Source organism: Echiichthys vipera, assembly GCF_963691815.1.
Source record: "Echiichthys vipera genome assembly, chromosome: 17".
Lineage (NCBI taxonomy): Eukaryota > Metazoa > Chordata > Actinopteri > Perciformes > Trachinidae > Echiichthys > Echiichthys vipera.
Genome location: NC_139842.1, coordinates 20,555,148 through 20,625,060, shown reverse-complemented (window position 1 = coordinate 20,625,060; position 69,913 = coordinate 20,555,148). Strand labels below are relative to the sequence as shown.

The window sequence follows — 69,913 nt, the reverse complement described above, 5'->3', positions numbered from 1 at the left end:
GTCTCCCTCCCTGGCCCAAACCCAGTCCCAGTCCATTTGTGAGTCCAGTCCCCAACATCCCTGTGCCCAGAGCGGCACCTGCAATAAAATAAAAAGAACTTATCTTATCTCATCTCATCTTCAAACGCTTATCTGGGGTCGGGTCGCGGGGGCAGCAGCTTTAGCAGGTGACCCCAAACTTCCCTTTCCCGGGCCACATTAACCAGCTCTAACTGGGGGATCCCGAGGCGTTCCCAGGCCAGTGTGGAGATATAATCTCTCCACCTGGTCCTGGGTCTTCCCCGAGGCCTCCTCCCAGCTGGACGTGCCTGGAACACCTCCCTAGGGAGGCGCCCAGGGTTCATCCTTACTAGATGATCCTGAACCACCTCAACTGGCTCCTTTCAACCCAGGGGAGCAGCGGCTCTACTCCGAGTTCCTCACGGATGGCTGAACTTCTCCCCCTCTCTCTAAGGGAGACTCCAGCCACCCTCCTGAGAAAACCCATTTCGGCCGCTTGTACCCGCGACCTCGTTCTTTCGGTCATGAAAAGATATTATGTTAAAAAGAAATGTTTTTCCATCTACATGGAGCAAATCATTAATCTACAACAAGAGTCAAGGGAAGATAAAAAAGTAGATGTACCATAGGCTCCCTGGGCGCCATATCCACCTTGCTTCAGGCCTGCTTTTCCTCCTATTCCAAGAGCTCTGTAACCTCCTGAAACAATCACAAAAGCACATTTCACCATGTTGTTGAACAGCAGAGTGGGCCAACAAGTGTCATTATTCAGACTGTGGATACACATACTGTTTCTCTGTATCCGGACTGGAGAGAAGAGGTATATTTCACTTTTAACCTGGAGTATGGAATTTATTTCTCGCATTATTGGGGAGAAAAATCCATAATAATCTCATCTTCAACCGCTTATCTGGGGTCGGGTCGCGGGGGCAGCAGCTTTAGCAGGGGACCCCAAACTTCCCTTTCCCGGGCCACATTAACCAGCTCTAACTGTGGGATCCCGAGGTACCCAGGCCAGTGTGGAGATATAATCTCTCCACCTGGTCCTGGGTCTTCCCCGAGGCCTCCTCCCAGCTGGACGTGCCTGGAACACCTCCTTAGGGAGGTGCCCAGGGGGCATCCTTACTAGAATTTCGTCAAATTGTTATTCAAGTGATGAGAGAAAACTAGACCTCTGCACATCCTCTTGGCTCTGTTTTCAGGAGACTTTGGCGAATCGCAGGTCGTTTCAGAGAGAGAAAGCGTTCCTTCTGGCTCAGGACAGAGAGGGAGAGCAGGAAGAGCTCTCACTCTGCTTCAAATTCTGGTGTTTTTTAGTTTGTTTTATGCATTCATTAAAAAAAGAAAAATCATGTATATGTTAGAATAATTGTACATAAAGTAATCTCATATTTACTCCAATACCTTTACATATAAACTAACCTTACTTGGTGTGTGTGTGTGTGTGTGTGTGTGTGTGTGTACAGCTAATTTGTGCAGAGTTGTTTTGCAGGTAGAAGAAATCAAATAAGCGTGACTGCTGATGAGTCACCAAAGAGGCATCTGTGCAAACCCAGAAACTGCTCATCTGTTTAAAGACAGAACATGTTTCAAGGACAAGCAACATGTGCCCCCTTTCCATTACAGCATGTAACTCATGAAGACAATGAATTGAGCAACATGTGAAGAGTTGCAGTTGTGTGCCCCCTCTCCCTCAGCTATAACTCATATTGTAACTAGGGACCACCTAAAGGAAATAAAGAGAAAGAGCTCGGCAGAGTGTGTTTCAGAGCGGTAGGAGATTGTAACTGAACGCATCTCTGTCCGTTCTCCTTGCAAGTAAAATAACTCCTGTCTTTCTCTCTTTTGTTATGTTTTGGATGTTCGAGGTTGTTTGAACCTGACAGTATATTTTGTATTTGTATGTTACCTAAACATCCTCCATCCATCCAACCGTCGTTGGCTACATCATATATGTAGGTGTGTGACATATTTTTGCCCTCCCTCTGAGAAGTTCTACAGGTTTACAGAAGCTGCAGCCTGCATTATATATGAAGACTTGTTCTTACCAGCACCAAGCTGAGCCCCTGCGTAACGTCCCACTGAGATTTAAAAAAAAAGAAAAATTACTCATCTGAAGTGAAAGCAGTAAGACAAAGCTTTGTGCAGGACGTTGAACAGAATGTTAAACCTACTTCCAGTCTTCATTGCTTTGGTGCCATATCGGCTCCCCAGTGCTCCAAGGGCACCCGTAGCTGAGACAAAGAAGGAAACGGTTGATTAAATGTCCATTTAGTGTCTGTTAGCTGTGTATTAGCTCTAAACTGAAGCATGAAAGTCTTGGAAAAATCCTATATCAGTTAGGCCCTTATGTTAAGCTACAGCACAGCTAAGACAGTTTTGTCAAACTTAAAAATCAGTTAGTGAAGGTGCAAATAATGTGTCACTATTATTTACATGTACACATATTTGTACTAACTGTTTATGCATGCAAAGAAAACCACTGACCTCCAGGTTTCACTCCAATACCAACACCTGACGAAAATCAAAACACAGACAAGAAAAGAAGAGACAACATTTAAAGAATAATTAGTAAATAATATTAATATGACCTGGCCTATGGTATAGACTGTATATACATCTCATCTTATCTCATCTCATCTTCAGCCTCTTATCCGGGGTCGGGTCGCGGGGCAGCAGCTTTAGCAGGGGACCCCAAACTTCCCTTTCCCGGGCCACATTAACCAGCTCTAACTGGGGGATCCTGAGGCGTTCCCAGGCCAGTGTGGAGATATAATCTCTCCACCTAGTCCTGGGTCTTCCCCGAGGCCTCCTCCCAGCTGGACGAGCCTGGAACACCTCCCTAGGGAGGCGCCCAGGGGGCATCCTAGATGATCCTGAACCACCTCAACTGGCTCCTTCAACGCAAAGGAGCCGTGGCTCTACTCCGAGTTCCTCACGGATGGCTGAACTTCTCATCCATAGACTGTATATACATTCATAAACTTTATATCTACAGTCTAGCTTCTATGGCGACAACCTAACCCTGAAACACTCACTAACCCAAAACAGACCTTCAAAAGTCATAAATGATATGGAAAACTACGTTCAAAGTTTTTTCAGATGAATTAAAAACACACATACATGCTTGGAGAACTTAAAAACAATTAAAATAAATCTTTGGGACTTACCTCTGGCTGGCAGCACTCTACCCCAGGACACACTTTGAGGTCTAACCCCTGAAGTTGATTAAAAAAGACAAAAAAATGTGTTAAATTATTCAAACAGGAAGCTCATACAGAATACTGGACCCCACCATAAAAAACATCTAATTAAATAAAAAGCACATTAAAACATTACACAGATTAGTACAAATATATGTTAAATATTTGCATCAACTATATGGAAATTGTAATAATGCATGATAAAGGGATTGGGGGTGAGCTTTTTTAAAACACTGGTGTTGGTAGGTCTAAGTCTAAAAGTTATTTATGTCTTCAAATGCTTCAATAATACATTTGTGCTGCAGGAGTTATTTCAGTCAGTGATTTAATTTTGGGTATTATTCTCAAGTGTTTACCTCCTTAAACACCATCCCCAATAAGGCGAGAACGCTTAGAGACATCACAATACTTCAAACTGCTGAGTATAACAAATGCCACCGTAGTTTTCCATGAAAACACTTGTGAATTAATTAAAAAATATAAGTGTAAAATTATTCAACGCAGCTCATGCAGCATGCAATAGACCGAAGACCTGTTTGCGCAAATAAAATAGACTAAAATTAAAAGTAAATTAAATATAAAATACTTAAAAACATTTAAAAAGATTACCAAATAATAATAATAAATGATAATGAAATATGCATGAAAAAAGTTAGGGAAAATATTCTGGTGTAAAGAGGTATTTTACATTTACATACAAGTTATTTGTATCATTATACATTTGTGCTGAAGGAGTTCATTTCTTCTTCTTTTTAAGCACTGTCCCCAATAAAGTGAATACTTTGGTTGGTTGGTTGGTTGGTTGGTTGGTAGGTAGGTAGGTAGGTAGATAGGTAGGTAGGTAGGTAGATAGGTAGGTAGGTAGGTTGGTTGGTTGGTTGGTTGGTTGGTTGGTTGGTTGGTTGGTAGGTCGGTAGGTTACTTGGTATGTAGGTAGGTTGGTAGGTTGGTAGGTAGGTAGGTAGGTATGTAGGTTACTTGGTAGGTAGGTATTTAGGTAGGTAGGTAGGTAGGTAGGTTGGTTGGTAGGTTGGTAGGTTGGTAGGTTGGTAGGTTACTTGGTAGGTAGGTAGGTAGGTAGGTAGGTAGGTTACTTGGTAGATAGGTAGGTAGGTAGGTTGGTAGGTAGGTTGGTAGGTATGTATTTAGGTAGGTAGGTTGGTCGGTAGGTAGGTAGGTAGGTAGGTAGGTAGGTAGGTAGGTAGGTAGGTAGGTAGGTAGGTAGGTAGGTAGGTTACTTGGTAGATAGGTAGGTTGGTAGGTAGGTTGGTAGGTATGTATTTAGGTAGGTAGGTTGGTCGGTAGGTAGGTAGGTTGGCAGGATGGTAGGTTACTTGGTAGATAGGTAGGTAGGTAGGTTGGTTGGTTGGTTGATTGATTGATTGATTGATTGATTGATTGATTGATTGATTGATTGATTGATTGATTTATTGATTGATTGATTTATTGATTGATTGTCTTTATTTCGAACATGTAAGCGATGAAAACAAAGTTATAATAGTAGTAGTCGATAAAGAAATTTAAAAAAAAGCAAAAAACAGACACTTTCCATTTGCTCAAAGGGGGTAGGAGGAAATAAAAAACCTATCTAGTCCTACCCCTTAGCACAGTGGTTCTCAAACTTTTTTCAGTAATGTACCCCCTTTGGAATATTTTTTCAGCCATGTACCCCCTGACAACACAAAAACAGTTTTGTTAGGTGGGAAAAAGCCTTTATAAAGCCTTTAAAATACAAAAACATTTGCAATGCTACGTTTCAACCATAAATCGTGATTGCATTTGTTTACCGCAGTTAAAATAGGAATGCTAAATATGAAATGGGGAATTAAGATCCACGCATAAGTAATATTTTTTAATGATTATATATTTTTTAGTCTCATTTACCCCCTTGCAGTACTCCAAAGTACCCCCAGGGGTACATGTATCCCCATTTGAGAAAGACTGCCTTAGCCGATCAATTTCGCCTGGATAGTTGAGATTATATTATAAACATGTCAGTGTATAAAATTATTAAAAAGCTATAATAACTATAATTACACAGATCTATCGAAAATGAATTCAAGTATGAATGATAAGAGCGATGTGAAGCTACTGAGTGTGAGAAAATGCCACCGTAGTCTTCCACTCATACTGGCCACAAGCGGAGAGAATGAACAGATCTCCATTGATGCAAACAGAGGCGACAGTGTGGCGTCCGTCTGTTCTTCTCACGATTGGTCGTCAAATTTTACTTGCCTGCGCCACCCTCTCATCGCATCCTTTGATTCGAAGAAATTAGATCATCTAAACCGCAGTGGCTCAGTCTCACAGACATGATATTTAACACGTGAGTGAGAGGGAGTCACTGCAGATCCATCACAGCCTCCCAGGTGAAATCAGACCACTTTTGACATGGAAAGCTCTTTGATGAAGGGACCACTTATGACAGCAGCCACATCTAAGTACTAATTGTATAAATGTAATGCAACCAGGCTTGAGAACAATGGACGCTTACTGTTTTTCGGCGCCATGCAGGTATGAACCATAGACTGCAGATGTGACGTCCTCTCACTGCAGAGAACATTGCATACTTCTTCTTTTTACTTCTAAGGAGGTCTGCAGCTGCTCTTATTGTTGCATCCAGTACTTATGCACAACTGGGACATACTGCTTCTTTATAAAATTGTGACTTGAACTTTGACCCTCCCCCGACACATGATAAGTGGTAAAAACACTTTGCGCCGGCCGCTCCATTAATTTACTATGGAAGAGGCGGTAGCACCCAAGGTCAGATTTGCCTCTCTGCCGCTGCGCTCAAAGTTCAAATCAGTTGACATTTGACCTTTCAAAAGTGCAACCAATGAGATAAAAGCTTTGATTCTGACGTTTATGTTTCCTAGGCAACCAGAGAGCGACATCAAGCCAGTTAGAAAGATGGAGAAAAAAACTTATTGTTTGTGTGTCCGAGTTTCCCGAACTATTTAACGTTACATTAAATCCTTTTACGATCTGGGAAGAAAACGTAATGATGGAGGTTTAGAAGCATCACACCAGGTTCGTGAATAGGAAGTTTATGAGGTTGTTACAATGCTAACGGTGATTTAGCCGTTCACTGGGTCCCTGCGCCCAACCTCGCGGTGCAGCGCAAAAAGCTTATCATGTGACGGCCCCTTATATAGAGTGGCAAAGTACCGCCCCTTCTGCTAGACCCCCACCGGACCTCTGAGAGTGGAGAAAATGAGTGGGTCTAATTGGGGATAGTTGAATTAATTGCTGGTCCCAGTCGTTATACGCCCCGAATTAGAAATATGTTACTTGTGGATTTAAATGATCATTTAAGTTTGAGCAATTGTGCAATTGTTCAGTTTAAGGCTGTAGAGAAAACACAATGAGTTCTGTTCATGGAGGGGGCGGGACTTACCAAAATACTATTAAAAATACATGCAGAAATAACCGGACTGTGATTCCCATTTTTGATCAAATCAAAAGTGTGAATTAATTTGGTTTAACTTCAACAAATACTTCAGTTTTGTAGCGATATTATCTTTTTTAACCTGATGTTTAGATCTTTGTCAACCAACAAGCTAAATTGAATGTTAATAGGCCGCACGCCACACAAAAATCCATCCATCAAATCAGATCCATGTGATCATTTCTAATTGATTATACATTAAAAATTTGATGTTTTTCAACAGGAGCACAGAAAATGTTGTTCAAGAATCTGTCAAAATAAACCTCTCAATCACTGAAGAAAAGAGTTTATCAAACTGCAATGTTAGTACGCAAGCAGAGTTCTGTCTTTCCGTATTAAATCCTCTTTTTTTTCTTACCGCCTTGCAGAGTTTGCTGAGCCAGCCAGAGAACCAGCGAGGTCTGGAGTAGAGCTCGGACCAACATGATGCAGGAGACCTGGGTACAAAAAACTGAGCAGAGACCAGCTGATGGACAGATGAACAGTCGGGTGGATAGATACTTAAAGCACCACTTCCCCCGATGTCTTATATATGGTGTTCTCCTTGATACACTCCCACTGCACAGGCCTGCCCTCTGCAAACACACACTGGTCTGATGTCTGGCCCATTTTGGTCCATTTCCATTAACTGAGAATACACACTCACACACGAAAGGGAACAGAGAATTTTGATCGAATGCTTTCTGCAACGAGTGTAAGGAAGGAAAGTGGCGACAGCAACAACAACCTCATTCTCATTCAACCTCGCTGCGTTAAAGAACGGCACAGGAAACCATTCCTACCTGCTGCCGTCAGACTCTACGACGCCTCACAGCAACGCTCAGGAAACACACTCACATCATCAAGTGACTCATTACTGAAATCTACCACTGTCATTAAAAAAGCACCTTTCTCTCTTCCTCTTGCACCTAAAATCCACATAGTATATTGTAATAAAGTGTTTTAAATCTGCGATACTGTTCTCTTACTGTAGTTTATATTTTGTATTTCTGATTGTTTTGTACCGCTGCTACGATGACCTCATTTCCCCTCGGGGATAAATAAAGTTATCTATCTATCTATCTATCTATCCATCTATCCATCTATCTATCTATCTATCTATCTATCTATCTATCTATCTATCTATCTATCTATCTATCTATCTATCTATCTATCTATCTAAAGCAACTGGGTTAAAAACAAAAGTCCCTTCAGAAGAAGGTGCCCAAGAACAAACACCCACAACGTGTCCGTCTGACTTTTCCTGTAACTCACTGCACCGTTAACAGGCTTTCCGTACACACAAAGAGTTGAGGTTTCAGCGGTTTAAACGACGCACACGAAAGCAATGTGGGGTGAAATGCAATGAGGCGTGCTCCAGCTAAGAGACCAGTGTGGAAAATCAGGATTATAAAAAGAGAAATGTAAGGATAAACAGGGTGCGAACTACAGGGGGAGCTTGGCTCTTCTTAATAAGCTCCCCTGAAAACTGAAATTTTGACAATAAGCTATTTTTACCAAGTATTCTGTGTATTCACAGGCTGTTCTCATTCACTGTTCATACATATAACTACGGAAAGTAATGCACTTTAATTTGTGTGTATTTCTCATATTTATTGCTGTAGAAATTACGTCCAGAGCAAAGAAGGAAATCAGGTGATATAGTATTAGAGCGTTAAAATCCACAAAGAGAGGAAGGTCAAGATCTGTTTGGGTCCAAAAACAAAGGGTTTTCATCCGGGGGACCGGTGTCCGTGTCCCAGAAATACAAAGTCAATCCGCAACCTTTTTTTTAATCCTAATCAAGTCGTTTTGTTTCCTAAACTTAGCCGTCACCTTTTGTCGTCTAAACTTAGCCGTCACCTTTTGTTTCCTAAACTTAGCCGTCACCTTTTGTTTCCTAAACTTAGCCGTCACCTTTTGTCGTCTAAACTTAGTCGTCACCTTTTGTTTACTCAACTTAGTCGTCACCTTTTGTTTACTCAACTTAGTCGTCACCTTTTGTCGTCTAAACTTAGTCGTCACCTTTTGTTTCCTAAACTTAGTCGTCACCTTTTGTTTCCTCAACTTAGTCGTCACCTTTTGTTTCCTCAACTTAGTCGTCACCTTTTGTTTCCTAAACTTAGCCGTCACCTTTTGTCGTCTTAACTTAGCCGTCACCTTTTGTTTCCTAAACTTAGTCGTCACTTTTTGTTTCCTAAACTTAGTCGTCACCTTTTGTTTCCTAAACTTAGTCGTCACCTTTTGTTTACTCAACTTAGTCGTCACCTTTTGTTTCCTCAACTTAGTCGTCACCTTTTGTTTACTCAACTTAGTCGTCACCTTTTGTCGTCTAAACTTAGTCGTCACCTTTTGTTTCCTAAACTTAGTCGTCACCTTTTGTTTCCTCAACTTAGTCGTCACCTTTTGTTTCCTCAACTTAGTCGTCACATTTGTTTCCTAAACTTAGCCATCACCTTTTGTCGTCTTAACTTAGCCGTCACCTTTTGTTTCCTAAACTTAGTCGTCACTTTTTGTTTCCTAAACTTAGTCGTCACCTTTTGTTTCCTAAACTTAGTCGTCACCTTTTGTTTACTCAACTTAGTCGTCACCTTTTGTTTCCTCAACTTAGTCGTCACCTTTTGTTTCCTCAACTTAGTCGTCACCTTTTGTTTACTCAACTTAGTCGTCACCTTTTGTTTCCTAAACTTAGCCGTCACCTTTTGTCGTCTTAACTTAGCCGTCACCTTTTGTTTCCTAAACTTAGTCGTCACCTTTTGTTTCCTAAACTTAGTGGTCACCTTTTGTCGTCTTAACTTAGCCGTCACCTTTTGTTTCCTAAACTTAGTCGTCACCTTTTGTTTCCTAAACTTAGTCGTCACCTTTTGTTTCCTAAGCTTAGCCGTCACCTTTTGTTTCCTAAACTTAGTGGTCACCTTTTGTCGTCTTAACTTAGCCGTCACCTTTTGTTTCCTAAACTTAGTCGTCACCTTTTGTTTCCTAAACTTAGTGGTCACCTTTTGTCGTCTTAACTTAGCCGTCACCTTTTGTTTCCTAAACTTAGTCGTCACCTTTTGTTTCCTAAACTGAGTCGTCACCTTTTGTTTCCTAAGCTTAGCCGTCACCTTTTGTTTCCTAAGCTTAGCCGTCACCTTTTGTTTCTTAAGCTCTGTATGTAAGTGCTGAAAAAGACCACGGGATGAATTACACTTTAACTTATGATATGAGGTGTTGATATAAATTGAGTAGGCCTAAATGCCTGCAGCAGCAGAGAGACTCTCTTCAGGCGTTAATGAACACTGTAAAAGCCACGGTATAGTAAGAACTGATGAAGCCTCTTGGATGAGAGGTGAAACGTCTTCCTAGACAAACAACCAGTCCAGTTGTTTTTGACTGAAATTGCTTTGAGGATAACGATGACCTGGACGAATGAGAACATTCACAGGCTATAGTAAGAACAATAAGGGTAAATATGAAGAAGAAATATGCAATGTGCAGGGATTTGATGAGGACAGAACAGAAAGAGGATCCGCATCACATCAGTGGACACAGGAAAGAAGCTTTTTCTCAAAGCTGTGAGTCTGTTTCTTCATAATCTCACTCGCGCTGGTTCTGCACTTTCTGGTTTTAAGTCCGGCACAGTGGGGGGTGTTGATCCGGTGACGCTCGGCAGAGTGTATTAACTCTCTTTAGGCCTCGGTGGTGCAGCAGAGCAGTTCCCAGTTGGTGATTGAAAAAGTCTTCTAACCAGATACAGGCCATTTTTATATTTATATTAATATATTTGATATATTTAATATTTAACGATACATATCAGGATACAGTGCCTTTTCTGGTAATTCAATAAATAAGTATGAAATAACCACATGGTAAAGCCTATGTTTGTATACACTTGTGTGAATTCAATGCTTCACAAAAGATTATTATTAGAGTATTTTGTCATTTATTAATAATACAACATAAACTTAACGTGAAGGATCAGAATGTAAAGCATCGTCCAAATCTCTACGACGTCCTCAGACGAGCTAACCATCGTCGTCTCCAGTCGTCTCGGTTCTCCATACACCTGGCCAGCTCGTTTGTGCTCTCTGCACTAGCGCCTTTCTTTAGTACGTCCACTAAGGTTGGTGTGGGACGTCCTCTTATTGGCGTAATGCAGTTCGTCCGCTGTTTTTTAAAACATCCAGACATAGACTTTAAAGTAAAATAAATACGATTGATATTTTTATATCGTTCTTTATCTCAATATATCACGCAATCACATTGAACTGTGTGGTAAAGTTTGATTATCAAAACAAAACTGCTATTTGGTACGTCACGTTTACTTAGAAGTTTGTTATTGTCAATTTACACAACATAATTGTGTATCATGACGTTTTTTTTACGATATATATTCCACTGAAAGATGATAAATTATCATATTTAATTACTGCTCAGCCCTCTGTTAGGATGCTTTCAAAATCAGCGCATTAGAGTCTTAGGTGGTACACGCACGCACACACACACACCACACACACACCACACACACACTCACACACTCACTCACACTCTCACACACTCACACACACACACACACACACACACACACACACACACACACACACAGAAAAGCCTCTGGGACATACTCATAATGCAAATGCACTGTCCCGTTAATAAACTCGTGCAAAATGTAAACAGAAAAAAATATATTAGGAAATTAGGTTTTGACAGATGTGTTTAAACTTCCCAAAAAAATGACCTGCGGACGGGAGAAAGCAAACAGAAAATGTCGTAAATATCCTGTTAAAACGTGCACACTGGAAATTACAGAGTAAACATGACATCATTTTTGTGTTTGTGGGTGCGTTTGGAAGAGCATTTGAATCAACGGTGCCTTAATACACACAGTCCCGGGCCAGTACCAGAAGCCCCAGGAGTCGTGAGCATTAGAAATGATTAATTATAATTATATGAATTATATTATACATGTGCACCACTGCTGCCAAGTACAATAATGGGCCGAGGAAGTCACAGCGTATTCAGCCCAGCATTTTTTCTGACTTTTGAATCCAACAACAGACTCACTGAGTAGTTCAGTGTAAGGTTTATTATGTTAGAGGACAGCCATGAGGTGACACAGCGGTTAGAGCAGTCGCCCCATGTAAGGAGGCTGAAGGGCCTCGAGGCAGCGGCAGCAGGTTCGACTCCGACCTTGGGCCCTTTGCTGCATGAGACTGCCATGAAATGCTTATTCCCACTAAACACTAGACGTTGGATAGACGTGCAGATCAACTAGGTCCACTATCTGGACATCTATTCGATGACCCAACATATTGACGTTCATCATTTGACCTTTGAACTGGGGAAATTTGTTGGACATCATTTGGACGTCTATGACAGGTGCAGGAAATGTACATGATGTGTTTTTTTTTTTTTTTTTACATTTTCCTGTTTTTCTTTAACTGGTTTATTTTGAATAATCAAGTTCTTTATTTATGCATATATGTATTTTTGCATTTAGTGGAAAATAATTTCATGGTAGCCTATCCACCTTATTATGACAGAACTCTCCGACTAATATAACCGAGCCAGAAGATGCTCAGATGGTAGAGCGGGAGGTCCAATGTCGGAGGGTCAGTGGTTTGATCCCCGCCCTGCCTTGTTTCATGATCGTTGTGCCTCGTCTGAATGCTGTATGTTTGAGGTGGTGGTCGGAGGGGCTGTAGGCGCTGAAAGGCCACCATAAGGTCTGTGACCCATGTTTTAATAATTATTATTATTGTAGAAGTAGTCTAATTAGTAGTCTAATTAGTCTAATTTTGATGTTGAAAAGACGTCCACAAACGACCACATTTGGACTATAAATAGCCCTGACACTGAGGTCCCACGGATGTAAAGAACACAACTTACAGGAAAGCTATACGAATTTGCTTGTGATGTTTGCAGGTTTTTACTACTACTACCTTATTTTCCGCACTATAAGGCGCACGCTACAGTCGAGGCTGGGGTTACGTTCGGCATCCATTAGATGAAGCTGCGCTAAAGGGAACGTCAACAAAACAGTCAGGGGAGGTCATCTTGTTGCTTCCTCCACTTCCGCACCATTGATTCGTTAATGTTCAATTCTCTCGCTGATGCTCTATTCCCGTGTTCTACTGCGTGACTAATGGCCTTGAGTTTAAACTCTGTGTCGTAAGCGTGTCTCTTAATAGGAGCCATTTTGGGCTCTTTACACAAACACACAAATGGAAATGAAACTGCACGCTTTGCGCAGACATATATCTCAACATGCACCGCACGTTACTTCTTCTACGGGGGAAAATAGAGTTAGCGGCTGCTTACCGTAGTTGCAAGACCTGTTGTGGCTACATAATGGTCCATATATAAGGCGCACCGGATCAAAAGGCGCACTGTCAGCTTTTGAGAAATTTGAAGGTTTTTAGGTGCAACTTATAGTTCGGAAAATACGGTACTTCTACTTGTGGCCTATTTGTCTGATACCTTATCTGTGTCTTATATTGATGAGTTTCATATTCTGTTTACTGATGAGGAGAGTGCCAATGTGGCCATGCTTGTGAAGCAAGAGAAGGGCCTCCTTAACGTCGGCAGCCCCAGGACTTAAAGTAATATTTCAGCAGCTCTGCAGGTAAAGCAGGCTGCCAGCTGTCATTTGGGGAAACAGAGTGTAACTACTGTCTGTTGAGACTGCGTACACAAAGCATTAGCCCGTGGTGGCATCGACACCGAGCTCCAGGATCGTCCTCCTATAGTGTGGGAGGTCCCCGGCCGTTTCTTAATCTGATGTTTAAGTTTTATGTCTTTGACCTCAGGCAAGCCGGCAGCGCTCGATGCAAACGTCTGACCAGAGAACCACATACGATGGTTATGCTTGGAAAGAAGTTGTTTTTAAGCCACCTGAGGAAAAGTGAAGTCACACACGTGCAGACCACCGCATCGTCTTCTCTGGTGGTACGGAGCATAAGACAATAACATAACCCACGTCTGACTCACGGCTCCCTCAACCGTGAATCACCTCTAAACATTTATCCGTCTGCATGTTCGAGAGGTGCCTATTAAAAGAAACAATCAGATCCATAAGGAGAGGGTCAATTTTTCAAGAGGAGGTGTCAAAGAAGAGCTGGCTGGTGCAGACCGCGTCTGGCTCATTTAGCCAGAGAACAGTACGAGAACAGTGAGTGCAGTGTCTGTGGAGACACATCTGGATGGCAGTTTCACTGTGGTCTGTCGTATTAGAAACACAGAGTGCCCCAATATATACATACACGTTATATTCTGCGTGTGTCTGTGTGCTGTCCTTCTGTGTCCTTTAAGGTCGGAAGAGGAGAAAGAATCTCTGAGGTAAGGAGAGCTGGATCTTGACCTTTACAACAAGCTGATTAATGGCGTGTCGGGTGAGGGTTAAGACGGTTGGCTTTACAGAAATAACTCAGAATTCCCAATAGAGATTAACGAATTAACATTTTCATCCCCGTTTGTCATTTAATATTCACAATCAGAATAATAGTCTGTCACAGGGTGAAATTTGGTTTCACAGTCAGTCTCATTTGACAACTAACAAGTAACCCACGGAAAACAAATACATTTAAATGTCTACAAAATAGAGAAACATACAGCACTGGTCATTTCCAATTTCCAGTTCACAAGTGGGAAGGTGCATCTTTTCCATAGCACGTGAAGGCAGCATTAGAGCAGCTGGAGAATTCACAGCGAGTGAGTGGGCGTGTTGATGACATTTATATCATGCTGCCCATGCGAAAATAGGAAGAAAACAAAACATCCGTGGGTGAAGAAGAAGAAGAACAAGAAGAAGAGGAAGTAGAAGAAGAAGTAGAGTGATTCACACAAAGACGGAAATGAAAATGTCTAACTGGGGAGACAATGAGGTTCAGGAACTTCTGTTCGTAACCACCAACACTGAAATCATCGTATTTCCAGTAAGTGAGAACACATCTGACACAGAAAGTCAACTGTCAACTTCAGACAATGTCCGCTCCTGATATGTCAGATATCAAATGATCATTTTCACACAACTATTTCAGTGCAAGCCTATTGTTATTCTAAAATGTTAGCATGGAGCTATAGAGCGAGTTAAGAGTACTGCAGCCAGCAGGGGGATGATTTTGCATCAACTATTTTTCTAACATTAAAAAGGCCACTGAGGAGCTGCTGTTGTGCAAGATTTAGTCCTATGTGTCCTATACCATGCCCAGTGTCCATCAGCAAAAGCCAGATTTATTACACAGCTAAATACAACTCACCAGTTGCTGTTTCCGCATAGTCTGTTGTTTCCTTCTCTTTTCAAATAAACCGACATTTTCCACAGAAACCACAAGTATGGGCATAAACACAGACTGCCTGTCTGACAAAGCAGCAACACCTCCACCTGATTACATGAACCACCTAATTAAGTCTATCAACCATCTCAAAATGCACCGGGCGCCACTCAGTGATCGGAGGTGTAAATACCAACAATCTCAACTGAGTCTCCAAACTCGAATTAATCACTTTCACTCCAAACAAAGTTTCTGTTTTTTCTTCTGAGCCCGCGGACTGGAACACTTGGGTTTATTAGACATTTTATGCTCTTCTTCTTCCATTTCACAAATTTCACAATTTGCAATCCCGGGACACTGGCAAAAACACAGAAATACTCACTTGGAGGCAAAAAAATGACTTTCCAGCAAAGGAAGAAACACAAAACCGATGGGTTAAGAATTTGTCGGACAGAGATCTTTCCCACCCAGAGAAGGAGGTCTTAGCCAAGGGCTTGAACTTTGCCATGACACCAAAAGAGGTACCCGTTGTGGAGTTGATTACGGCTACGGAATCAGCTATAAAGAAAAACAACCTTAATGGAACTGAGGCTGAACAGCTAAGGTTGAAAGTGTCAGCAGCGTTGTCCCAGGCTAAGGTCCCCCCATCCAACCTCACCATTGAGGAGAGAAAAGCAGTAACGGCACTGAGCAAAGACCACAGCATCACTATCCTTCCAGCAGACAAGGGTAGATGCACAGTTGTTCTCAATACAACTGATTATCAGGCAAAGATCTCTGCATTACTCAGTGACTCTAACACTTATGAAACTCTGAAACGAGACCCTACCAGCGGTTACAAAAAGAAGGTGATAGAATGTCTACAGCAACTACAAAAAGAAGGAGTCATTAGCAAACCACAGTATTACAGGCTTTACCCCCAGGACTCAACCCCCTGTTTATATGGACTCCCAAAAATCCATAAAGAAGGGGCCCCGCTCAGGCCCATTGTCAGCAGCATAAACTCGGTCACTTATAACATTGCCAAGCATGTTGCCAATATTCTGGCACCACTGGTGGGAAACACCCCACGCCACATCCAAAACTCCATGGACTTTGTGAACAAAGTCCGAGACCTAAAAATGGATCCAGATGAAACCATGGTGTCCTACGATGTGACTTCCTTGTTCACCTGTATTCCAACCATGGAGGCCTTGGCCACGGTAAGAGAGCGGCTCACACAGGACATTTCCTTACAAGACCGAACAAATCTCAAACCAGACCACATTTGCCAACTTCTGGATTTGTGCCTGAATACCACATATTTCCAGTTTAATGGCATTTTTTACAGACAGAAACACGGCTGTGCCATGGGTTCACCAGTGTCCCCGATTGTGGCAAATCTGTACATGGAGGAGGTAGAGGGCAAGGCGTTGAACTCCTTCAAAGGAGTAACCCCAAGCCATTGGTTCAGATATGTGGACGACACATGGGTTAAGATCAAATCCAAAGAGGTGCAAACTTTTACCGAACATATCAACTCAGTGGACAGAAACATCAAGTTCACCAGAGAGGAAGTTAAAGACAACAGCTTGCCCTTCTTGGACTGTGACGTCCATATGGAGAATGACAGGAGCCTCCACATAGGGGTATACAGAAAACCCACTCACACGGATCAATATCTACTTTTCGACTCTCACCACCCTTTGGAACACAAGCTTGGCGTTATCAGAACACTGCAGCACAGAGCTGATAACGTACCCACTAGCTCACAGGCTCAAGGGGAAGAACGCAAGCACCTGAGAGGCGCCCTCACAACTTGTGGCTACCCCAGCTGGACCTTTGTTAAAACGGCAGCTGCCTCCAGAAAGAAAACCAAAGTGGTTGAGAAAGAAAAAGATAACAGGAGAAACAACATAGTCATCCCATATGTGGCTGGGGTATCGGAGAAACTCAGGAGGATTTTCAACAAACACTGCATCCCTGTGCATTTCAAACCCAGTAACACACTCAGACAGAGACTAGTACATCCGAAGGACAGAACACCACACCACCACAAAAGCAATCTGGTTTATGCTGTCCAATGCAACGAGGAATGCAAAGATCTTTACATTGGAGAAACAAAACAACCACTGCATAAACGCATGGCCCAACACAGGAGAGCTAACTCCTCAGGCCTGGACTCGGCTGTCCACTTACACCTCAAGGAGAAAGCCCACTCCTTTGATGACAGCAATGTCCAAATCTTGGACAGAGAGGACAGATGGTTTGAAAGAGGAGTAAAAGAAGCCATCTATGTTAAAGTGGAGAAACCATCGCTAAACAGAGGAGGGGGTCTGAGACACCACTTATCTCCAATTTACAATGCCGCCCTTTCGTCCCTTCCCAGGAGATTCAACAATCTAACCTCAAAGGACAACTGTTCACACATGGCCCGGGTGACCCCAACGACTGTCGTTCAGACTCAATAGAGCACTAACGACGTCGAAACCAACTGCCCACCACCGACTGTCACTCTAACGACGGGCGTGGGCACTTGGAGCACAAAGGGTTTCAGTGACATCATCGGCCTTGTGAGAGGTTAAATACTTGGATCTCCACACCAGTTAGTTGGACCAGTCCCAGCCTGGTCAGATGCGTACATGAACTGATGAAGCCTCTTGGATGAGAGGTGAAACGTCTTCCTAGACAAACAACCAGTCCAGTTGTTTTTGACTGAAATTGCTTTGAGGATAACGATGACCTGGACGAATGAGAACATTCACAGGCTCTTCTTCTTCCAGCTTGTGAGCCACTGAGGGCCACCTCCACAGGGGGGCTTTAATGTTAGTGTTCAGCTCCGTGTAGCGTTCACACATTAGGAGGAAGAACACAAAGAACAGGGTGATGGACCTGGTGCTGGCTCAACTCCTCGTGCAGGTGATTCAGCTGAATGTGCATCTGCACCAGGGCAGGTTTTGTCCTCAGAATAGATGCTGTAAAGCTGCGAGGAACTGCAGAGTTTATATAAAAATAGACAGGCGTACTGTGCACTTCCACTCGCCTGTTGAATTGAAAATTTAAAAAATACCTTGAGGTAGTCGTATAAGACATGTCAGTGGTACTTAAGCAAAGTGTCCGCATCACTCGCTGCATCAGACTGTGGGTATTCAACTAACACTGCAGATAATAAGACCCTCTTTGCACTCTTTGCTCTTTCTGCACGGGGCCTGCTGATGTGATGGATAAATGTTTCCTGGCCCTCGCACCGCTTTAAGTCCCCCTGCTGTCTCAGTCTGACTGGGACAATATTGATGGAGGATTCTGGGTCCTCACAGTTTGTTCAAGTGTTTGCATCAAGAGAAAGCCTACAGGCAGCTCCTAGTCTCACTTAACTCACAATTAGAGACATTATTAGCACAATCTCTACAGATACTTCATGTTAGTGTAAAGTCTTACATTGCAGAAATGAGATAGCAGCAAGTTTAAAAAGTTCAGCCGTGGGAGTTCAAATGAAAGGCAACGTTCATCATTAAATTGTGTCCAAAAGCGGTGAAACTTCAATAAAGAGCTTAGATGTGAGCGGCTCTGACGTGAACACAGGAATATGGTGAGTGTCCAGAAAAGACAGAGCCACACAGATTTACAAGGCAAAGATGGGACAGACTGGCTGCTTTCACCTCTGTCCAACATCACACACACTTACTGCTTTACACACAATCCACAGTCGTCTTTCTGCTGGCATGAAACATACACAGACAGACAGGGTTGTGTGGGTGTTAAGGGATGTTGTGAAGGGTAAACTCATCTGACCCAGACTCCAAGACTGATGACTTCAAACTGATTACAGGAGGATACAGTCAGGAAAAATAATACTTTTTGGAAAATCTTTATTTTTTTGTTTGCACATCATTATGTGTCTGTGCTGTCCACTTTGCTGTGTTGAGTCTACAGTGTTTCCTCCGGCTGCCGTGCGTGTATAAACTCCACACCCGCTGATGGAAACGCTTTTCTTCATCAGGTTCGTGTAGAAAACCTGTTGAATCGGCTCTTTCAGTATGTGGCCTGGCGTTCATCCTGCAAACAAAAAGGTCCCACATTGTAAAAAGTCTCTTATTTTTATTATAAAGCAGCTTGCGGTGCTATATAAATACTGTGAAGGTAACAAAACGCTCAATTCACAGAGAAATGCACACATGGCTAAAAAACAATAGAAGAATTACTGACATAAACTTCTTCGTAGCATCATCCCAATAGTTGAAAATGCGTGCCATAGTTCCCTCTAGGAGCTGAAACGTGTGCTAAAGTGCCCTCTAGGAGCTGGAACATGTGCTAAAGTTCCCTTTAGGAGCCGAAACGTGTGCTAAAGTTCCCACTAGGAGCTCAAATGTGTGCTAAAGTGCCCTTTAGGAGCTCAAATGTGTGCTAAAGTGCCCTCTAGGAGCTGAAACATGTGCTGAAGTTCCCTCTAGGAGCTGAAACGTGTACTAAAGTGCCCTCTATGAGCTCAAACATGTGCTAAAGTTCCATCTAGGAGCTGAAACGTGTGCTAAAGTGCCCTCTGGGAGCTTAAACGTGTGCTAAAGTGCCCTCTAGGAGCTGAAACGTGTGCTAAAGTTCCCTCTGGGAGCTGAAATATGTGCTAAAGTTCCCTCTAGGAGCTGAAATGTGTGCTAAAGTTCCCTCTAGGAGCTGAAATGTGTGCTAAAGTGCCCTCTAGGAGCTCAAACGTGTGCTAAAGTGTCCTCTTCAGTTGCGAGGACGTGCTATATGTGCCCTTTTTTTCCCTTTTCGCCCCTTCCCCTTTAAAAAGTCTGTGCAAGCCACTTGTTAGGTTTCACCTTATATAGACTATGCATGCACATACATGCAGGCAGTAATCTTATGTCTGCAGGTTGGAGTGACTGGAGTCCAGCTGCACACACCTGCAGCACATGAAAACCTCTGCGTGTCTACCTGCCGGTGCACGTCTGTGCACAGAGTCTTCAAGCTGAGATGGTTTTTTCACGGTCTGCCCACAATAACACAAATGTGAGACGTTCAGACTGGCTGCTTGCATGACTGACTGACATCACCGCTGGCTCAGGCTGCTGTTTGCACTGCAGCCCGAAGCCGCCCAGACAGAGACGACAGAGGCATTACTAATATCGTGAAAATCAAGAATCTAACAAACACTCAACGGAGGCAACGGAGGGGAGAATACAGCACAAAAAGAACAGATTCAAACTTAAACAGGTCCTTTTGTGAAGAAGAAAAAAAATATAGAAAAACACATTTTGCAAAACCATAAATGTTGCATTTTATATCTGCTCTCCTATTACTATTCTTTCAAATGAAACACTTCTCAACATGCAGGCTCTGCGCAGGTGAATCAGCTAAAATCCAAATGTACGACCCAACTTTAATTTTAAAAGGTTATATGAGGTACTGTATCCAAAGTGGGAGCCTCACTGCAGAGGTGAGACTGTAAATGACCAAATGAGTCAGAAGGAGCATTTAAGGACAGCATACTCACAGCAACACTACCCCCATCTGGTGGACAGTCTATCTTAATGTAAACAAGTGATCTTTTTTGAACAATAAAGCTGTCATTTGTTCCCATGAGGACAAATTCTGATTATGAAACCAACACTTGAGCAAACGCTGGGTGGAACAAAATAAATCTGAAGTCATTAAAAGTCTGGAAGTAACTGACACTGAGCATTCTTGTTCATCTAACGTTTGCACACTATTCCTGTTCCCACTGAGCTGCCAAATGAAAGCTCATGTACCTGAAACACTTATAGATTATAGATTTTTTATTTTAAGATGCAATTTGTGTTTTTTATTCACATCTCGGTTTACAACGTGTATATAATTCACATTAATTATGGCTCGGGGGGGGGGGCAGAGTAGATTTAAAGGTCCCATATATTAAAAAGTGAGATTTGCATGTCTTTTTTTATTATAAAGCAGGCCGAGGTGTTATATAAATCCTGTGAAAGCATCAAAAAGCAAAATGCACACAGCTGTTTTCAGAAATGGTGTTTTTAAACGAGCTGTCAGGACTTTGTGATGTCACAACTATACTATATATAGGTAAAAAGTGCCGCTACAGTCATTCTCCGGCTGCAATGATGCACAAAGTGCAGATGCTGCCGACCCAGAAACACCGACCAACGTGATTTCTAACTTCAGGATATCAGTGTTCATTGAATCTCGAGGCGAGACGCGCCGAAAAGGATTTATTATAATAAATGATGAATACGTTAGAAAGAGAGATTATTCTGCAGCTGTGACCAACAACAGGTGCCTCTGGGACTGCTCTCTAACTGAAAACAAAAATGAGAGCTAACACACTGTTTATGTCGACCATGTCTCCGTTGATCCATTTGTCTTTGTAACGCAGGCTGAATGTCGTCTGCTGCAGCACCAACAGCCCACCCTCCTCCTCTTCGGTCACGTATCAGCCAGCCTTTGCACTTGCCCAAATATAAACGAAGTTTCTTGGCATATGAGCAGATTGGGGAGGAGTCGAACACACACACAAAGTTCAGCTTAGGACAGACTGAAGGACAAACAAGCAGGAAGAAGAAGGAAATAAAACGAGCAATCAGTGTGCGGGGAAAATAAAAGGATATTAAAGCATTTTGACTATTGTCTAACTCAAGAACAGTAAGTGTTTGCCTGATTTTCTTGTATTTTAATAAGTTGACCACCACTCTGTATACACAGCAGCACTGGGCCCAGCCTCAGCTGACATTGTTTACCTTATAAGAGATTTATTCATTCTGAAACTTACATTACATGTGAGACATATGTTTAAATAGCAATGTAGAGGTTTTATTTAGTTATATTGTTCTTGTGTTTTGGCTCAGTGTAAAGCTTATGAAGCCTCCCTTGACATTTAATAAACAAAATAATAAATCCTGGGTTATTGTTCTTGGTGCATAACATTAAAATAGCTGCAAATGTTTCTCAATCTTTGTCTTTCCCCCTCTTCTCCACCTCTACAGATGTCTGTGTCTCCAGCTGCCTTGGCTGCTCGACGGGTGCTCGCTGCTGCGTCACATTCAAGCCATGAGGGAGGAGGTCAGAGTGTCTTTACTGTCTCTCTAAAATAACCAAACACAACCACAACAAGTGCAGCCGCTGAGCTCCTGTGTGCACTCTGAGTCGCACACAGACTTTTTGCCTTTTGTTGAACATTAACTGAATGTCTTGCATGTTCACGCTCCTTGGCAAACGATCAGGAACTCTATTTTATTATTGATATGGACTCTGTGGAGACAGCTGCTCTAATGTTTTTCATACTTCAGGTCATGTTTCACTATTGTTTTCCTACAGCGAGGACCTGGAAGATACTGACCTTCGTGTTGGCCCTTCCTGGAGTTGCCGTCTGCATGGCCAACGCATACATGAAGATGCAGGAACACTCGCATGATACGCCAGAATTTGTGGCCTTTTCTCACCTGCGTATCCGCACCAAGGTGAGTCTCAAACTGCCTGCACCACCCCATCACACCTGTCCCCACTAATGTTCACTTCATCTTTATGTGTCCTTGCAGAAATTCCCCTGGGGTGATGGAAACCACTCTCTGTTCCACAACTCTCACACCAACGCTTTGCCCGATGGCTACGAGGGCCCCCACCACTGAGAGGACCAGTCATATTTCTCCACTGCTGCTTATTTAAAACTCCAGTCTGAAGTGTACTTGGATTAATTAAACTGACCTGAGAGGCCAAGCAGCACCGCCGTCAAGCGGTGTACCCAGACCGGAATAAAACCACTTTGTGCTGTATGACAATGAGTGACATTTTGTTTGTTTTAAACCCTCCAGACTGACATGAAAGTGTCTCATTATCTAGATTCTCTGTGTTAAAGCAAAGTGCACTCACATGTCCTGTGGAGTCTTCATAGACTAACACTAGGGGTCGCCAAAGCTGGAATCAAAGTTCAAGTCCTGCACATTCAGGTTTTAAAAGATTAAAACAAGGCAGGTGAGATTCTAGATTTTTCTTATTGTTAAAAAAAATCCCTTGAAAAGAGCAAAACAATCAATGAATTGATTCTAGAAACAAGCATCGTCTGATAACGCGCATTTATTTGTGCTGTAGCTTCATTTTTGACTGAAAACTATGAAAAAATACATAAATGATGAGCCAGTCTCACACATACGCCGTCCTGCTGCCCCAAATACTCAATACACCAACTATGAATTACTCCATCATAGAAAATAGTCCCCAAAAAATGCACTATTTACAGCTGTTTGGGGAATGTTTGCAAAAAGACTGCGGAGCCCAGCTGTTTGGCATTAAAAAAAAAAATCAAATATCGATTGAAGGTTTAATATTCAAATCATCAGTTGAAGAAGTTTTTGTTTGTCAGCGTGCACACGACTGGATTATGGACCGAGCTGGTGCCCTGGGACCTTGGACTGCCTGGGGGGCACCAAGCTTTAAGCCGTGCAGTTTGGGACCGAACCACTAGGGCCCACCAGACCCCTTGGTGTTTAAAGAGTGAGCAACAAAAAGCCATAGTGGCACGGTGCAAGCCACTGGAAATAATGTGTTTCAGAGTTGTAAATAAAAAATGAGCTGTGGCGTTACACGCTAAACACATCTCAGCTCATTGTCAGTATAGTCAGACAGCTAGATTTTGACGATCTGCTGGATGATTTTGTGAGGACGAAGGCAAGAAAGACACCAATATGAGAAAGGGGCGAGGGGACTCCAAAAGACATGTGCCCAGGGGCCTCGAGGGAGCCTGATCTGGCCCTGAGTGTGCAGGGTACTTCGGACATTTCAGTCCCCGGAAGTAGCTGCAGAGTGCTCAGACCCAGGGTGAGTCAAATAGTCGAATATTCATATGAAAACATGTTAGAGTTGGGTCCAGCCCTACACAGTTTATATTCAGGTCCTATTTTTAAAGATGTATATGGAAAGGATTATCTTTGGGTTGTGTATTGAGAGACGGACTGACACTTGGTTTTGGTCTTTCATGCAATTGGCTGACAAAAAGAAAAACAAAGAACATTTCCAGCTTTATCCTTTAAAATAGTAACATTCAGTGTTGGACAAGTGGGTGGTTTGTAGGTGGCACTGCATGAAAAGACTGAGGGTCACAAAACTCCTCACGCTGTATCCTCTGAGACCATGGATGTGTTATGGCAGTTGAACCAATAGCTGTCCCACTCTCTGTTGTAGAACTTAAATAATACATCTGACTTTCTAAAGCCACGCGGTGCAACAACAAGAAACCGAAAGGAAAGAGATGTCCAAACAATATATTCAGTGGCATAAATTTATATGTGACAGCGTGAATCTATACACTGTATTTCTGCTTATCCACAGTATCTCTATGTACAAAATAAACAACTGGCTTCTAAACCAACCCTGATAATTCCAGTACCTCCAGCTAAATTACATTTTCTTAGACTTTCCCTCGAAAAACACAATACAAATGTCATCAGTAAATTATAATACATTTATGTCATGCTGGGACGGGCTACAGTTTATATCAGATCACATCAAAACTAAATTGAAACGTATGCTTCCAGTTTATGAAAATAAATCTGTCAGTTCTGTCAGTGCTCAAGTCAAACAGCAGGATTTTCAGCTCCTGTTGCCCCAGAGTCCGCTCTCACTTATGTCCTGCCCTTTGAATTCGTGCAACACAAACCGCTCCACTCAGCTCAGCTCAGCTCAGAGCTGCTGTGGCCAGACTTAGTAGATCCAGTTTCAGAGTCTCGGTACAGTCGGACTCCCTGGCAAGCCTGCGAAGACAATCCCCAGCAAGGGAGGAGGACGAGAAGGGCCGAGGACAGTCCTGACAGCCCAGCAGCAGAGACAGGCAGGCCCGACCCAGCGCTGGGTAGTTGTACCGTTGGGAAAACCAGTACAGCTGTGGGAGGAGAGCAAACAGGGCACCCCTTCCTGGACTGGAGTCCCGAGCTGCTGATTTCAGGCGCTGTGCTGAAGTTTTCAAGCTCTTTGGTCTTCCCAACTCTTCTGAAGCCAGTGATTTGTTTGCCAATGACGCACAACTTGATTTGGAAACTGGAGTGGCACTTTTGATTGTCTTATGACGGCCCAAAGTTGTGTTGAGTCCTCTGCCGGCTTTATGAACTGTCCCAGTGAGAGAGGTTTTATTTCTGTCCGTGTGGTGAAGGGAACTGTTTGGTTTCTTCTTCGTCTGTGCTGGTGAATTTTCCGTGTGCACCTCAACACCAGTCAACTCTAACTCAGACGTCCGATTAGCCAGGCTCTCCTCAGCAGAATCAACACATTCTTGGTCCATTTTAGATGCCGCCTTATCGGCCTTGTCCACCGCGGGAGCTGATGCAGCTCGACTAGCAGCCTTGGTGGAGCAGGACAGGAGGAGAGACACCGAGAGGTCCTCCAACTCTCTCTGCAGCTCAGTCACCAAGAACCTGCACGCTCCGATCATCATCTCTCCCAAAGCTGTCTTCTGGAAAGAAAAATCCACTCTCTCTTTCCTGCAGCCCCCGAGTCCTTCGAGGACCACTTTGTCCAAGACCTGACACCGTCCTCCCCCCTCTCCATCGTCGGTTTCACTTGTAGTTTCTGTGACGTCGGCGAAGCGACACCCGTGCAGGTAATGCAGCACCGGTACGAGCATACCAGCGCTGACATCTTTGATGCGGATGGCTTCTTCCGCATCACCCTGAGCTTCTCCAAACCCGCCTCTCAACAGAGCCCAAAAATATTCAGAGCCGACCACGTGTGTCCCCTCCACCCCGGCCACGGCCTCCCTGTTGGCTCGCACCTGAGTCCCGTCGTCCAGCAGCAAGAGGAGGTCGAAGTCCGAGACTCCGTAACAACAAGCGTTAGCCAGGCGAGGCCTTTTCGAGGGAGGGGGTGAAACTGTGTCAATCTCGCTGAGCAACTGTGTGGTTACTGGATTTAGGTGTTTTTTGTCCAGCTCTGTTTTTAAGCCCCCCATCAGGGTAGACAGGCATCCGATCAGGAGGGAGGAGAACAGCGAGTGGAGCTGTGAAGTGAGACCCGAAAGCGGTGAATTAAACCAATCAGAAAGCAACTTCCTAAATTCAGCCGGGTGGTCTTCGTCCACATCATCGCCATCGCAACCAAGAGGCTGCAGAGCCAAGAGCAGCCCTCCACTGTCCACCAGGAGCTTCTTCAGCAGGGACTTGTTGCTGTTGGAGACAAAGATAGAATATAAAGCTCATATATGACCACTTACAGGTAGAGCTGCAAAGATTAAATGATTAATCGATTAGTTGTCAACTATTAACTATTAACAGCGAACTATTTTGACAATCGATTATCAGTTTGAATCATTTTCCAGTCAAAGTTCTCTGATTTCAGCTTCTTAAATGTGAATATTTTCTGATTTCTTTCCTTCTCTGTGACAGAAAAGTGAACATCTAAAATAAGATATTGGAGGACAACATTTTGGACTTTGCGAAAAAACACTGATCCACAATTTTCCCCACCTGAGACCAAACAACTAATCGATTTATCGAGAAAATAATCAACATATTTATCCACAATGACAGTAATCGTTAGTTGCAGCCTTTCTTACAGTTATTATTCTGGATTGTCTTTGTAATGGAGTAAGGAAACACAAAACTATTAAATGACATTCACAAAACTGCATGTAAAAGTGTCTGATAATGGTTTGTTTTTATCAGTAATTTAAAGTTTATTTTAACAGAATGCTTTCTCGCCAATGATAAACACTAAACTGTAGACAGAAAAAGTAAAAATACATACAAGTTCTCATGATAACTGAGCTCATATTCATATAAATGTACTACTCACCTGCTGATTAACGGCAGAGACAGCGCACAGTTCATCTTGTCAGACTCAGAGCCGGACAGCATCACATGGGCGACGACGCCGGAGCCAAATCCAGACTCACACTGGACACGCAGATTATTAAGAAGAGCAAAACCTGCAGAGAAAAAAATCGTGATATAATATTTGTGCCATATCGTCCGCCCCTACACCCAAGTCACACAAAACAGTAAACTTTACCGGTACGCACACAAAACATTCTATACCTTTGAGATTAATTAATGACGTGACAGTATTTATTAAAAAGACAGGGAAATAGAGTCCACGCACTGAAGAAGACCATGACAGAAGAACACATATGAAAATAAATATATGTTCGCGGAGCATTATGTAGCGTGCAGACACTATTTCTCCGTCTTTTACATGTTCTTCTCTAAACTTTCCCTTATTTAATCCTACAAAGGGACAGGGAAAACTTCAATGTTTTTAAACTGGATACTTTACCTATTTCATTCCAGGTCTGTGTCATGTGGAAAGTGGGCGTTGTGTTCAGATGAACGGTGTTTGCTGACATTACCATGACACAGACCTGGATTAAAATCAGCAAAATATACCTTTAAGACCCTGCAGGTATGGGTCAAATAAAATTATAACTCTTATCCAATTACTCTTAGTTGTAGTTGATGAAAGATCTTTATCTTACCAAGTTGTTTGACTTTGGCTTTTACGCGGTCCGTCTGCCTCTCCTCTCCCCTGAATCCTCCCCCTCTCTGGCAGAGGTGGTAACGAATCAGCGCCACAGAGCCGGTTCGGACCAGTGCCTGCAAACAATTTGGGTTGCAGCTCAGCCGGCAAAGCATGCGGAAGCACCTGCTGCTGGGGTCCTGGTGCTGGGTGAGGTAGTAGAGCAAGCCGGACATGACGCCAGAGCTTATCAGGGCGGCGCTCGGGTCCGTGGCGTGGGAGAATCGCGACAGTAGCAGCAAGATGGGCGACTCGGGCGTCCACGGTTCAGGGTGGTAAGGGTGGTGGTAAGCCATCGGGCGTGGCACAGACGGAGGGGTGTCAAGAGTGACTTTAGTCAAACAAGCTGCTGAATGAGCGCGCTGCCTCCTTCTGTGTGGGGACGAGAACTTTGACGGTGAGACGGGCGTTTGCGGCGTTTTAGTTGGAGAGGAGATCGTGGAAGAACCGTGCTGGGTTTGAGGTGTGAGCGCGGCGGAAGGTTGAGGACTAGACGGAGGCGGATCGGTGATTTTACACGACAGCTGGGGCTGAGCCGAGGAAGAAACAGGGGATGGCTGAGCAGCTTTTTTAGAAGTGGAAGATGGAGAAGAGTTTTTAAGAGAGGAGATGAAATCAGGGTTTGGGGAGGAGGTTTGAGGGGAGGAAGACGGCGGGATCTGAAGACTCCCCCATTCCCCTTCAACACCGGAGGAATCCAGCAGGTCCCCCTCTGAAGAGATCAGTCCCTCAGACACCAACCAGGACCTGAAGAGAAAGCAATAAGCATGTAGATAAACAACAGTAGAATCAAACAACAATAAACCTGCGCTTTTCATCCTCTATACCTGAGACTTAAAAAGCTCGATGAACAAAGCCCTTGCTCCCTGCCGGCTTCCTCCTTCTTGCAGCCGTCAGGAGGCGCAGGAAAGTCGAAGGAGTCGAAACACGACGAGGGCAGGAGCTCAGCGGGAGACATGCTGGAGGAGAGGTTCACATCCATCTTTTCAGCAGTCTGCTCCTCGCCTCTCGTGAGCTCAACCAGTCGTGCACCGAGCAGAGGGACCAGCCCCAACTCTTGCAACTGCTCCATGGCGGATTCGTCGAAAACAAAGTCTACGCAGGCCAGGATGGCGAGTCGGGACAGGGGATGACTCTGATGGGCAGCCAGGAAGCCAATCAGCACCTCCAATCCACCACTCTCCTTTACCTTGGCCCGGTTGACCGCCTCCTTGCAGCACAAGCACAGCGCCTTGAGGAAGACTCCAGACTTTAACGGTTCTCTCTTGACCTCCTCCGTGAACTTCTGGATGACCCCCAGTGACCCCACAAGAGGACGCAGGCAGCCTTGGGAGCACAGGTTAGCCAAGGTTTTCAGCGCCAGCTCCTCGAAAGGTTTACCAGACTCCTCCGACACCATGGCCCCGAGCTGAGCGAGGACTCCGGATCGGGACACGTCCCTGGCACATTCAACGCCGCAGCCCCGGGTCAGCTCGTGGAGGGTCCGGAGGGCCGCCCGCCTCAGCCCCTGGGGATATTCTGGAGTGATGAGAGGGGCGAGAGCAGCTAAGGTCCCCTGGGTGAGCAGCGACAGGCGGTTAGAGGGCGTGTCTGAGAGGTAGAGGAGAGCCCGAGCGGCAGACTGAGCGCACTCCAGTTTAGGGCACGGCTCTTTGGGGGGAGCAGCAGTGGGGGAGGACGGGCCAGAGGAGAGAGACACGCAGAGGAGGAGAAGAGGAACGCCACCTGTGGAAAAGCACGTATGTTGTTTTTAATGTGAGCACAAGTAATACATTTCCAGACCGATATTGGCCATCACAGACACAGCGGTGTATACGTTGCAGAAAATAATGCTTGCTCACAATAGCTATTTATTTTATTGTTATGCAAGGTTAGGGCTGACTTAGCACTATTGTGTTTCATCACAGTAAAGTCACAAAAATGTATTGAGAGCTCAATAAACACATGTAAGGACCACACGTCCACACGATCGAAAACAACCTTTTTATTCTTGTCATTCTTAAAAAGTTTCCCTCCACACAGACTCGATTCAAGAAATATCTGCGTCCACATAAAACCAGTGAAAACGGCTAAAGGCGCTGTAGTACACATGCCAAGCCTGGATGTGGCGCTTTAACTGCCACAGAAATACCAACAACAGAGAAGAAGAGACAAGGAGACGCTGTGGAGACTTCCTAAATCCTCCTCCCTCCTAGAGAGAAATCTGTCGACTGTTTCTGGTGTTAGAGGAGACTTTTGTGCTGTTCTGGACTCTGATGCACCGATCACTCTGCAGTTAGTGTCCTCAACGAGCAGAGGGTGCTGCTGGGAGCCCCTTCCCAGTCCCAAAGCACTTTCTCACTACATTTAGAGACTTTTCACACCTTCTTAGAAACTTTCTTTAGAAATTTAGAAAACTTTATTTAAGCGACTTATTCAGAGCATCAGGGAAAAGGGAGAAATCTGTGCTGGGCCTAATTAATTCCCATGCATGTGGCTCAGAGTCCAGTTCAGTAAACAGTCTATGGGTCCGTCTCTCTCCTCTCACGCAGCAGCACTGTTGTTGTTCTGTGACGCCGCGGGGTTCCAACGCCATGGAGGTTGTTTTAATATCTTCTCACTCTGGGACCCGATTTCAAAAGATACAGTTTTCAGGTTCTAATAACACCGGCTGCGTGTGGATGGTCGGCCTGAACGATACTAAAGTTGTGTGGATACAGGAAAACGCGTCTCTGTGTGGACGGGCCCTAAGTGTGCAGCACAGGTTATTTGTTTAAGAAGGAAGCTTTCTGAGTACCTTTGCAGAGTCATATCTGTGCAAAATCAGTGCACAATCCTCATAAAAAAGTTATTTTTTCATCTCAGCTCAAAAATGCACTACAACCGAAACTGACTATCTTTAAATTAACGACAGAAAAAGGCATTTAATTAAGTAATTCTGGACTTTGGACGGACATTTTTCACTATTTCAGGCACAATTTATCAATTAATACTGAAAATAATCTGCAGCTTAATCCACAATGAAAATAACAATTACTCTTATTCTGTACTGCTGAAGTATATTTTCCTCTGAAGCAGCATTGAAGCTGCAGCTGATTTTAAATGCACACTGACACTGAAGACTTACCAGCAGAGTGGATGAGTGCGGAGCTCTCCGGATCCATGGCCAAGTTTCCCAGCGCCCGGGCTGCTCGGTTCTGGACGGTCTCCAGGGCCATATTCTCCTTCAGGATCTCCACTGAGACAGGCAAGAATTTCAAGATCAAGATAACACCAGAAACCATTGCAAAAGCTTTAAAAGTCAAGTTTAAATGTTCAATTTCCTCACATCACTTACCTACAATATTGATCCCATCGAGCTTACGAACCTGTAAAGGGAAAACATAACGTGAGCAGAGTTTTAATAAATACAGTAATCAACACTTTCTCTATCATCTCACCTCTATGCGTGTCTCCAGCTCCGTGCAGCAGTTTGCCAGGATGCTCAGAGCCAGGTCCAGGGTTTTCCTGGAGCACTCTGTGTGTTTGAGCAGCTCCAGCAGGGGCCGGAGACCACCTTGAGATCTGAATCTTGCGATGCCGGCCTTGTCGCCCTTGATGTGCTGCGTCCGGATAGCAACCAGGGCTCGCCACTGAGAGACTCTGGACCTCTTGTTGTCTGTTTCTCTGCCAACGCTCGAGTCAGCCTTGACATGCTCGGCCCCTGCTCCGGGTTTGGCGAGGTGAGCCAAGCACCAGGTCAAAGAGGACTCTGGGGATGATGGGTGCCCTTCCCTGGAGGGTGCTCGAGACGGTTTCCAGTCACCTTGCACAGGTGATGCAGCCATGATCCCTCTGCCAATTATCTTTAGTTTCCCTCCTCTCAGTTTAGACAGATATTTGACACACTGTGGAGCATCACTGGACGCACCCAGTGAAATACTGAGGAATTAAATAACATGTCCTTTTTCACTTTAAATTTGTTAGTTTGTTTACTCAACTGACTGAATATATCCTCTTAAATGAGTTCATTCACATGTCTTTCAAAGTTTCCACAAAAATAACATCCTGGTTTGGTCTGAAAACTACAGATACCATGAAGAAGGAAAAGTTGTACCACCTGATGCCGCGATGGCTGACGGGAGATGGAGTTCCAACGGCTTCGGTCCACTCCCTAAAAAAACAGGCCTACATCGTGAGAAGGCCGAACAAGCGTTATTCTACGTGGCAGACGTGTATTATCTCAATGTAACACATTTTCACACATCAAGTGACGGATTAAAGCTCTAATTGATAAATGTTTTGTTACCACTGGTCGAATAGTTTTTGTGAAACAAAATGCAATCGTCTGTGTTAGCCGCTAACGCCATCTTTAGCCAAACAACAAAAACAGGGGCGGTCGAGGGCGGGAGCACGGAGTGAAGAGGAGGGCCGGTTACACATACGCTGGGATTTGTAGTTCAAACCCACAATGCCCTTCCACTCACTTAGTGCATTTCCTCCCTTTTAAAAACTACATCCCCCGTGGCAGTGATAGAAAGTAGCTCCTGGCGAACACTTACAAGCGTTTAGGGATTGTAGTTTTAGCTCGTACGCCACGTAACTGAAAAACACGTTTGTGTCAGCTATAACGGACTACAAGTCCCATGTTGCTAAGCGACGTTGTTATATTCATCGTTTTACTCGATGCGGGAGAACGCATCGGTGCCTCTGATGTGTTGTTAAACTCCACGGTAGAAACACAAATAAAACACTGTTATTGTAATGTTTTAACACAATGGAGGTACTCGAGACCATTGTGATACAAAGTACGGAAGTGGAAGGGAAGGAAACGGTCGTGGACACGGATAAAACCAAGGCAGGTCAGTAAATCCTGAAGTTTAAGCAGGTTTCATCCGGTCATCGCGGAGGGCCTGATGAGTGCGCAGTCACTGGTTATTGCCATAAACCGTGACTCATTTATATCAGTTACATTTACACGATTTACACGTCGTCTGTCATTTAGATCCTTAAATGGGTGTTTTAATCGGACAAGCTGGGTCTAATAAAATTAATAAACTTTTAAAAAAAACAAGTAAGAGGTGCTATGGAGGTCTAAATATGACTTAAGTCACAATAAATAAATAAATATATAAATAGATACAGGAATAAATAAATAAATACATTTATAATAATGCATTCATATATAAATAAATGTAGGCATAATATATAAATGCATAAATACATTTATAATAAATAAATCAAATAATAAATTAAAATGCCTGAATAAATATATAAATAAATACAGGAATAAATTAATATATGAATAGATGCAGAAATAAATAAATAAGTGCATAAATAAATATATAAATAAATGCAGGAATAAATAAATAAATACATAATACATAAATAAATGCATAGTAAATCAAACAAAAAATAAATGTATACATTAATAAAATAATTAATAAATACTTATACATACATTTATTTCTACATTTTTGTTTACCTACATTTATTTATTTATATATTTCTGTGGCCATATATTAATGAGGTAGAAGGTCCCTTGCATTCATACATTTATTTATTATTTTATTTATTTATGGATTTATTTATTGTTTTTTTCATTTATTCATAAATCTATGCATTTATTTATTTATGGATTTATTTATTTATTCAAACTTAAGTCACGTTTAGTCCTCCATACGTTGCAAAGGCATATCATTTATCAGTTAATAACATAATACACACTTTGTTTTCCGCTCTAGAATTTATATGGACCCTGCAGGCTACATGGCACCTTGTCAACACCAGACTTGACATGGACCAGGTTTTTGATCAGCCCGTATGCAAGAAAAAGAAACTTTGGGAGATGGTGGCAGAGAAAGTGAACACCAAACTGAGGGAGTCAGAGGTCACCGATGTCACCGTGAAGGCGTACGAGTGTGACCTCAAGTGGAGAAACATGCTGGCCACGTACAGGAAGAACGCGGAGAAGGCCAAGAGGCTGGGGGCGGCCAGCGTCCACTGGGAGTTCTTCAAGGCCATGCATGAGGTCCTGGGCAAGAGCAGGGAGGAGATCGAAGCCCAGCGGAGAGCCAAGCTCAGTGGGACGAGAGTGGGTAAGGCCATAGCCAGCAAGAGGTTCACCCCTATCCTGCCTACGCCTCCTGTGACAGCGGCTCCCTGCACTGCCCGGCCTCCGCAGGACGTCCTGCAGCTGTACATGGAGCTGCAAGAGAGGAAGATGAACATGTGGGCGCAGCAGAAAGCTCTGGAGGAGAGGAAGATAGAGGCTATCAACAACCTGGCACAGGCCATCTCCAGCCTGGCTCAGAAGAACAGCACACAGATGTCAAAGGATGTTTGATGACCTCTCCTTTGTGATACCGCATGAGGAAAAAACTGTTTCAGATTGGCCATGTTGGCACATTTTTACTGTTACAGTTTGAAGAATAGTCCGAACTCACATATCATACCCCTGTTTACACTGCTAGCAGTTTACATGCTGACCCTTTCATGGATGTAATCATCACCAAATACAGTAAGCTGATGTTGCAGAGAAATCACTGTACCTGTTATTGATACCAAATGTCAACCTATGCAACAGCAGGACACGCTTTATATTTGTTCCCGTGGGCCCCATAAGTGAACAAACTAAAATTTTTATGATCATTGTTCAAGGAAAGTCAAACTCACAGTTCAGTGAACACTATAGATATTAATGCTGATAATAAGGTCTAGTAGCTTGTACTGTTGTGTTAAAAATATACACTTTATCACAGTATGGACAATTTCACTGTGTAATATTTTCCAATAAACAGTCCTGCAATACATACTGCCTTAGTAAATGTTGAGAATATACGACGTAAGGGCTGGGCGATAATTCAATATTATCATTTATCATCTTTCAGTGGAATCGTATCGTGATGAAATCATTTATTGAGATATCATCGAAATTGACAACGAGCACATACTAACTACAATTTCTCAGAATATTTGATGTGAATTATTTTGAGTTCATATTTTTTGCGTTAAAGTTCTTGATAAAGTAATAGACTATTTATTGAATTACCAGAGAAAAATCTATGTTGTGAAATAGATTTTTATTGATATTAAATTACCTATATAAATTACATTTACCAGATCATCCAGTCCTATAATGGTATTAGAAACTATCTCTTTTTACTGTTGTATTGTGAAACTTTTACTAGATAAATTATGGTAATGTTTTATGTCACTGGCAGATTGGACGGTTAACGTGAGTTTATTTAATTACGAATTACTGGTTTCAAACTTTACTATATATTCAAACATTTGTGTATTGGCTAAAGGTTTTAATTGTATGATTAATATTAATTAATGCTTTATTATGACACAGGTTTTACATGAACTTCCACTTGGAAAATACACTGTCACTCATACATCTACAGTTATAGAGTGTATTTTGTGTTATTACATTTTTATTTTAAATACGTAAAATGTAAAACAGGGTGAAACTGTTCTGGAAAAATGTAGTTTTCTGTCAATATCATAATTTGTCATCTCTTATTCTGGTAAATCCCAGTGATAACTAACTGGATTACCAAGATTCACTGCGGTTAAATCCCACAGTGTAAAAACTTTAACAGCAAACATAGGTTTACTTGTACAGACAAACCCAGACTGCAGAGATTCTGGTAAAATAAAACTTTATATTACAAAACTGTTCATTTACAGTGAGGAACATCATGTGCTGCCAGATTCAGAGTTTTTAAACAACAGCTCTGAGACGGCGTCACGTCTGTGTACACCCTCGTCGTCATCATCTACCTCGCGCTCTTCCTCTTGGATTAGGACTTCCTCTTCCTCAACGTCTCCTCGCACCTCTTGTCCCATGTCCAAAAACACATTGTGCAGCACGCAGGCGGTCAGCACAACAGCTCTCGCTCGATCATAGTTTCCGATATCCAGATACCTGAGCCTTTGAAATCTGGCTCTCAGGTTGGCGACGGCCTGATCCAGGATGTGGAAATGTTCCTCCAGCGTCTTGTTGAAGAGCACCTCTCTCTGTCCGTGTCTTCCTGAGTATGGGGTCAAAATCTGACGCGTGAGCGGGTACCCGGCTCTGGCCACGAGGCAGGAGCCAGAGGGCAACAAGTCAGGGTGCTGCATGAGTTTGTCTCTCAGAGCGCTGCCTCTGTCCGCATCCGATCCATTACTGATTCTGCAGTGTAGGAACCGGCCCTCACGGTCGCATGTGAGCTCCAAGTTCAGCCAGGAGTCGGGATGGGCCTCCTTCTTCATCCTCTTCACCTCGGGCACGGTGCTCTCCACGTCGTGTTTCCCTATAGGCAGCCGGATAGGGATGCGGGTGTGTCCCAACACTCCCAGGACCCGGGGGACACCTTGCTGCTCCTCCTCCTCCTCCTCCTCCTCCTCTCCTCTGCAGAGTGGGAAAAGGGCGTCTGCAGCCTCTCTGCCTGGAGAATAAAGAGGAAATACTCCCGGCCTCATCATTCATTCTCAAATCACTGCCTACCTTTAACTAATAACGTCAAACTCTGAAGTCAACCCACCAACCGGCCACCGGATGTGCGTCTCTTCCAGCGCGTTGATGCGCTCGCAGAAAGAAAAGAAGATCCTGTGGATGTTTCCCTTCTCCAGGTGGAAGCGACGGGACACGGAGCGGTAGCTGACGCGCTCAGAGAGCAGAGTCAGGGACAGGAGGACGGTGTGGGACAGAGATAATCGAGCACGTCCCGCCATTCGAGCCCTGGATGTAGAGTTTTGAAGCAGGTCTGTGATGTGCTGACGGGAGAAAAACAAAAGAAGTTACAGCAGCCAGAATTAGTCTCACAGGTTTGACAGCGGAAAAATGGTGGTGCTCTCATATTTAGTTAAAAGACATTGGTTACTTTCATGGTTGGATAATTTATTCATGGTCAGCTAAAAAAAATTTACACATAGAACATGTTAAAATTTGGTGTGAAGAGGGACAAAGGTCAAAGTTTAATATTGTCAGGACAAGTTGATTAAATGTTCCTTATAAAGATTATCTTGGTCATTGGTTTCCATCAGTGGCAACCACTTATTAACATATATAAAAAAATAGGGACAGCAAAACATGCACCCCAAAATAAATATTTATTAGCTGTGTTATATGTAGTATTCATAGGAAAATCAAATGAAGTTGATTGTCTGTGGAAGCCACTTACAGAAAATATTTGTTTGGTTACTGTAACAAATCTGTTATTCTTTTATGTCACATTCTTATTATTAAGTTGGCGTAAAATTAAATATATATAAATAGATTTTAAGTTTTGGCTGCCAGAAGCTGATGCAAGCCTGGTTTGTAACCACTTTTGAAAGTTATATGAATAACTTTATGGCAAATATCACTCAAACACCACAGACAAAACACCTGAGAACACCCTACAAGAGTTTATGTGCACTGTGCATAGGTAAAAGTATGATCAACTGATTTGTGAACCTTATTATAAGACCGGTACCTTGACTGCAGCACCGTCCACAGTGTCCACCGGTTCTCGGGGCTCTGATGTCTCCTCCTCCGGGGGAGTAGTGCTGCTGCCGCTGGATGTTGTCGTCTGCAAAATCTGGGGCTGCAGACTAGCTTGACCCTGCTGTAAGTGTAGGTATATAGCAGCAGCAGCAGCAGGAGGAGGAGGAGGAAGAGGCTGAGCTTTGAGTTTAGCCACCAGCTCAGCCTCAAGGATCTCCTCCACCGCCTGGTCCAGACGCTGCTCCAGCTCGCCCGGGGAAAGCGGCTGCCACTCCCGCTCCACCATGTCCAGCACGGCTCTGCCCGCCGACAAAACGTGCTCACTGACGTCCATTTGTAGCGGCCTAATGTTCGCTTATTAGCCCGTGTTAAACTCTTAAACCCGGGGCCATCGTTTCTCCGTGTGTGGAGCCGGACAGTGAAGCTAACACACACACAAACACATACAGCATCAAATGCTAAGCTAGCCTGCGAGCTAACGTGCGCTGCGTTCAGGTGCTGTGGGAAATTTCGATACTTGTACAACTGACGTCAACGTTCGCAAAGTGGTGTTTCGAAAATTATTAACTCTTAATATTAATATTATTACCCTTAAAGATGTTAATATTAATGTTATTACCCTTAAAGATGTTATTTGCTACTATGTTAACCCAGAGGATAACAGTCTGAACACATGATGAACTGTGTTATTTTATACGCAAAAATCTTTATTTACAAACAAAAACTTGCTAAATCTGTACCAAAATTTTCTCCTTTTCCTCCTAGAACTGAGCTCTTTGCTTAAATCTGATCTTTTATTCATTTATTTTTATGTTAATTTGTCTGTTATTGTAGTCTTTGATTGATTTATTGTCACCAATGTGCTTTTTATTGTATTTTTGTACATTTAAATTGTTCAATAAAAAATATATATATATATATATGAATTAATAATAAGGAAAGTATTTATACAGCTGATATACTACATTTAACATTCTCTGTTCGTCTCTATGTGCCCTGTGATAGACTGGTGTCCTGTCCAGGGTGTACCCCGCCTCATGCCCGATGTCAGCTGGGCTCGGCTCCAGCCCCCCACGACCCCGACAGGGACAAGCGGTTGAAGATGAATGAATGAATGAATGAAGGAAATGTGATTATATAACCTACCTTTCACTTATTTGTTTTGTATTTATTTACCTTATATTTCTTTTTTACTTCCTTTTTTCTTATTGTGTATTTCAGTACTCTCTTTACTTATATTGTCATTCAAATGAAAAATGTATGCCATATATATATATATATATATATATATATATATATATATATATATATATATACACGGTATATACCGTATATATTATATATTACATTTTTGTGAGAATATGCAACTGCATTAAATAAAAAATATATTTGAAATTTGAACTTGTGTAGGTTTTTCTTTTTATCTATAAAAAAGTTTTTGGGTGTACATAATACTATTTTTTTTACTTCTTTTTCTTATTGTGTATTTAAGTACTCCCTCTAAAGTTAGGTCATAAGATTGTAATGTTCATTGAAATAAAAACATATATATATATATATATATATATATATATATATATATATATATATATATATATATATATATATATATTACGTTTGTGATAATATGCATATAAATATATATAAATAAATGAAAAAAATATATATTTAAAGTTTGAACTAGTATAGGTTTTTCTCTTAATTTATAAAAAGGTTTTTGGTTTTACTTAATACTATTAATACTACCATGTTACCTTTAATTGTTATGAAAGAATATTTTGTTTTTGTTACACGGAAGAATCCAAAAATGGAGAAAATCATTCACTCACCATGGAAGCATGCAAGAAGAACATTTTTCTTCAAGGTAACAGGTGATGAGTACTGGATATACAAATGATCATTGAGTGTGAAGTTTTCTTTTAAGCGTCAATATTTATATATATCGTAAATATAAAGAGTTTATAGAGTTTAGCGCTGAAACATCTCTCGTCATTTATAAAGAAAACAGGCCAAACATCATCTGGGTTCATCCCGTCAAATTTTTGCTTCTTCGTTTTGTATTATTATAAATTTCATATATTTTGGTTTTGGTCGGACAAAAAAATGCAATTTAAAAACCTCAACTTGGGTGAAGGGATATTGTGATGTGCATTCATCTTTATTTCATATTTTACCAAATAATTCATCTCATCTCATCTTCAGCCTCTTATCCGGGGTCGGGTCTCGGGAGCAGCAGCTTTAGCAGGGGACCCCAAACTTCCCTTTCCCGGGCCACATTAACCAGCTCTAAATGGGGGATCCTGAGGCGTTCCCAGGCCAGTGTGGAGATCTAATCTCTCCACCTGGTCCTGGGTCTTCCCCAAGGCCTCCTCCCAGCTGGACGTGCCTGGAACACCTCCCTAGGGAGGCGCCCAGGGTTCATCCTTACTAGATGATCCTGAACCACCTCAACTGGCTCCTTTCAACGCAAAGGAGCAGCCGCTCTACTCCGAGTTCCTCACGGATGGCTGAACTTCTCCCCCTCTCTCTAAGGGAGACTCCAGCCCCCTCCTGAGAAAACACATTTCAGACGCTTGAACCCGCGACCTCGTTCTGATAAAAATATAATCAAATTAGTCCTTCATATCTTTACTTGCCGACTTATCACACGTCTTTGCACATATTTCTGCCATTCTTTCTGCTTAGTTCTCTCGATATAAACAAATAAACACGAGCAGAACACAAAGCTGTTGTTATTGGTTTACCTTTGACTACATACAAAAACACCACAGTGCACAGGGCTGAAAAACAGTTGTTTTAATGTTAAATCAGTTACAAGTGCAACTTTGATCACGCTCCACTGTTTAACAGCCTCAATTTGCAAATGTTAATGTCAACAGTTTCGCTAAACACCTCCAGGTCAGAATACGCTTTCCTTTTGTAACTAATGGAGGAGTTTAGTTTTTTTGAATTGTAGTTTTCTAGATGGCAGACCCAGTGTTATACTTTAGTTTGATGTTTCGATGTGCAGAGGAGTTAAGTTTCTAATTCACCTTTAAAATTCAGGAAAACAATGTGTATCAAAGTATTACCGGGGGTATAAGACAACAAAAGTTGCGGCATAAACTAAACCTAAATGGGCAGTGATTCATCAGAACTCGTCACATGACAAATGGTTTACTAGAAACAATTTCGCCCTGCTGATTCAAGTGAAGAAGATCTCAACATCTCCAAGAAGTCATCGGCTACAATCAAACATTGGTGAGGAAGGTTGGTCCCCATCTTTGTTAGTAAGGTAAAAAATAATCAATAATGAATATTCATTAATTTTTGTTTGCTGTTTTCTCCGTCGAGCATTTCGTTTTCAACGCCAGCGTCACGTGTGTTGTAGAAACTGAGTCCATTCAGTCTCAGTAACTTCTGTGCGCAGCTACAGTAGGAAAACTACAACTACTGAAAGGTAAAGTACCAAGAAATGTTCGTCTTAACGCCAGATCTCCTGCCAACAAGTGAATCTATTGTTTATTTCAGATTCATATTGTTCAAAAGATGTCCAAACACAGATAGTAACTTAGAAATTCACAAACTCCTAGCTATTGTCCCAACACATATCCAGGCCAAAGACCAAAAAACATGTGAAATCCTAGTAATAGTTTAATAAAGAAACACACAAACATAAAAGCCTAAAAAAATGTCACACCTTATCAAACTCCCACGTTTAAGCCAGCAAAATAAAAAACACAAGTAAGGCAGCCATAGCCTTACCCCAAATAAAGACTAGAATTAATTAAATACGAGGTACAATTTCTTATGTTCAGCCGTTACCAAATCCCATGGATGACTGACAGTGTTGTGACAAGTCCGTCAGGTATCTCTGAAGGGTCTTGTGTGAATTTATCAATTTATCTAGCATGCGTTCACCGATTTCAGGACAAATGAACCACTTTGAAGCACCCCCCCTCACACTGACGAGGGAAATCCGTGTTTGTAATTGTTTGTGCCTCATCTGTCGTCGGCGAGGTAAAACTCGGCCGCGGAGGCATCGATTCCCCAAAAATTCAACCCCATCCCTCATCCCGTGCAGCCTCCCTCTGACCCCTCTGTGCGTCCCTCTCGTTTCCCTGCCCCCCCTCCCTCACTGTACAGCCTGCTCGTTGGCTGTGCTGCCTGAGTCCTGGGGCTTCATGACGTCAGGGAGCTCTGGGGGAGTGGAGAAAGGCTCAACCCTCAGCTGCTCGAATGAATCATCTGAGGAAACGACAAGAGAAAGTGACAGCAGTGAAAATAGAGGGAGAGAAGACACATAACAGAGTAAATCAGAGCAGAAAATCAGAGCTAGCACGGTTCAAAGCAACCTGCTCAGCTCAGGCCGGGTCCACAAGTAAACAAGTATTTTAAACGGAGCTGTGTCTTGGCAACTGTTCCATAAGCAAACTGAGTTTTAGGTCACATAAGAAAAATATCTTTTGGAAAAGATTTTCAGAAACTCGTTTTTCAGTATTGTCTTGTCGACAGGGAAAACAGCACTTTTGACTTGTAACTTCACAGTGTGCACCCGTATCTCCTACGTGAGGCGTCATAAACGTGACAACATTTCGTGCGGTGGCGAACATGGAACAGCACTTTTTACAAGTGCAGTTAGCCCTAGATGCTAGAATGTAGTTAATGAACGACGACAGGCATAATGTGCGGGCATCAAATCAAACACAGCAATAATTACTACTATAATTCATTCTACATGAAGAAGTGACTCGCCTCATAAGTAACAAGATATAACCGACCCAAACCCTGTCTTCCGCACTGTGCGGCCTTTAGAGCTACTTCCGGTTTAGCACGCCGGCTAACTTGAACGGAGATGAAATGATTTAATCGTGATGCTCTTCTAAAATGTTATCAAACCTTTTGGATTAAATACTCATTAACACAAATCATTTTGCGGGGGTTGTGACGTTCAAAAAAATGTAAATCCACTGAATGACAGAGGTCTTTTTTGCCACTTAAGACCATGGGAAAAGGTGTTTTTGGGCCCAATGGCACCCTGTGACAGGCACAGAAGTTTTAATTCCACCATTGGACGACACGTCACACTGGCTCCCAGCTCACTTCCTGGGGGCTTGCACAGTATGCTAGTTTTGTTCGGTGACTTGTTCTGCATCTACCATTTTCAGCAAAGTAGCCTTCAGGTAATAGCTTTTTTTTCAGGCTTCTGATTGGCCAACATGGCTTAAGGTTTATGGTTATAACGCCACCTCTTGGTTTGGCATGCTGTGGCCAGCACTTCAGTTATGTTTCTCCGTTTTCATTTGGACGGCCTCAGAGCGGCGAAAGAGCGGCTCAAAATAAAACAAGTGAGTGAACGGTGGACAGCGTTAAAAGAGGGTCTAATATCGGGCGGATTGAAGAGTGAACTACTCACCACTCAGACGAAAGGCTAATCCCACCGTGGCTGGCGCCTGAGGTCGGGCTGTTTGATTTGTAAAGCCACAGTTTCCAAGAGATTGACCGTCATTAAGCATCACGTCATCCTGGTGAAAAACATTTCATAAAGATTAAAGTAACGCAGAGCCAGCTGTCCATTCACTACATTTGACATTTTTCATGTTACACACTAGTGTTCATTTCAGAGATAATTGTTCAAGGAGTCTGAGGAGATTTAGGATGATGATGATAAATTAAACTGTAATTTAGAAATAACTGAATTTCCACATCGCAGAGAGACTCTCCGAACAGAGGAACATCTGATCTGAAAGCTGCTTCGTGTAATTTACCTTGTAAAGTCTCTGATCTTCAGGTGGTCTCTTTAAAATGCCTTCCACAATGCGTTTGAGCTCATAGACTGTGGTGGACTCTTTGGCATCTGTAAAGATGGTCGTCTTGTGACGTCGGATCATTAGAAACACATCCTGAAGTGAGATCAAGTGACACAGCACAAAGTGGAAATGAGACACCGATGACTTCTGAGAAAATTCACCTCTGAAAAGACTCGTCTACCCTGTAAAGGCTCTTTTCTCAAACAGGATGCTGTAAATATCTAGAGGCACATTTCAGACACAAGTCACGCTGCTTCTTTAATCAGGGTTCTTACAAAGTTAGAAACACAAGACTTGTGTTGGATATGCTGCATCTATAATAACACATTCTCTTCTATTTCAAACACACAAGCCCAATTACAGAATAAAGCTTATTTTGGTGAACAGACAATTCATAATCAAGTAGTACCTATTACAGGTCAAAAGAGTCTGTTGCCATTAGCAGATAGAGGCTTTATCATTTGATCCTTTACTGAGTACGAATACCCCCCTATGAAAATAATCCTCTACAAGTAAAAGCCCTGTATTCAAAACCTTACTTAAGGAAAAGTAAACATACCTATTTTTCAGTTAGATGTTCTCTGTTGGTGTTTTCCTGTTATATCTTATGTTTCTGGGTGGATATTTCTGTATGTATGTTACATATCAAAACTGTAGATGTTTATGGTTGTGCTCATTTTAACTCCTTCATATACTGTTGGGGAGTTTCATCTACAAGATCGTCACATTTGTAGTGTTGGTTTCCTGTGAGAACCACATATCTCTTTAATTTTCAGAAAGAAACAGCCCTGTTTTCTGCTTTGTGACGATGCATTTTCCAAGTGAGCCAGTGTTGTTTATTTAAAAATAAATTCCGCTGTCAGACAAAGTCGTGGAGTGCAACATTAGTCTCTGAATTATAGTTGAAGTGTAAAGTTGCATGAATTGTTTCATGATGTAAACATCTGCAGTTTGAACTCAAGCAAAGCCCTGACACAAAGTTTTTCATACGTTTGAAATCTTGTGATCATGCAGATGATTAATATGACACTTGGCACAAAGTCAACTCAAACTCTTAAATCCTGTTGTACATTTCCAAATGTTTATGGAATAACCCTTTGCAAAATGTGTAACTCAATTCACAAGTTCCAAAAATAAGGAAATAAAAGGTGATGAACAGCAAAGAAGCAAACCTGTGACATGTAATATTTGTTTATGTATTTTCAATGTAAGGAAATGTATTTGTTTTCTGTCTCTGATTCTTTTCTTTTGACTGATTGAGTTAGTCGAGTTAAATGATGTAAGAAGAGTAGGTTTAATAAGCTGTAACTTCTGCCTACAACTTTTTCAGTCTACATGACATCTTGCTAACTGGATGTTATTATTTTTGTTTAATTTGAGGCTTGTTATTTTTGGCTGCAATATAAGAATGAAATGAAAATGTAGGTCCAGTTTCAGTGATGACCACTGCCGTCAACAGTCAAAGCAAATTAGCAGATTGCTTCTTCAAGCTCAGGTCTTTACACTGGCTCCCTGTCTGCCAAATAATTGATTGCAAAATACTTCTGTTAGTTTGCAAAGCACTGAATGGTTTAGGACCAAAATAAAGATCTTCTGCTCAGCTACGAACCACCCAGACCTCTCAGATCCTCTGGGACAGGTCTGCTCTGTGTCCCCAGAGTCAGGACTAAACACGGGACAGGTCTGCTCTGTGTCCCCGGAGTCAGGACTAAACATGGGACAGGTCTGCTCTGTGTCCCCAGAGTCAGGACTAAACATGGGACAGGTCTGCTCTTTGTCCCCGGAGTCAGGACTGAACATGGGACAGGTCTGCTCTGTGTCCCCAGAGTCAGGACTAAACATGGGACAGGTCTGCTCTGTGTCCCCAGAGTCAGGACTAAACATGGGACAGGTCTGCTCTTTGTCCCCAGAGTCAGGACTAAACATGGGACAGGTCTGCTCCGTGTCCCCAGAGTCAGGACTAAACATGGGACAGGTCTGCTCTGTGTCCCCAGAGTCAGGACTAAACATGGGACAGGTCTGCTCTGTGTCCCCAGAGTCAGGACTAAACATGGGACAGGTCTGCTCTGTGTCCGCAGAGTCAGGACTAAACATGGGACAGGTCTGCTCTGTGTCCCCAGAGTCAGGATTAAACATGGGACAGGTCTGCTCTGTGTCCCCAGAGTCAGGACTAAACATGGGACAGGTCTGCTCTGTGTCCCCAGAGTCAGGATTAAACATGGGACAGGTCGGCTCTGAGTCCCCAGAGTCAGGACTAAACATGGGACAGGTCTGCTCTGTGTCCCCAGAGTCAGGACTAAACATGGGACAGGTCTGCTCTGTGTCCCAGAGTCAGGACTAAACATGGGACAGGTCTGCTCTGTGTCCCCAGAGTCAGGACTAAACATGGGACAGGTCTGCTCTGTGTCCCCAGAGTCAGAACTAAACATGGAGAGGCAGAGTTCCGTTTTTAAGCTCTACAAATCTGGAACAAACTTCTAGAAAATTGCAGGTCTGCTGCAACTCTGAGTTCTTTTAAATCAAAACTGGGGACTTTCCCATTTGCCGCTGCCTTCCAGTAAACAAAATAATGTATAAAACTGCCTGTACTGCACTGTAACTTCCATTACATGTCTTGAAATGATACCTAATTGACAATTAAAGCTTCCTATGATCTTTAACTTACACTTTACTTAAAATTCTACTTGAATGTCTTTTTATAGATGCCATTTTATATGAGTTTCTTTCCAATGCGTGTAATGTTTTATGTAAAGCACTTTGAATTACCTTGTTGTTGAATTATGCTATACAAATAAACTTGCCCTGCCTTGTTTATGTACTTCAACTGCCTGACTGCTAGCCAGGTTTTAACCCAGCAGTAGCGGTTATTGAAGCTGTTTTTGCTGATGACAGTAGTTTGGTCAATTAGTTGATAATCGTGTTGAGTGTATACAAGTATGAAAAAGCAGCTCTACTCCATAATAAAGCCGCAGCAGTTTGCTCTGAGGCGTGAAAGGACACACGGTGCGGCAGCTGCTGGATAGCGTCAAACGAGCTAATTAGCTTAGCTGCTGCTACTACACCAATGGTTAGCTGGAGAAGCTTTCATTATAATTGTTGTTTGAGCTGTCACTTATCCAAAACAATGTAAATGTATAAGTCTTCTCATTGGGCCCTTTACCCGCTAACGCTGATATCGCTTTCTGTCGTTATAGAGCTAAATATAGCTAGCCTTGAGCTAACTGTGTTGACGTTAAGCGACGTAAGGAAGCTAACCCAATGTTAGCATACGTTAGCTAAACAAAGAGCTTTTGTGTGCTCGCTTTTTGTGACAAGTTTGATTAATTCCTCTAACTGACAGCACACATTTAACCACTGAGAGGATGACTCGGTGGTTAGTTAAAGTAAGGGTTGGTTAAGTTAACAGGTCGTTATGTTTGGAGCAGTGTGTTTTCCTCACTCACCATTTCTTGCGGTTTGTTGCACACAGAAAAAAAAAAACGCCTCCACTGCACAGCGACAACTGTGACGTCACGCGGCGTCACAACTGCATTTCCGGACTCAACCAGCAGGTGTCAGTGCTGGAGAGCAGAGCTTTTTTTATTATTGCACATTTTAAAAGGCTCACGTCATATTCAAGATAATACAAAATGAGAATCAATAAATTACTATACAAAATACATTAAAAAATATAGATTAAATACTAAAATTTAAAGGTTGAATACGGAGAATGAGCAGAACACCGCCATCTGGTGTCTCAAGATCGTAGTCGCAACAACAAAAAATAACTCCAGCAGTCGGGTTGCCAGGTTGGTCAGGATATTAGAGTCTGTTTGAGCCTGTTTGAACTCACTCCCTCAGAAAAATGGCTCCATAAAAACAAGTATCGCAGAGGAGTTTGACTGACAGTTAGCGTTAGCCATGTAAACATGAAAGTTAGCTTACTGATCAAGGAGAAACGTAGCCATTTCGGCGTGCGTTTTAATGCCGTTGAACTCCTTTATCTCAGTCCATGGTGTGAATGCTTTGTCTATATTGACTCAGCTGCTGGGACAAATAAGCAGCTGCAGGATTGGCAAACTCTCACCCAGTCACCCAGTGCCAGCCTACAGTAGCTGCACCCAACAAAAGACAATCTGGCAACCTGCAACACCCAACGCTATTGGCTGCTACAATGGAAACAGAACGTGACAGAAAGTCATTGTCAAACCCGTCACAAATATAATTTAAAATATTTATTCAGCCTGAATATATTTTTTTATGGAAAACCAATACTTTCATTCTGTACCTCTTAAAACGCCCCATGGGTGTATTATTTAAAAAAATATAGCTTTTAATAAAGATTCTAAATATTCATCTCATTTATAAATACATAAAAAATAGGAACAACAACATTTGTGTACAAAGTATTTTGCCAAAAATAATGAGATTCGACTTTTTTGTCCTCCCGAATAATATGATCATAAAAAGCATCCCAAAATGTCTGAGTTTATCTACAAGAAAACCATCTTAAAGGTGCATTACTGCCACCTACTGGGCTGGAGTGTGGGGATTCAGTATATTAATACTTGAGGGGGAATTTACAAGCTTCACAGTAGTATATAAAATAATTTATATATATATATATATATATATATATATATATATATATATAATATATATATCAATAAACAAACATCGGCTCCAGCTTTACCAGCTGCAACATTAACATGATGCACATATTAATCAATAATTATAATCCAGTAATGTAATAAACATTATTCTGAAATTGGCCATACTGCATAAATGACTACTTTTACTTTTGGGATTTTAAGTAAAGTTTGAAGCTTTTGCACTTTAACTTTTTGAATGAAGGACTTTTATATTTACTTTGGTATTGCTACTTATCTGAGTTCTTCTCCCCCCACATCTGTATATACGGCTATATGTTTAATTATTATCGTCAACTCTGGAACAAAACATGCACATCTTGTTTTGTCATTATCAGGGTTTTTAGATAAGTAAATAGATGTGCATGGCTTTTACCTCTCGCGTAAAATAGTGTTCACAAGAACAAATTGAAACCCACCCTGTCATGATGACAATAAAATCATTTGTTTTGTTTATAAAGTATCACTGTTCTCATGGCGCTACCGAGCTTCATCATCATGTCTTTAACAGTATTTTCTTCTATGTGGGAGGACTTCACTTCCTCCTCTCAGCCTGATAACAGCTGTCAGCGCAGTGAGGGGAACAGCTGAACTGACAGATCAGGGTTTGTTTTCCAGTTATGTTTATACGTTGTGGCTGGGTTGGCTGGTCACTACTGATACATAAAGAGGTAAAGAAATCAAAAAACATACACACAGACACATTTGTCAAACCGTTTCTGACTTTAAAATATACCCAAACTTTCCATTTAAAAGGTGCATTTTAGAAAGCGTGACCTTTGAAACATTCTCCTTAAACCCAGCTGGTGACATTTTTACAAAAGCTTCCTACTAAAGTTTATTTTTTACCCAAACACTGAAATAATGTGAAAACAAAGACACACGCATAGAAGATGTGATTATGTTGCAGATGCGCTCCGTATGTTCATGTTAACACGTTGAAAACAAGTCGTAGTGCTGACAGATTATTGTGTCATTTCAATTCTTATTTAAAGCAAGTTTATTTACATGTTGTGCATTTTATACACATTAAACAACAACCAATCAGGCACCGCAGTCTTGAATTTCAACTCAAATGTTTGGACTACAGTTGTCTGGCATCAGAAACAGGAGGCCGACTTACCAAATGCAAAACAAATCCTGATGAACAGGACACAACATAACGTTGTATCTACTAGACTCGTATGACCTTTCTTAACCTTTGGAGTGTAACAGACGTGTTTAGTTTAAGATCATGACTTCCACTCTGGTACCAAATACGCTCTACGTTTTAAAATAAATGAAATATAATGCTACATACAAAAATATGATACATACCTACAGACAAAAAATGGGTCAAAGCCAAAATAGACTTTGTTTTGAACAGAATAAAAGGGCCCCACACGGTCTTAAACATCAAATTCAAGGATTATTCCAAGGATTTTCCAGGCCCAGCTCCCTCAAATTCAAGTAGCCAAGTCGGAAACAGTGGGAGACACATGCAGACAGCAGATTGCAGCCTATTTACGGATGTTAATTAACAATAAATACCAAATTAATTTGGATTCAAGCCCTTTCAATGACACGTGTATTTATTAGGCCTTGACTTTCCCCCTTGAAATTGACAAACTTTCAAGAACCGATGGCGACTATGAGATGCAAATGACATGGAGACACTGGGACAGAGCAGGATGTAGAAATCTGCAGGTACTATCCGCGCCTGTCCAGTCGACAAAGTCCCCGGCCTGGTCCAACTATCGGTTACCCCGCCCCCCCTGTGGCCATGAACTACGGCAGGATTCCAGCACTTTTTCCATGACGATCCTGGCGCTTGACTGGAAAAATACTCTTCTTCCTCGGTTTGGAAAAACACCTTAAAGAAAAAAAAGATATTCCACAAAACTGTCGATCATATTCTGACCATTTCATTTATTTCTTTTTCAGTCAAACATGTAAAGAAACAGAAAAATAAAACGCGAAATGAAATAAAATGAATGATAAACCTATACACAAACAAACTATATAAAAACATTTCTCATAAACAAAACAAATGAAATCGTACATGTTCGAAAAGGAGTAGGAGGATGCGTATACTTACACGCACCATATATTAAAAGGGGCCCAAAAATAAATCCAACTCACCAAATAAGCTTCTATCTAACCACGAAAGCACTCTCTCGGATCTTGGAGTAAGCGTACTGTGGAGCAGAGAGGCGAGAACACAAGAGTCATTTACAGTAAATATAAAAAAGCAAAGGCTCATTAAAAGTCAAATGTTCAAAAACACTTACGTTCAGTCCTCTGGGGGAATGGACGGGCTCCAGTCGCTTACAGCAGAGCAACGAAAAAGGCCTCTCCTTAGTCTTTGAGTGCTCTTTGAAACACAGACTGAAAACCTGGGCGGGCAGGTAGACGTCCCAGTCAGCGGCGTGCTCCTCTATGAGATCATTTACCATCCTGTTTGGGACGTACACAACATGTTTAGTTACAGGAGTGTCTTTTAACTAATACATCATGACAGATATTGTTTTGTATTACAAGTTATGTTTAAATTTCAAAATGAGGCATTATCGTACGGAAAATGTGATAATTTCCACACGTTTCCGGAACTGAAATGTGAACGTTGGATAAAGCAAGGTTCAAAATTCTTGTTTAATTTTGTTGACACATTAGAGTCAAAGGTTTTTACCACCACAGCAACTTCCTGGCTGATCCAATCAGGAAGTGCCTGAACTGCAGTTCTCAGAGTGTCCACTAGGGGCAGGTTTGAAAAAAGAGCAGTTTCTCATTGACCCCCATGTTAAACAGGCCGTTTACACAGCATCATTAAACCTGTTTAAGACCTGGGACAAAAAGCATTCTAGTCTGGATGTTTAGGTCATATCTCGATCACAACACTGAGGGGGGTGAATTTTTTTGTACCAGGCTATTTTTTTTATTTTATTGGAGGTTAAAGTTTATGAATAATTAGGGGCCCGGCCTCTTAAATGACAGCTAGCCACTGGCCCTCACTTCTCCTCGGAGGGAAACATCAGCCAGATGGATGTATCTCCCTCCCCCCCAAGCGTCACATACATGCCCTTTTTTGGGAAGAGGAAATGAGGCGGAGTCAAAGTCTGACAAGATGGACACTCCCGTAGGTAAGTACGATTGGACCAAGTTGAGAGAACGGGCCTTGACGGAGAGGCTACGTCCATTTTTTTGTTTTTACAGTGTATGGTTTTTACAGAGATTGTCACTCCACAAATCAGAAAATTATGTCAAAAGCCATAAAAACCACCATGTGTTTAGAAATAATTGTTGTACAATTCGGGTTGTGAATGATGTATGAACAAAGCCCTCTGTAAAAACCTTCAGAGTACAGATAGGAATGAAACTTCTGAGATGATATGTTTAAAAATATAAATGAGGAATTATTAAATATTAACTTTTGAGGAATTTAGGAGAAACCTATACACGCACACAGACAACAGTGTAGTAAAACAAACACCTAAATGTGTCTTTGTTTATTTCCCACTAGTCTGAAAAAAGACATGTTACAATGGGCAAAATAAATATCGTCTGTAATGTTGTCAAAAAGCACTGTAAAGTACAGACCTGTCAATCAGCTGCTGTGTGATCAAATCCATGCTGCCGGTCTGCTGATGATGGACGACGAGAGCGACGGTGACCTTCAGCTGTTCTTTCAGTTCTCTGTTGATCTAAAATAAGGATAAATTCACACGGTATATCTATGTGAGACACTGGCTGATACATAATATTACACCAATACTTTCAAACTAAACGTGTGGTGAGCTAGAGTCCCACCCCGACTCAAGCATCTCTCACTCAGTGGAATTTCTCACAGCAAGTTTCTTTCTTCAGTCTTCCTGAAAAACTGAAACTTTGGTGTCTACTATTATACTGGATAGTCAAATAAAGGGTAAATGGACTTGTACTTTTATAACGCCTTTCTAGTCTCCTGACTACTCAAGGCTTTCACAGTGTTTGTCACATTCACCCATTCACACAGACATTCACACTGATGGCAGTGGACATCTTCAGACCATCTAATCTAATCATTCACACCACATTCACACAGCCATGCGCAGCACAAGGAGCAATTCAGGGTTCAGTGTCTTGCCCAAGGACACTTCAACATGTGGACTGGGGGAGGTGGGGATCGAATCACCGATCTCTCGAATGGAGGACGACCCACTCTACCACTGAGCCACAGTCGAAATATAAACGTATTTTGCAGAACCTTTGTGTGTGTTATAAATACTGTGCATGGACAATATCTACTATAACCATTAAGGGCGCTTTCACACCTGATCCGTTCGTCCGTTTCTAGTCCACTTCCCTAGTGTGCACCAGATGCGAAAATGAATACTTTTTTTTACAGCTGGTCTGCCTCGCTTTCACATCTGCGTAATCATTTGATCTGGTCCGAATCAGTTGATCATGTGCTGACGTAAACCAAAGTGTAGCCGCACTTCGGCTCAATAAAGAATTGGGACAAAAAAGGGGAAAAAGCACTGCATTTATTGGTCAGATGTTTCGGACGGGAGCAATAACGTAGATCCTGAACTGCTCTCTGATTGATCAAAATGCTGAGAATGTATCAGAGTTACAGCAGACAACGCAACCACCACAAGTAATGTCACAATGAAGAGACACCTGTGGGGCTTGATTTTGGTGTTGGTCCTCGGTTGTTACAATACTACTTCAGGTTTGTCCGCAGTGACTCATGCTGGCGTGTTGTTGTTGTGGTGACAGGTGAGGTACTTAACCATTAAGTGAATCACGGAGCTGCCTACAGGAGCTGGGTTGGTCCAAAAATGTGTTGTGCTTTCTGCAATTAGTGATGACCCAAGTTCGATCAGGCTCTCACCAAAAACAAAAAACACACCAGAATTCGTTTGGAAGCGGAAAAAAGCGGGCAGAGACCACCTCTTCTACCGGGTCTCGGTCCGCAATTTTGGTCCACTTCTGGTGTGCACCTGAGTATGATCGCTGCATTACCACCTGCACGAACGAACCCTAGCAAATGAGGAAACGCGGTCAACTTTGATTCAACCGAACTAAATAAGGCTGGTGGGAAAGCGCCCTAAAGCTGCAGTAGGTAAAAAAAAAAAAGGTTTTGAATTAGAGTAAGACCTCTTCCTGCACCTAACCCCTCTCTGTCCTGAGCCAATAGGAACTCTCTAATCTCTCTGAAATGACCTGTGATTGGTCAAAGTCTCCCGTCCCAGGCTAGATTTTCTAAAGCCTGAAATCAGAGCCAAGAGCAGCTGCAGAAGTCTAGTTTTCCCTCCAAACACTTGAATTACAATATGATGAAAGATTATGGTGGTCAAAATAAACTGCCTACAACAGGTTTAAATCTGGATTTAATTGAACTTTTGACAGACTTTGGCTTATAAAGAGGCATCATTGTTTGTTTAGTTTTCAAGAATTTTTAAATTCAGCTCAATGAATACAGCACTCACTTTGTGGACGATGTCATGAGGCAGTCTGGACAGGATTCTGAGCGGATATCCAAAGTGGGCTATGACGTCCGCAATGTTCTTCGCCACGTCTGGAGGGAGGCAAGACCGCATGGGCACAGCTTCCACCCACTTGGAGTAGTAGTCGGTCACAGTCAAGATGTATTTGTGTCCGTTCAGGGTTTGAGGCAGCGGCCCTCTGACGTCCAGGCCGAGCCACTGCCACGGCTCTTTCACCTGTCGTCACAACATGCAGAAACACAACGTGATGGCTGTAAGAATCACAGTCATTTTAGTTTGTATTTAATGTTGAAATGATGTTGTAACTGACCTCGATCACCTTCTCAGGATCTACGCAGTCTGTCTGTGAACATTACAGACAAGCATGTGATTAAAACACTTCGTAACACAGAAATCAAGAGTATAAAAGACTTAATATTGTAGTTATAAAACATGACGAGTACTTACGCTCAGATTATCATCTGGAGCCCACTGAATATCCTGTTGGTGTGTGTGAATACACATAAACACATTAAAATAACCTGCAACAACAAAGGTAAACATCTGACAACAAAAGACTTTAGATGTGCCGGATGTCAAGTCTTAAAATAAACAAAAACACTGATTAGTTATGATACTGACGCTATATAATATACAGTAACACGTACCCGTGGTGCACAGTAATCTCCATGGAAGAAATGTGGAAATGAATCTATCTTCATCAGCCCTTCATCGATTATAATTCTCCATTTGTCATTTGACTGTTTTGGGTTTTTGAACTGAACTCTGAACAGAAAACCAGAAAATGTCGACACATTAAAGAGCTAACAATACAAAGGGAATAGATACCATTAAGGGCGCAATCACACTGTCCATCCGTACAGTGCCCCGTGCTTTAGGGTACTAGTCCCCCTAAATCAAACTAAAAGTTACTTGCTCACAGTTTCTCATGCAGACAATCACTGAAGTGCATGAATTTATTCAATATCATTAAACCCTCTTACACACTTAGCATCGGTGTTTTTTTTACTCTACCAGCACCGACAGCGACAAGGATCATCAACTAAAGATCTTTGACCTGCAGGAATCTCAGATGTGTGTGTCTGCTCTTCAAACTGGAGCACTTGCTTTGATATCTAATATCGCCACGGATGAGTTTGAAGTTGAAAACCCAGTGTTTTTCGGAAACCGACGTTCAAAGGTGCGCTGGTTTCCTACACCAAAGGCTGTGTCAACGCAGCCGGAAGTAGTGGCTTCTCATTCAGTCAGAAGCTTCGCGGGTCCCGGGGCAGCAGGGTCTGTCTGCAGCCGCACATACATTTATTGTCCATTTGCCTTTGTTTTAATGTGTTGCTTTTTTTTATTATTATTATTATTGTAAAGCAATTTGAGCTACATATTTTGTATGAAAAGTGCTCTATAAATAAAGTTTATTCTTTTATCAATTATTATTATTATTATTATTATAAAGCAAAGTTTAGAAGTAGAAGTCTATATGTTTTAAACATTAACAACTGTTAAAGATATATTTTTATATCATATAATATTCCAGTATAGGCTTTATACGTCACGAGTGACTGTAGAATCACAGACTGAAAGTGACAATTTATGTATTCACATCCACACATAACTTGTCAGCGTGGTTGTTAGGAGAGCTTTCTGATTGGCTGTTCAACTTAACGAATCAGTACATGAGGAGGGTGAGCAAAGTTATACCTGGGCCTCGCGAGAATGCTTCCTGCTGCCTGCTGCCTATACGTCATCACGCCGCAACACGTCACACGCATTGATGACGTCATGGCGATGCGTGGCTTTGTTTACAAATCTTTCCATAGACCTCGGAGTTTTTGTGCGTCTTGTCGACTGTTTTTGAACATTTTCATCCGACCAAATCTGCAGTAAACACTCCACCTCCGCATCACACCAACGTGAACCTTTCGCCGCCATTGTTTTAAATGTCCGCGCATGGTCTGTCCTTCTTTTTTCTATGTCCCAACAGACGATAAAATGATGTCAGAAGGCGCGGTACGGTTGCACTCACACTGGTCAAACGAGCTAGACTTTAGCCTGAGTGCGCCCTCAGTGAAAAACCTCTGTGTCTGTAGTAACATACCCAGCAGGCTCTTCTGTCTGGCTGGGCTCTTTGTTCTGGACTCTTCTCTTCGACGTGGAAGGAGTAGTTGTTGGAGACGGAGCTGGTTCCGTCTGTGAGGCTTTAACAGCCGGGGGCTGGGTTCGCAATTCAGAGAAACAACACACACAGTGTTCAGAACTTTGTACTGATAGTGCTTGGACGCACATTATATACTGACTCCAGGAACTTTATATTCTGACTTTTTAACCCCAATCCAAGAAAGCTCCATCTGAGCAAACATGTTTTATACGTTTACAGAAAATGGACCTGCCAGCTTGCTAAAATGATCACAAATGACAAATCAATGACAGAATTTTAACAGTTGAATGTCAATATTACATGCTCTCACCTTGTGCGTCTTACTTCTTGGGTTCCTGGAAGCCTAAATCAGAGGGACAGTGACAATAACTGCACATGAAATCTCTTTTTTGTTCTAAAACTAAATTTTAAAACCGAATATAACTACATACAAACCTTTCTTTTCTGTGCATCGCCTGGGGGTGAAAATATGGTGGGAACGGCATCATCTCGAAGCGTCACACATTTGCCCGTCCTGTCGATGTATTGTTCCTCGAAATGATTGATGCATAGCACAGAGAAGCGAGACGGCGTCCAGTCCTTCCACTTCATGTTGATGAGCCATTTCTTAAGTTTTCGGGGACTGTACAGAGGAAACCTGCAGCAGCACACGACTCATTAAAACAGTCCTGATGTGTGAAGGAAATACAACGCTGAACTCGAAAAACCTGTGTCTTTTTCTAAAACACTGTTATATCTGGTTCCCTCAGGTCATCTGGTTTATGATCCACAACTCAATATGTGTAATTAATATCCGTTAAATGTGATACATCCACCTCTCATTCATTGTATGTAGTGGTTCGATGTAAAAATTGGTATGAAACTCATTCTGTTTCATTGGTTTACTGTTCTCTGAAAATGAGAAAAGCAGCAATGTGAGAAGCTCAAACTTATGGAGGACTAAACATGATAAAAGCTTCAAAAAATAAATGAATAGATGCATAAATAAATATATAAATAAATAAATACATGCTGAACTAAATGAATAAATAAATGCATAAACAAACGCAGAATTAATTAAATACATAAATAAAAGCCAAAATAAATATATAAATGCATAAATAAATAAATACATGCTGAAAAAAATTAAACGCATGAATAAACACATAAATTAACAAATAAATACATACATAAATAAATGCTTAAATAAATGAATGAATAAATAAATGGGACCTCCTGCCTCATTAACATATGGACACAGACATACATAGATGAATAAATGTAGGTGAACAAAAATGTAGAAATAAATATTATGCATTTATTCATTCTTTTATTTATTCGTACATTTATGCATTTCAGCATTTATGTATTATTGTATTTATTTATTTAGACATTAATTTATTCATGCATTTATATGTGTATTCATGCATTATTTATTTGTTCTTTTACGTATTCATACATTTTTGCTGTACGTTTGGCTTTTTTTTTTTTTTTTTTTGACTATAATCAAAACAGTTGCCTGAATAAAGTAAAGTTCATCCTGTTTCCTTCCCTTAAATTAAATGATTAGTTAAAACATTTAACTTTAGGACGAGCTGGAAAAACTTCTACAAAAAAGCACTGAAGCTAAAACGATGCTAACTAATGTTTATGATAGTTAGCCGAGTTAGCTTCACTAATCTGCCAGATATTCTTTGTTTTACGAGTCACAAATGTTAAATACTCACTTAAAATACTTCACATCGGACTCGCTGGAGCTTTCGCAGTTGTAGGCACATGTATATCTTCCCATTTTGTACGAAAATACGTGAAATTTGCGACCAAACTACCTGATTTTGTTGCCAAGAGAGTTGTTAGCAAAGACACAACGGCAACATCCGGCCAGAAGTTTCAAAATAATAATCAATCCATTTTTTTAAAAAACGTTTGGAAAACACATAAAATAATATAATATTTTTTAAGCAATTACATAGTATTTGACAGCATATATGAGTATACATTTACTTGTCTTGCGTCAAACCCTGTTTTTGAATATGCTGGTGCGTTAATCAAACCGGAAATGCTTTTTTATTTTTTAATGAACATTATATTTCAACTCGGTATCGCTTGGTATTCATGACAAATGAGTAAAAAACGATAATACATCACTTATTTGTAAGTAGATATAAAAATAAAAACAAAAACATATAAGTAGGAAAGCAAAAACAAAACAAAAAAATACCATAAATCATGCAATGTTTTATTTATCGGTCATTAAAGAATTAGAAATCGAAAACATTTAATAGGGAACACAATCTTAGTTTTGATGGGTTTTTTTTGACGAAGTAATATATAACACCGGAAATGGTTATTTTCACTGCAAAATCTCTCTAACTTGACGTCACTGTTTCACCAATGGATGGTCGGTTTTTCTTCTTCGTGTCGTTTTTTAATTGCACTTCACAGCGCCACCTCATGGACAAAAATAAGAAGCGCAGACAACCATATTTAATTTGTACTTTTTTATTCATTTCTTTTTATCTGTACATTTGACAAATATGCACACAAGGCAACATGAAATTAACTGTAATTCAAAGTCAAAATATTCCCTTAAAAAATTGTCTTTTTTTGTCTACTTATCATACACATTGAGATTTGAAAACAGAATTAATCAAACAAGAGATACGTATCATTATCACTGTTTAATTAACATAAAAAGTGATGCAAACAATGCTGCAGATGTCTCACAGCTCAGTTGCTTTTTGTTTTCCACTCGACTCTCCACTCGTCCCAGTCCAGCAATGTTCGTTTTATGTCCCATCCTGCAGCTTCCACACCTGGAATTTGTTATTTAGTATATTAGTTTGAAAATACTCAAGATAATAAAGATAATAATGATAATAACAATAATAACTTTATTTGTATGGTCACTTTAAAAACAGCAGTTTGCAAAGCGCTTTAACAGCACACACAAATATATATATAAATATATATATATATATATATACAGTGTAAACAAAACTAATAATAACAATAATAATAATAATAATAGTAAAATCCAGTAGGGTACAACAAAACCATATTTACACATCATTGCATAGAAAGAAGGCGCATCATTCACGGACAAACAAAATTATCATTAGCTTAAGGGGCTTGCAAAGAGAGATAAAAAGACGATAATGCCGATAAAGACGATAAAAGGTCGACATCACAAGAAGGCAAGTCTATAAAAATGAGTTTTAAGAAGTGATTTAAAAGGGGATACATATTATATATTATATTAGCCTCATCTCCGCTATAATGTTGGTGGTTTGAAGGTTAAAACAGCTTTGTGTGTGCTCACCTTTGAGAAATGGACTGAAAATCGTATCCATCCTCTTGTGACTCTCGTGCACCATTTCCCAGTTACCTAAAAAAAAAAAACACATTGTAAAGGAGAGAAAGCGCTGTTATAAATGTGATGTAGAGAACTGAGTGGAGGTTAAGGCTCACTTTGTTTTCGTTGTGCAGCGGGTTCTCTGGAGGTCGGAGGGCTCATCGCGCTGCTGAGCCACACGGCTTGGGACATCGCTCTGATTTCATCGTGCACCGACGCGTCAGGGCGCAAACAAACACACACGCAGCCTGAGAGAAACACAGCGGAGTTGAAATAAAAAAGAAAAACACACTGTTGTTCGGTGGAGGAGGATGGAAGATGACGTACCATTTCGTACTCCTAATAAGTAAGGCATGTTGTTTCCCTTCAGAGCCAAATTTAACTCCTCTGGGCTACAAAATAAAAGCAGAATTACATCAAACTTTTATTGTGTGTAAGTTTTCATCATAAAAGCAAAAATGGTGTATTAAATCACCTTTGTACGACCTCCTGTAGCCTCACTCCAAGTTTGATTGGCACCGATTTGCTAAACTCTGACAAAAAAACCCAGAAGAATCCATTTTGAATGCACAGAATTAACACATATTTACATTTATATTAAAATAATCAAAAAACATCAGCAAATTCATGACTATTACCCAAGAACACTGGTTCTCTCTGATTGGCCTCCAGCGGACTCAGGATCCGTCCGTCTCTCAGGTACTGATGCAGCGCGATCGAAAGCCGCGCCTCGTTGAAAGTTTCCATGACGACCGAGCGCACGGCTTTGTAGTTGGCGAAGAGGTGGAGGACGGTGAAGAGGAAGAAGAGGCTGAGGGTCAGTCTGAGGGGCAGAGAGAAGTGGCTCTTCAAGTCCGCGTAGAGGACTGAAATGGTCATTTATGTTGAAGTTTTCCGTAACAACACATACGCTGGATTGTCGGTGACGAGGGGAATGAGGATCAAACTGACCAGCAGTCCAGCCAGATTCACCAAAGTCTCCTGTGGGAATTAAACATGAAGATCATATTTATGTTCTCTCATTCAGCAAAACAGTTCTCAGGCTGTCGTTATCACACACTTATCCCTCAACATGGAATGTGCTGCAGAATGACTTCAAACGTAGTGCTTTAATTCCTTTCAGTGGTTTTAAATCAAAAAGGAAAGAAATTGTGTCAAACTCCTTAGCATGTCAATGTTTTTAACGTTCTTACATTGTACTTTCATTTGTATTTGATATAATGTTTGTTGTGTTTCTCCTGGTTTATTCAATTCAATTTTATTTATAGTGCCAAATCATAACAAAAGTTATCTCAGGACACTTTACAGAGTAGGTGTAGACCACAGTCTCTGACTTATTTATGATTTACAGAGACATGGTTAAATAATAATAATAATAATAATAATAAAAATAATAATGAGACAAGCACACTGCCCTGTCAGAAACGTTGTTTGGATGATTTAACAGATGTCTATTAAGAGTTGTTATAATTAGTGGTCGACTGGTTTTGTTTTTCCATTGGCCGATGGTGATGCAGATATTTAGACTGTGCACTGTATATATACACTATGTATATATTGGATTCTATGTATGTTATGTACAAAGTTTTTATTTGCTGACCCACTACTGCTGTACACAAAAAAAATAATTTCGCAGTATGGGATCATTAGCTCAGTCCATAGGTGACTTGGCTGGGAAGGGACCTACTGGAGAGGTGCCAGTTCATCTCCTGGGCACTGCCGAGGTGCTGTTGAGCAAGGCACCGAACCCCCAACTGCTCGGGGCGGCGGTCACTGGCAGCCCCCTCGCTCTAACATCTCTCATTAATTGCATGTATATAGGTCCTGTTTGTGCATGTGTGTATTTCGGGCCTGTGTGTGTAACATGATTAATAATAAGAGTGAAAAAATTCAATTTCCCTGTTGCGGGATCAATAAAGTAATTCTTCTTCTAAAGTAATTCTATTCTATTCACGGCGTCCGAGAGATGAAATATAATCGCACATATCATATTTTTTGCATCAGATAATAAACAAAAATGTAATGATGATAATATTTAATAATAATAACAAATGAGACAAAAACTTGCTGAACTGAAATGAACATTTACTCAACACTTATTGTCTGTAAAAGATTTTTTTGAAGATGCAAAGACACATCACTAGTTATTATTATTATGAATATTATTATTATGATAAAATAATATATTATTATTAATCTGTAGTACAAATGGCTGCTGACTATTGTGGTTTTTTTCTCACTTTTCACACATTTTTCAGTTATGCCGATGTAACCGGGGCTTGACATTAACACCCACCCACCGAATGCGGGTGAATTTCAGCCGTGGCGCGTAACAAAGTCGCTCCTCCGGCCACTTTGGCTGGTTGAAGTTAATTATCGTCTTCTCAAGCTGACAAATGATGCCGTAGGGAAAACAAAGTACTGCACAGATTTCATTTTCTTACGGGGCCGGGAAAAAGCAAAAGGGGTTTCGTTTGTGATTTGTAATACAAACTTTAACTTTGAAACTGTTAAAGAACAAAGTTTCAGTAACTCATCTAACATATGTGGGAAAAATGTCGTGATGGTCTAATGTTTAAGATGCACCTGTATGTGATTGCTGCTTAGATATCCTGTGTATAGAGTAATTACTAAGGCTTTCAATTACAATATTTAAATGTTCCATGTTTTAAGAATTGCGTTGAATTGCGTTAGACTTCAGTGTTTATTGTTGTTATAGATAAATGCTGTATTTAAACAGACAGTACGCATCTTTTCAGTAGAGTTTTCTCTTTAATTATTCTTCTACATCCCTGCACCATTTTTCATGCAGAAGAAACCCTTTATATTGGGCATTTTTTTGATTAATATACTATATATACAAATTTGTGGCTGGTGGGAATGCTGAGTGGCTAGTAACTTTTGAAAACCACTAGCCACAGTGGCTGGTGAGCAAAAAATGGAGTGTCAAGTACCTGCTTTGGTATAATTCAATTGGAAGTGCACATAAATGGGTACAGGAAATAGACCTATGCACATTGTTATTTATCACAAGTAATCACACTGTTAACTGTGGTTTTCTCCACCGATAAATACAAGTTTCAGGTTAAAAAAAGAAAAAAAAAGTACCTGACTGCCGTCTTTGGCAGAGATGTCGGCCATGTTGTCTCTCCGAGCCTGATGAACAGTCAGAGCAGCTCTGGTTGCACCGCCTGCCACTCCAACGAGGGACTGGAGGACAAACAGAATAAGTGAGGTTCATTCTTAGTATAACTGTAATACAAACCTAAGCTCAAGGTCCACTTACTTATTTTGTTATTCATCTTTGGGAAAGGCAAATTAAATGAACAGTGAGTTTTACATTTTCATCACAGCTGACTTAAAGTGCAATTCCGGCGCAAAATCCTCCAATAGTCTTTTTCAGCAGTGTATGAACTATTAAAGGAGAAATCTGGGAGAGTCGCTAACAGCCGGACAGTGATTAGCTCGAGGCAGCACTGTGAAGACATTAAAACGTCTTTTTTAACCACTAATACTGCTCAAAATAACAGCAAACCTCTGCAGCAGCATGAGAAGAGTCCCTACACAGAAAACAAAGCACCAATGGGCTCCTTCCTTTGGGATTGACTTTGGTAATCCACTAGAATGGACTTTACTATGAGAGGAGCTGGTACAGGGGCCAGTAGGTAAGTCTTTAAAACACTCTTTTAATAAACTCTGGGTTCACTAACTACATTGTTGCTGCTTTGTTTTCTGTGAAGAGACTCTTCTCATGCTGCTGCAGAGGTTTGCTGTTATTTTCAGCAGTATCAGTGGTTAAAAAAGATGTTTGAAGGTCTTCACCGTTCTGCCCCGAGCTAATCAGTGTTAGCCACGACTGTTAGCGACTCTCCAGGATTTCTCCGTTAGTAGTTCATACACAAAAAAAATGTCTCGACGGCTTCTTTGATGTATGTGAGTGCCTGGAATTACACTTTAAGTAATTTAAAGTGTTGCTTTTTACCTTGAATATCCCTGCAGTACACAAGATGAGGGTGAAGAAGGCAGGAAAGTGTGGAGCCAATATTTCCATGAACATGGCAATGTCGTTGAGAACGTCAGCAAAAAGTCTGGTGAGAAATTTAAAGAAAGAATTTCAAATGAAAATGAGCAAACTGACCAAGTGGTTTTGAGCCAACATTCAACGTTTTGCTACCGTTTCTGGGTTGGGTCGTGACGTGTTCCCTAAAAAGGGTGGACAACAGGCGTTGAGGAATGTTTTCTCCCATTCGCTGCGTGTGTTAGAGAGATGTTACCCAATCAGCAGCAGCATGTAGGTAAACTTTACAAAGGCAGTGAGCTGCCCTACAGAAAATGGTGGGTTTTGCTGTATTTGAATGTTGTGTGTTTTAACAAATATATTATGAAGTTTGAATGAGAAAAATACATTTTGTGTCTATATATATATATATATATATATATATATATATATATATATATATATATATATATATATATATATATAAAGATATATTTTATGTATGATGTGATTGGAACTAGTCACACACTTATACAAAAAAAAACATTTTGAAGGTAAAGAGTAGTGTTAGATTGTGGGGACCGGCTAAAATCCTGTTGTTTCAGTGTTATAGGTAGTTTTTTATTAAGTTTTTACATAATGTATCTTCAAATTGCAATCAGGGCATAATGCAGGACACTTTTCTTGATAATATAATATATTATACAGATACCTGTCATGCTTATTAATGCACGTAAAGTCCTGAGGATGGAAAAGGCACGGATTCGTAAAAAAAAAACATTTTTAAAGATTATAATCATCATATTTCAAGGTAAAGTGTAGTGTTAGAAGGTGGGGATGGGTTAAAATCCTGTTTTTTCAGTGTTCTAGGTAGTTTATTATTACATTTTTACACAATGTATCTTCAAATTGCCTTCAAGGCAAATGCAGGACACTTTGCTTAATAATATAATGTATAAACCAGATACTTTTCATGTTTATTTATGCCTGTTATAGGAAAGGTTTTCAACGCCACCGTACTCTACGGGGGAATTGTTGGGTCTATGTAAATCATAAATAAGTCATAGAGTGTGGTCTATACCTAGTTTGTAAAGTGTCCTGAGATAACTTTTGTAATGATTTGGCACTATAAATAAAATTGAATTGAATTGAATTGAATTGAATTGAATTGAATTGAATTGAATTGAATTGAAATGTAAAGTCCTGAGGATGGAAAAGGCACAGATTCGTCTGAACGGCCCTTTTAATGCGCCGCTTTTTCTCTGTGCGTACCTCCACTTTTTGGCCTCAGAGTCCAGTTTACTCCTGCAACAAAAGACAAGATCATAAAGAGGAATTCCCATCAGTGAAAGAGGTAAGGCAAATTTTTAATGCACTGACTAAAAACAACCAAAATACGAGCGTACCCTTTCTGCCAAGCGAAGAGGATTCTTCCCAACATGCCGGTTCCATCTGCCGGAGAAACACGAGTTTGTAAGTTGCACTCACCGCGCAAGAGTAATGTACATTCATGGTAGATTTTCAAAAGGTATCACCTCTTAGTAACCACGTCACTGTGGCTGCAGCTACTGTCGCCTCTTGGTTTCCAACGCCGACACCTTTGAGAGAAGCCTGAGTGGCCAGAGTCCCTGACAGAGAGCTGGAGAAAGCCTGACAAAGAGAGAAGAGAGGTTCAGTCTGTTGGTGGCGGTAGCTCAGTCCATAGGTGACTCGGCTGGGAACCAGAGGGTTGCCGGTTTGAGTCCCTGTGTGGACCATGAATGGAGTGTGGACTGGTGGCTGGAGAGGTGCCAGTTCATCTCCTGGGCACTGCAGAGGTGCTGTTGAGCAAGGCACCGAACCCCCAACTGCTCGGGGCCCCCTCGCTCTGACATCTCTCCTTAATTGCATGTATATAGGTCCTGTTTGTGCATGTGTGTGTATTTGGGGCCTGTGTGTGTGTGTGTGTGTGTGTGTAACCTGTGTAATAACAGAGTGGAAAAATTAAATTTCCCCTTGCGATACTAATAAAGTAATAATTCTTCTACTTAACGGTCTGGTGTCGGTGCATCGTTTACTGTACCTGCACTGTGTCCCAAAACTGGTACTGCAGGTAATCATCACTGACGCTCTCTGGAAAGCCTTGAGGCAGAAAGACGCTCTGCAATAAAAAGGTCAAATGTGAAGTAAAGTACTGTTTTTACTTTAGTATTTTCTTACTTTTACTCCGCTACATCAGATGAAACCATAATGAGCTCAACCGTAACCAACTACCACAGTAAATCCTGCTTTTACATGAATGCATGAGTAATAATCAAGTACATTTACTCAACTTTGAGGTATTTGTACATTTAATCCTACTTCATACTTCTACTCCACTATATTTCAGAGTAACTTTAGTTACTAGTTACTTTCAAAAGTTTATTTCACATTGTTACACAATATTATCAACAAATTAAATAACATATTGTTATAGATTAAGTAAATAAAATTAGCTCCACCTTTATCAGCTGCAACATTAAAGTGATATTTACATTAATCTACCAATAATTATAATTACATATCCTTAAATGGGCAATTCTGCATAATGAGTACTTTAGCTTTTTGTACTTTAATTACATTTGAATGTACTTTACTTGACATTTAATGCTACTTTATACTTTACTACACTACATTTCAAAGGAAGTATTGTTCTTTTTACTCATATTTATATTTATTTGGTAACTTTAGTTACTTTACAGATTCACACTATTAATACATTTATACATACAAATGATATTGTTACAGATTAAGCTACACTGCAGTATATAAAGTAAATCCATTTTTTCAGCTGCAACTTTACAGTGATATTATCATTAATCTATCAATAATTAGAATTAAATATCCTTAAATGGGCAATTCTGCATAATGAGTACTTTAACGTTTTGTACTTAAATTACATGCTGATGTACTTTCCTTGAGTAATTCCATTTAATGCTACTTTATACTTTACTTACTTTACTATTTACTTCTAGTCCACTACATTTCAGTGGAAATATTGTTCATTATTATTGAAAACAACATTTAGTTACTAGTTACTTTACAGATTCTGATTATTAATACAAAATCAACAAATGAAATAACATATTGTTACAGATTAAGCTACACTGCAGTATATGAAGTAAATAAAATGAGCCCCACCTTTATCAGCTACAACATTAAAATTATATTTACATTAATCTCTTAATAATTATGATCTAATAATCTTAAATGTGCAATTCTGCATGAGTACTGAAACGTTTTTGTACTTTAATTACATGTTGATGCTGATACTTGTGTACTTTTACTTAAGTAAATCACAACAGTATTTATACAGTGTGGTATTCTGAGCACTTTTCCACCACTGATGATAATAATAATAATAATAATAATAATAATAATGTGTTAATTCCATTACAGAAGATAAGATATTCCTTTATTAGTCCCACAAAGGATAAATTTCCTTTTTATAGCAGCAAAGTGGATAGCAAACATAGAAGCATCAAAAAGAAACAGTAAATTATAACAAGCAAAATAAACAAGGAAATATATTAATATATACACAGTATATATATATATAGTGTGGTGTGCTACTTCTATTTAGGTATAGTTCTTCTAATAATGATATAATATACAAGTGAAACCATGGAAACAGTCAGAGGGGACATGTTTCTACTTTGAAAACAAGTGCAATTCCCTGATTAAAGTGACATTTCCAACGCACGCCTTTGAATTAGCGCTTTAATTCATCTTAAGTCAGTCCATTTATCTACATGGAAACATTACAAATGCTTACTTTAAAAACTCCAACAGCAGAGTTTCCTATTGAAGCACCTTCTCCTCCATCTCTTCTCCTCTGCATCGCTGCATCTTTAGCCAAATACTCCCAGGACTCTGCACTTCCATACCTCTCTGTAGCCAGAACCAGACCTTTATCTCTGTCTGTCTCCATTTCTGTGTGTTTTTATGAGCGAAACACACAAAGTGCAGATTAAACTAACACACGGGAATAAAATACAGTCTGAAATCCGCAGGAATATATTTCAATAAAGTCCATTTGCTCAGTAAAACACTCAAACTGGACACAGCCTACGTGTCGTCCTCTCCTGTCGTGTTTTTCTTTTTGAAACGCTTCCGTGTTTATTTCCGCCCTCACAGTTTCGAGATCTCTCATTGGTCGAACGGGAGTTTAAGGCGGGGCTTCGATGAAAACGTCATCAAATCAACAAACAGAGAAACAAGACACGTAACTAAGTCCATTTACGTTTAATTAATTATTATTTAGTAGTATTTATTCTACGTTATACTTAAATAAATAAATAAGGCAATAAATAAATGAATGAATGTAAATTAAAAATATCCAAATGAGTTGACAGGAGTTAGGAAATAATTAAATACGTTTTTTAAAAATGTTTTCACATGACTACTTTTGTTTATTTCAGGTTTTTTTAATTTAATAATTACTTATTTATTTATCTATTAAGGAACTTATATGTCATTATTTCATTTTCAGAGGACTTTAATTTCATAATTCAACATTTATTTATTTTTTTCAGGGGATTTTAATTTCATAATTCCACATTTATTTATTTATTTAATACATTTTATAAGCATATTAATTAATTCATTCATTTAATATTGACTTAAATGACGTTTTATAATTTTGCAGATTCCGATTACTGATACAAAATATAAATCAACCAATAAATTGTAATGTATTATGAATTAAGCATGTATTTACCATTAGTCCCACAACGAGGTTACACATTATTACATCCCTACTTATAATCCCTTCGATATATTCTGAACTTGGCCGTTCTGCATAATTACTTTTGGTACTTTTGATGTCAACATTTCTGTACTTTTACTTAGTAACAGTAATAGTTATTAAGTTTTTGAATGCAGGACAACAGTTTTTCCTCACTGCTGTGTTGTTACTTTGACTCCAGTAAAATATCTGAGAACTCCTTCCTCCTCGGATTTTAACATTTATTGTACAAGAAACCTTCAACAGCTACAACTCTTATAGTAGCAGCCTATAATTATATAATAATATATATATTATATATAATATAGTAACACAAAATCAGTCTCAAACTGACTATAGAGATAATGTAACAATGTGAAAGTACCTAAATATAGATGCTTATTGTTTAACGGGTTGGGCCGGCTCTGACGGGAGAGGATTACTAACATGAGTCAAGGACGTTTGCGACCCTCTTTGAGCATCCTGTTGTTTGTTTGGACCGATGCATTTAGATATATATATAAATATAAAAGTATTAGCATAATAAAATTCAACTTTGAAGTAGTGCCCGTGACTTACTGTTGTAAAAAAAAAAGGCCAGTTTGTCGTTTCTGTATTTAGAGACGGCACAAAATGGATCTTAGCCAGTGTGGGAGATCTCAAATCACAGAGGTATGACTCTTTTAAATCCAGGTTCGGTTCGAGTCCCTGTATGGACCATGAATGGAACGTGGACTGGTGGCTGGAGAGGTGCCAGTTCATCTCCTGGGCACTGCAGAGGTGCTGTTGAGCAAGGCACCGAGCCCCCAACTGCTCGGGGCACTGAGCCATTGGCAGCCCCCTTGCTCTGACATCTCTCTCATTAATTGCATGTATATAGGTCCTGTTGTTGCATGTGTGTGTATTTCGGGCCTGTGTGAGTGTGTAACCTGTATAATAACAGATTGAAAAAAAAGAATTTCCCCTTGCAGGATTAATAAAGTAATTCTTCTTCTTCTTCTTGAATCCTCCTAATGTGGCTGAATCTTAAGCCCTTTGAGCCGTTTACATCTGTTTCTTTTGTGATTTTAGCTCCCTGCTCTGGTCTGTAAAGCACTTTGGTCGACGTGGGATGTTCTGAAAAGTTTTCAATAAATACATTTAACTTGATGACATGTATCCACAGTTTAAAAAAAACATTTTCTCAATAGAATTTAGTACTTGTGTGTCCTTGTGAGTCATTTCCCTTTGTTCTACTTTACTGAACCAGAGAGGAATGCACCTGACGCGATGATTAATAACGACAACAATTGGAAGACGATTGGCTGGCCGAGTGTACCGTGGGTGGCGTCAGCTCAGAAAAAATGCAGTCAGGTATAGTCATACATCGCTGGGTAAAAAAGGGGGAGTAAATATTTCTTATCTCTGGGTCATAGAGCGTAGAGGGGGGTTGGCAGCTGACTAAAGGAGCAAGAAGAGGCCTGTTTGAGGCCTCGAGATCTGAGGCAAGAATGCGATTTAAAGTGATATGGATAGAGCAGGGGTGTCAAACTCAGGCCCGTGGGCCAAATCTGGCCCGCGGTGTAATTATATTTGGCCCGCAAGATCATATCAAGGTTCTATGAGAGCTGGCCCATGAGTATAAAGCACATACACGTCTACTTTTCTGTTGACAATCATGAGCATCCATGCTACCAGTCTCTTTGGACAAACATAATCCACCCCTCCCCAAAAATGACCAAAAGAAAGATGGAGAACAGGAGCTTTCAGCAGCGGTGGGAGGCAGATGATCTGTTTATGAAGGTAAAGAGCTGTTTGTCTCGTCTGCAGAGCCACCGTGGCTGTAACCAAAGAATCAAACAGAAGAAACACCACGACAAGAGCAAGGACCTGCACTGAAAAGGTTCAACATTACACATCTGGAGAGAAGGGAAACATGCACATTTGCAGTCTTCTTTTTTGTAAATATTGAGTTTGGCTGCAACTTTGTCCCAGTTTTTAAATTTGGCCCACTGTGAATATGAGTTTGACACTGCTGTGAAAGAGCAAAAGAAAAAAGCATATAAGATCTGTTTATTGCTCTGAGATAATGAGGCAGGACTGGAATCTATGGCCGTTCCACCCCCAAGGCGAGACAAGTGCTGACACACCTTTCCCAAAGTCCTCAGGAATGCTGCACGGGGAAGAAGTGCAGGGAAAAGGTTGTTACTGTACATGCACAGCGTGTGAAACTGTGACTAAACGAAGACAAGAGGAAGCCTGAGATTACAAGGAAGCGGATATCTAATGTAACCGAGCGAGGGAAAAGGGGGTCTGTGTGTGGGAGGGTTGAGACCAAAACAGAAAGGAAGGACAGAGCCTTGCACAGTAAATGGGCGTGGAAGTTTCACACAGAGTTTCACTCCCAGCTCTCAGTCCTGTCATTCAACAACTTATACGGCACTGAGCTTTTACGGGGACAGGTCGGGGCCTCGGTTTGTCTTTTCGGACTCTTACTACAATGTCAGCCGTGGGGTTTGGATGACCACGTGTGGGAAATCTTAACCTGAAACTTTCACATCCAGCCGTTCAACTGGGATTTTATGTATTTTTTTAATGGGACAAGAAGACAAAAACACCTGCCTGTCATCTCATTAAGAGTTTAATAACTCTGGTCGTTTCACTAAAGGAGTGTATACACACTGAGGAGCCTTTTACATAAACAGGTTTGTACTTTAATGTAAGAATATAACCCTTAAATGGGTTTAATTGTGTTTAAAGTGTATGTATGTGTTTGTACTCCCTTTAGTCTTTCTTTTCCAGAACTGAAACTTTCTAAATCAATCTAAACTCAACATTTTTACCAGAAAACATTCGTTTTCTCACTAGAAATGATTCACAGGTCAGTGCAGCATAACAGGAGGAATCTATTATTAACTCTAAAGGGACAAACACGCAGATTTGCTGGCGTGCAGCTTTGATCAAATCAGAGATTACATTCATTTCATATCTCAACAACTTTCCAACCAAGTGATTGTTTCAAATGTTGTTTTTTTT

At 41.0% G+C, this 69,913-nt stretch overlaps 8 protein-coding genes across 13 annotated transcripts in view; 2 read left to right on the top strand and 6 right to left on the bottom strand.

Moving 5' to 3' along the window:
• LOC310959651 (uncharacterized protein) overlaps positions 1–7,143 on the bottom strand; it is a 23,473-nt gene extending 16,330 nt beyond the window's left edge. For all 6 annotated transcript variants that reach the window (XM_083931084.1, XM_083931086.1, XM_083931085.1 and 3 more), the window contains exons 1-7: positions 7,013–7,143; positions 3,171–3,218; positions 2,488–2,514; positions 2,175–2,234; positions 2,049–2,081; positions 625–699; positions 1–78 (exon numbers count right to left, since the gene is read on the bottom strand). The exon at positions 1–78 is cut by the window's left edge and continues 3 nt beyond it. In XM_083931084.1, the coding sequence (XP_083787210.1) occupies positions 1–78; positions 625–699; positions 2,049–2,081; positions 2,175–2,234; positions 2,488–2,514; positions 3,171–3,218; positions 7,013–7,079 (388 nt within the window). In that variant the 5' untranslated portion in view covers positions 7,080–7,143. The remainder of the gene's footprint in view (positions 79–624; positions 700–2,048; positions 2,082–2,174; positions 2,235–2,487; positions 2,515–3,170; positions 3,219–7,012) is intronic.
• A 14,209-nt stretch (positions 7,144–21,352) lies between these two features.
• cox6a2 (cytochrome c oxidase subunit 6A2) lies at positions 21,353–22,624 on the top strand. The gene is made up of 4 exons (XM_083931487.1): positions 21,353–21,497; positions 21,839–21,914; positions 22,170–22,312; positions 22,391–22,624. The coding sequence occupies exons 2-4, from the start codon at positions 21,839–21,841 to the stop codon at positions 22,478–22,480; spliced, it is 309 nt and encodes a 102-aa protein (XP_083787613.1). The 5' UTR covers positions 21,353–21,497; the 3' UTR covers positions 22,481–22,624.
• Positions 22,625–24,174: 1,550 nt separating this feature from the next.
• armc5 (armadillo repeat containing 5) lies at positions 24,175–31,642 on the bottom strand. Its single transcript, XM_083931365.1, has 7 exons — positions 30,770–31,642; positions 30,667–30,697; positions 30,457–30,567; positions 28,178–29,075; positions 27,310–28,097; positions 26,631–26,763; positions 24,175–26,002 (listed from the first exon to the last, which is right to left on the bottom strand). The coding sequence occupies exons 1-7, from the start codon at positions 31,154–31,156 to the stop codon at positions 24,523–24,525; spliced, it is 3,828 nt and encodes a 1,275-aa protein (XP_083787491.1). The 5' UTR covers positions 31,157–31,642; the 3' UTR covers positions 24,175–24,522.
• Positions 31,643–32,039: 397 nt separating this feature from the next.
• On the top strand, positions 32,040–33,888 carry LOC310960428 (uncharacterized protein). Its single transcript, XM_083932133.1, has 2 exons — positions 32,040–32,170; positions 33,053–33,888. Exons 1-2 carry the CDS (start codon positions 32,086–32,088, stop codon positions 33,652–33,654), a joined length of 687 nt encoding a protein of 228 aa, XP_083788259.1. The 5' UTR covers positions 32,040–32,085; the 3' UTR covers positions 33,655–33,888.
• A 1,124-nt stretch (positions 33,889–35,012) lies between these two features.
• Positions 35,013–37,120, bottom strand: LOC310959824 (uncharacterized protein; the record flags this gene model as incomplete). Its single annotated transcript, XM_083931281.1, has 3 exons — positions 35,013–35,746; positions 35,843–36,074; positions 36,776–37,120. The coding sequence occupies 3 exons, from the start codon at positions 37,118–37,120 to the stop codon at positions 35,013–35,015; spliced, it is 1,311 nt and encodes a 436-aa protein (XP_083787407.1).
• A 2,447-nt stretch (positions 37,121–39,567) lies between these two features.
• Positions 39,568–46,032, bottom strand: elob (elongin B). Its single transcript, XM_083931748.1, has 4 exons — positions 46,019–46,032; positions 42,534–42,668; positions 42,182–42,290; positions 39,568–41,013 (listed from the first exon to the last, which is right to left on the bottom strand). The coding sequence occupies exons 1-4, from the start codon at positions 46,019–46,021 to the stop codon at positions 40,901–40,903; spliced, it is 360 nt and encodes a 119-aa protein (XP_083787874.1). The 5' UTR covers positions 46,022–46,032; the 3' UTR covers positions 39,568–40,900.
• A 2,555-nt stretch (positions 46,033–48,587) lies between these two features.
• Positions 48,588–56,667, bottom strand: LOC310959339 (uncharacterized protein). The gene is made up of 12 exons (XM_083930644.1): positions 56,530–56,667; positions 55,259–55,460; positions 55,134–55,166; positions 54,764–54,879; positions 53,319–53,436; positions 53,119–53,151; positions 52,982–53,014; positions 52,654–52,887; positions 50,780–50,883; positions 49,474–49,639; positions 49,325–49,380; positions 48,588–49,055 (listed from the first exon to the last, which is right to left on the bottom strand). Exons 1-11 carry the CDS (start codon positions 56,592–56,594, stop codon positions 49,336–49,338), a joined length of 1,149 nt encoding a protein of 382 aa, XP_083786770.1. The 5' UTR covers positions 56,595–56,667; the 3' UTR covers positions 48,588–49,055; positions 49,325–49,335.
• Positions 56,668–57,321: 654 nt separating this feature from the next.
• Positions 57,322–66,243, bottom strand: rusf1 (RUS family member 1). Its single transcript, XM_083931893.1, has 14 exons — positions 65,948–66,243; positions 64,217–64,294; positions 63,690–63,804; positions 63,561–63,606; positions 63,427–63,459; positions 62,140–62,245; positions 61,266–61,367; positions 59,068–59,138; positions 58,796–58,980; positions 58,633–58,690; positions 58,485–58,549; positions 58,274–58,405; positions 58,125–58,190; positions 57,322–57,618 (listed from the first exon to the last, which is right to left on the bottom strand). The coding sequence occupies exons 1-14, from the start codon at positions 66,101–66,103 to the stop codon at positions 57,533–57,535; spliced, it is 1,299 nt and encodes a 432-aa protein (XP_083788019.1). The 5' UTR covers positions 66,104–66,243; the 3' UTR covers positions 57,322–57,532.
• Positions 66,244–69,913: the final 3,670 nt, after the last annotated feature.

Bases quoted from the DNA above. Each gene is read 5' to 3' on its own strand.
- rusf1 (XM_083931893.1), bottom strand. From the start codon at position 66,103: ATGGAGACAGACAGAGATAAAGGTCTGGTTCTGGCTACAGAGAGGTAT. The intron at 63,460-63,560 runs GTACGCTCGTAT...CTTTTGTTGCAG, and splicing joins CTCTTCGCTTGGCAGAAAGG to GAGTAAACTGGACTCTGAGG. The intron at 58,406-58,484 runs GTACGTCATCTT...TGTTTCTCTCAG, and splicing joins CTTATTAGGAGTACGAAATG to GCTGCGTGTGTGTTTGTTTG.
- LOC310959339 (XM_083930644.1), bottom strand. From the start codon at position 56,594: ATGGGAAGATATACATGTGCCTACAACTGCGAAAGCTCCAGCGAGTCC. The intron at 55,167-55,258 runs GTTTGTATGTAG...CCTCTGATTTAG, and splicing joins GCGATGCACAGAAAAGAAAG to GCTTCCAGGAACCCAAGAAG. The intron at 53,152-53,318 runs GTACGTGTTACT...ACACACCAACAG, and splicing joins GAGATTACTGTGCACCACGG to GATATTCAGTGGGCTCCAGA.
- armc5 (XM_083931365.1), bottom strand. From the start codon at position 31,156: ATGGCTGCATCACCTGTGCAAGGTGACTGGAAACCGTCTCGAGCACCC. The intron at 30,698-30,769 runs GTGAGATGATAG...TTCCCTTTACAG, and splicing joins AGCTGGAGACACGCATAGAG to GTTCGTAAGCTCGATGGGAT. The intron at 30,568-30,666 runs GTAAGTGATGTG...TGCCTGTCTCAG, and splicing joins CGATGGGATCAATATTGTAG to TGGAGATCCTGAAGGAGAAT.
- elob (XM_083931748.1), bottom strand. The intron at 42,291-42,533 runs GTAAATTACACG...GTTTTTCACCAG, and splicing joins AAGATCAGAGACTTTACAAG to GATGACGTGATGCTTAATGA. The intron at 41,014-42,181 runs GTGAGTAGTTCA...TCGTTTCCTCAG, and splicing joins ATTAGCCTTTCGTCTGAGTG to ATGATTCATTCGAGCAGCTG.
- LOC310960428 (XM_083932133.1), top strand. From the start codon at position 32,086: ATGGAGGTACTCGAGACCATTGTGATACAAAGTACGGAAGTGGAAGGG. The intron at 32,171-33,052 runs GTCAGTAAATCC...TTTCCGCTCTAG, and splicing joins CACGGATAAAACCAAGGCAG to AATTTATATGGACCCTGCAG.
- cox6a2 (XM_083931487.1), top strand. From the start codon at position 21,839: ATGTCTGTGTCTCCAGCTGCCTTGGCTGCTCGACGGGTGCTCGCTGCT. The intron at 21,915-22,169 runs GTCAGAGTGTCT...GTTTTCCTACAG, and splicing joins TTCAAGCCATGAGGGAGGAG to CGAGGACCTGGAAGATACTG. The intron at 22,313-22,390 runs GTGAGTCTCAAA...GTGTCCTTGCAG, and splicing joins ACCTGCGTATCCGCACCAAG to AAATTCCCCTGGGGTGATGG.